This window comes from Phoca vitulina, unplaced genomic scaffold (assembly GCF_004348235.1).
Source record: "Phoca vitulina isolate PV1807 unplaced genomic scaffold, GSC_HSeal_1.0 scaffold59, whole genome shotgun sequence".
NCBI classification, from domain to species: domain Eukaryota; kingdom Metazoa; phylum Chordata; class Mammalia; order Carnivora; family Phocidae; genus Phoca; species Phoca vitulina.
Window position 1 is genome coordinate 7,114,014 of NW_022589762.1, and position 70,975 is coordinate 7,184,988.

Sequence of the window (70,975 nt, forward strand, 5' to 3'; positions counted from 1 at the left end):
CTCTCTTCATCTCTCCATCTTTGGCCTAAACACAGTATCAGGCACATTGTCGGTCCATAAATATTCATCGAATCTATGAATCAAAGATGAAGAGAGGACTTTGGTTTCCTTCTAATTCTTGCCCCCACCCCTATTTTTTGTTCCCACAGCAGAGAAGCAGAGCGGGGCAGGAGTAAGAAAGAGAAAGGGGAATGTGTAGTCCAATATCCACCCAGTGCTTTTCTCTCCCAATCCGGCTCCAGACTCTGCCTGACATAACACGGGAAGTCTTTCTCCTTGGCCTTCTATTACTGGACAAGTCCAGGTTTGAGTTGAGTGGACCTAAGGAAACAGCTTTGTCTATGAGGTCCCTGGCTTGCCCTCATCACTTTCTGTGGTAGCATCCTCCCCACCCAGGAGAGGTCCAACCATCTGGCATGGTCATGAGGGGGACTCTACTGTCCCTGCTTATTATAAGCACAGACATTTTGTCAAAGCATGTCTGACTGGGCCAGGGGCGGGGGGTGGCGTGGTGGTGGGGAGACAAGACTCATTCCTTCCCCTTCTACAGAATTCATTCATTTATAATGTGTACTGAGTGCTCCAAAGGACCAGGCACTGGGGACACAGCCCTGAATGAGCACAAAAGGTCCCTGCCTCCCGGACCTACAGTCTAGTGAGAGAGAAGATGCTGAACAAGTAACTGTTCACATATTGTGTGGGGACTATAGAGAAGGGGGAGGAGGTGGCAGAGGAAAGGAGCAACCAAGAGAATAGATGGAATGAAAGAAAGCCAAAAGCCGAAGAATCTTCACAAACCAGCTCCTCTTCTCATTTCTGCTTAAATTCCAGAACTCGAGGGACCGGGAGAGGAAGAATTACCGGCCAGGAGAGGTACTGTATCCGTTTCCTGGGGCTGCCAGAACCTACCACAGACCAGGGGGCTGAACAACAGGAACGTATTATGTCATGGTCCCAGGGACCAGGAGTCTGAGAGGAAGATGTGTGCAGGGTTGTTTCTTGCAGAGGCTGTGAGGGACAGCATCTCATGCCTGTCCCCCAGCTTCTGGTGGTTAGTGAACCATCACTGGTGTTCCTTGGCTTATAGATGGTGTTCTCCCTGTGTCTTCACAATGTCTTCCCTTTATCCATGTCTCTTTCTCTTCACAGGGCCTTCGTGTGTGTGTGTGTGTGTGTGTGTGTGTGTGTGTGTGTAACACACATAACAAAAAATTTTACCATTTCAACCATTTTGAAGCAGAGTTCAGTGGCATTAAGCACATTTACTATGTTGGGCAACCATCACCACCGTCCATCTCCAGAACTTTTGCATCTTCCCAGACTGAAATTCTGTCCCCATTCAACACTAACTCCCCATTCCCCACTCCCCTAGCCTCTGGGAGCCCCTACTCTGTGTGCTGTCTCTATGAGTCTGACTATTCTATCCTGAGTGGGATCGTATAATATTTGTCCTTTTGTGTCTGGCTGATTGCACTTAGCATGATGTCTTCAAAATTCCTCCTTATCTGCATAGCATTCTTTTTATGAGGACACAATCATATTGGATTAGGGGACTGCTCTACTCCAGTATGATCTTATTTGAACTTGACTGATTATATCTGCAATGACCTGATTGCCAAATGCAGTCACATTCTGAGGTACTAGGAGGTGGGGACCTCAACATATGAATTCGGGGGCAACAATTCAACCCATACCAGATAGACGCTGATCAAGACAGAGATGGGAAATACAGAAAAGGCACCTCCAATGGGCAGAGTGGGAGGGGTAGATGAGCAAGCTCTTGTTTTGTTGACCCCTAACCCTGCTATACTCCTGACAGGGGCCACTTCCCTGGCGCACTTCCCCAGGCTGGCTGACTCACTGCACAGGAAGGGACAGGCAGGAATGGCTGGCTGCTGAGCCAGGGACCCCTCACCTCTGGCCAGGCCTAGCATGGCTTCCTGGGGAGTCCCACTCACCGGCCCTCCCCACTCTGTGTCCTGCCTGGATAGTGGGTGACCACTTAGCCCTCAGAGGGAGGCCAAGGGGGGCCCTTTCTCCCTTGACAATGTCCTTATCCAGGGGCCCAGCTGTCCCAGCCCAGAGGCTTCCGCTGCAAGTCACATCCATCCACACATATGAAGCACTCCCTTCCTTTTCAACAAAAATGCATTAACACCCACTGAAGGCCTAGTCTAGGCCCTAGAGATAGAGCAGCAAGTGAAAGGAACTGCCACTGTCTCTGTGAAGTTTACATTCAAGTGGAAGGAGACAAAGACAAAACAAATCAATGGGCACCAGGGCAGGTGGTGACAGGGTGATGGAGGGAACAAAGCCGGGGAGGAGCATAGGGAATGGGTGGGCTGGGCCGGGCTGTGTCATTTGTAAAGTGGAGAAGCCATCCAATAGCAGAGGTCCAAAAGAAGGAGGGCTCCTGGGGGAAAGGGATCCAGGCTGAGGAAAGAGCAAGTGCCCAGGGCCAGAGGGGGAGGGTGCCTGTGGGCTCTTGAAACAGCCCAGAATCCAGGGGGCTGTGTGGGGAGGTGCGCCACACACTGTGGGCCCTCCAGAATTGGGTTTCACCCTGAGGAAGTGGAGGATAAAAAAGGAATGAATGGGGTCTGCCAGGCCTGGAGAGACAGCGCAGGTCTCAATTCAGAAGACCGGTTTTCTGTGTCAGTGGTGGTTTAAGACTCTTTGTTCCAAAGGGGGTTGTTTGTTTGTTCATCTTAAATTTAAATTGGGAGAAAAAGTACAGTAATCTCTGGGTTAACCACTTTTGCCTCAGAAAGCTGGCTACTCCAGCCACAGCGAACCCCATGCCATGGGAGGCAGGACACTGTGTGTGTGTGTGTGTGTGTGTGTGTGTGTGTGTGTGCGCACGCGCGCTCACATGCACGCACAGTGTCTAACACCCTCCCCAGCTGGCCTCATGGGCCAAAAAGGAAATGAGATCTCCCTCCCCCCATCTTCCCTTGTCCCCTCCAACTTTTGGTTTTCCTGGGACTGTTCCTGTCTGCTGGAGGGAGAGACAGCCCAGGTACTAGAGACAAGGAAGGAGCTGGGGAGACACTTGAGAGTGTGTGTGGCAGAAACAGATGTGTACAAGCCAGCAAGGTGACGGGGACAGAGAAGTGTGGGCTGAGCTCCACTCATGTTGTGTGACCAGAGCGCATTCCCGCGACTCGATGAATTTGGGAAAACAAATTTGCAGATCTGGACAAGTTCACGAGGACAGGGGCGCCGGGGGATGGTCGGGGCCAGAGCTAAAACGAAGGAAGCATTTCCATGCCGAGTAAAAGCATCTGTGGGTTGGCGTGGCAAGGAGAGGAGTTTCCGGCTGCCCCCAAGCACAGTGAGGCCAGAGAAGAGGGGAGGGCTGGGCTGGGCCTCCGTGTGTTGTCAGCAGTGAGAGAGGACAGTGCTTCCCCCAGAGAGGAAAGAGGCCGCTCCTGCCGGGAAGCAAAGCAGAGAGAAGGCCCACAGCGGGGTAGGAAGGGCTAAAGGCAGACTTCCCCCAGCAGAAGATTCTGGGTGATAGGGCGCCTGGGTGGCTCAGTCGTTAAGCGTCTGCCTTTGGCTCAGGTCATGATCCCAGGGTCCTGGGATCGAGCCCCGCATTGGGCTCCCTGCTCTGCAGGAAGCCTGCTTCTCCCTCTCCTACTCCCCCTGCTTGTGTTCCCTCTCTCTCTGTGTCTCTCTCTGTCAAATAAATAAATAAAATCTTAAAAAAGAAGGTTCTGGCCGTTATGGCAGGCCCATCCCTGGAGGCCTGCCCTAGGTCAGCGCCCTGCACTCCCCAGTAGTAGCCAGAGGGGGTGGAGCAGTTAAGGAACCCAGAAGGTGTGGCCCAGAGCAGGAGAGAAGAGAAGCAGAATTTACTGGACTTTACTATGTGTGGGATAGTTTCCATAGGGTCCCAAGATGATCCTGAAACGTAGGTGGTTTTGTTCCTTTTCTACAGATTATGAAAACAGAAAAGACTCACATAACCCCAGGGCCACTCAGCAAGTAAGTGCCCCCCACCACACACACCCAGCCTACGATGCTCTTTCTGCCACCCCACACCCATCTAAAAGGCAGAAGAGCCGCTGTGTGCAAGGGAAGCAAACTCATCCCATGCAGCCCCAGAGGGCAGAACATGCACTCGGTTACAGGCAGAGTGCAAACCTTTCCAATAACCACAACTACCCCCTGGGAGGGGCCCGGCCTGAGGAGGGGGTGAGCTCACGCCAAGCTGACTACTGGGTCACTGAGGGGGATCCGGGAGGTCCCCATCCCTCAGAGAAGCTATGCTGTGAGGGAGCAGCACAGGAACCTGCCAGGGTCCCATTGTGCCCTTGACCCGCCTTTAGTGTGGGAAGGAGGGAACCTGAACTTTGGATAAAGGGGGAGAGCAGTGGTGGCTGCCACTCTCCTGGAGCATCCAGGGAAAGATCCCTGTTATAATCATTCCGTTCATAGTATCATTAACAGCTGTCCTTTTTTGTGCATTTACTATTGCCAGGCTCTGTGCTCGATGTGTTGCATGCGCTATTATGATTTAACCCTCAAAGCAAGCCTATGAGACAGGCGCTCTCATTACTACCCTTTTTTTTTTTTTTAAGATTTTATTTATTTATTTGAGAGAGCAGGAGCAGGGTAAGGGGCAGAGGGAGAAGCCGACTCGACCGGGGTGAGGGGCAGAGGGAGAGGGAGAAGCAGGCTCCCCGCTGAGCAAGGAGCCGGATGTGGGGCTCATCCCAGGACCCTGCAATCATGACCTGAGCCGAAGGCAGACGCTCAACCGACCGAGCCCCCCAGGTGCCCTTTATTACAGACAAGGAGACCGGCTCGGGGAGGTGACAGGACTTGCCCAGAACCGCACAGCCTGTATGTGACAGAGCCTGGACTCCAGCCCAGATCCGTCAGACTTCAGAGCCAGTGTGTAATGTGAGGAGCTAATGTTGCTCCGACCTGTCCTGACACAGAGAGAGCTCCGGGACAGAAGGTAGTCGTTTTCCATTGCTGCTGTGACACATTATGACACACTTAAACACGCATTTATTATACTGCGTTTCCTAGAGGTCAGAAGTCTGACACATGGGTCTCACTGCACTAAAATCAAGGTGTCAGCAGGGCTGCCTTCCTAGTTCTGGGGGTTTTCGGGGAGAATTCATTTCCTTGCCTTTTCCAGCTGCTAGAGGCCGTCCTCATTCCTTGGCTTGGGGCTCCTTTCCTTCAGCTTCAAAGCCAGCACTGTCCTGTCTTTCTGACCTTTTGTCACATCTCCCTCAGACGACAGCCAGGACCATAGCTCTGATTTTAAGGATTCACGTGAAGAGCCTGGGTTCCCTTGTATAATTCAGGATAATCTCCCCATCTCAAAGCTCCTAACCTTAATCACATCTGCAAAGTCCCTTTTGCCATGTAAAGTAACATATGTACTGGTTCTAGGGATTAGGATGTGGACATTTGTGGGGGGAGGCGTTATTCTGCCTACTGCATACAATAAAGATGGGAAAAGGTGAATGTACCAGTAGCAAGGTGCCAAAAAATGGTGGGGGAAGGGAATGAGACATAATATATATTAGTATTTGCATAAAGAGTCATGCATAAAAACCAATATTCGTTACTGGGGGAGGGCTAGACTGGTAGGGGATGGAGAGGTCGGATGGAGATGTATTTTGTCATTATTGGAGTGTTCAAATATACACAAGAGTACAGAGAGTAGTATAATGAATCCCATGTACCCATCACCGTGCATCAACAATTACCACCATATCCCCATTCTTATGTCATTTGCCTCCCCACTTTTGGGGAAGGGGCTGAGAAGTTTAAAGCCAGTCCCAGACACCAGATCATTCTAGCCTTAAAAATTTCAAGATGAATCTCTAAGAGATAGGGTTTTTCAAAAATATTCCACAATACCATCATCCTCCTAAAAAAATTAACAGCATGTCCTTAATATCATCTGATACTTAGACAATATTTAAATTTCCCCCATTGCCTACAGAAAACATTTTTTTTAGTAATTGATATGGTTGAAGGAGGATTCCAACCAGGCCCACATGTTGCCCTTGGTTGATAGGACTCCTTAATCTTAATCTAGAATAATTTCCAGAAGGGACACTTCTCCCTCCCTAGTCTTTTATATCTTTATCTTTCAATCATCTAAATGTTAAACTTTAGATGTTAAATCATCTAAAGTTAAATTTAGAGGAAAATACAAACCTAATGCTTCAGGGAGAGTTAGCATGCCCCACATTATTTCTGACCCAACAGAAGGGTTGCTGCAGGATGTATAAGAGTTTGCCATGAATAGGAAAGTTACTGTAGACCAAGGAAATGACAGGCTCAAAGGCAAATGGACGGGAGTGAGCCCAGTGAATTCAGAGAATTAAAAGGCATGCAAAATAGTAAATAACTGTGGGCTCTTGGATTGGATACTGGAACAGGAAATGGACATTAGTGGAAAAACCGGTGAGGTCGGAATAAAATCTGCAGTTCAGTTAATAGTACTGCACCCGTGTTAACTTCTTAGTTTTGACAAATATCCCATGGTTACGTAAGATGTTAATGTTAGAGGAAGCTGAACTATTCTGGCAAATTTTCTGTAAACCTAAAGTCATTTCAAAAAAATTTTTTTAAAAAAGCTATTAAGAAAGAGAGAGAAAGAAAAGTAGTACAAAACAGCTACAACATCTAAGGTGCTGGAAGTGGGGAATGGGTGACAGACATCAGCCCAGGCCAGATGGCCAGGGGCCTCCTATATGGTGCAGTCTGCAGGCAGTGACTCTGTGACAACATTCTCCCTCTCTGAAATTTTCCCACAGGTCCCAGGGGGACAGTAGTGACAGCTTCTTTTTTTTTAAGATTTTTATTTATTTGACAGAGAGAGCAAGAGTGAGCACAAGCAGGGGGAGGGGCAGAGGGAGAGGGAGAAGCAGGCTCCCCACTGAGCAGGGAGCCCTATGCAGGATGCAATCCCAGGACCCTGGGATCATGACCCGAGCTGAAGCAGACACTCAACCGACTGAGCCACCCAGGCACCCCTAGTGACAGCTTCTTAACCCCCAGGTTCTCCTTAACTATAATTCACCTGTCCATACTTGCCTGAACCCACACACTAAGGTCCCAGGTCTCTCTCTCTCTCTCTCTCTCACACACACACACACACACACACAAACACACACTGCCCTTCCGGGAGGAGCCTGTGACCAACCTCCGATCCTCCTCCTGAATCCAGAACCACCACCCAGCACAGAAGTCAGCAGCCATCCCCACTCGGTGAGGTAGAGAAAAAGCAGTAAGTCTGCTGTCCCCACAGCTGTGGAAAGGGAGGCTCAGAAAGACAAGCCAAGGTGCAACTACCACCTGTGGTCAGCCCCTGACACTCAGAGAGTCGGCTTGCTGGCTTGCTCGGTGGCACCTTCAGGATGACACCACCCTTGCGGCGTCACCTGCAGCCCTTTCACCCTCCTCAATGATCGGAGGCAAAAAAAAAAAAAGCAAAGAACAGTGCCAATGTTAACACATCCACTTAGTGAGCCCCTGGTCCTGGAACTGGACAATCCTGGCTCTGCTGCTTCCTAGCAAGTTCATTAACCTCCTTGTGCCTCAGTTTACCCATTTGTAAAATAAAGATCATAAGACTATCAACCTCATGGGGCCATTTGTGGGCTCAATGAGCTTATCTAGCAGCTAGAACAGTCCCTAGCACATCATATGTGCCCATCCAAGTGTTATTCTTTGGACTATTTTTTCACTGAGTATCTCCGGAGTACGTACAGTGGGTACCTCAGGAGCTGATAATCTAGTTGGGGAGATTTTTTTTTTAAGACGCATGAAATGTCATATTACCATCCAGGACAATGTCTGAATAGAGTCTAGCAGGTAATTCAGAAAGAAATTCCTACAAGAGTACAGGGAGGGGGCAGAGCAGACTGAGGTGACCAAGGGTACTGGGGCAGGGGGAGGGCCCCCGCTGGCCTCAAAGCCGGGTCAGCTGCATACAGGGGAAGAGAGTAGGATGGTCCTGGGCCGGGAGCTGGGGCTGAGGACAGAGGAGCTGGGAACTTAGGCGTAGACACGGGAGGGCACACAGTCTCCCAAGAGTAAGGACAGAATTGTAAATACGGTAAAGGGCTTTTGTGATGATTTTAGAATTGGAACATTAGCTTTTTGTATGTTCAATAAATACATATTTATTGAGCACCTACTGTGTGTCAGGTTCAAGGCACTTGGGACACATCTCCGAACAGGACAGTCCAAACCACCCACTCTAGTGGAGTTTAAATTCCAGCAGGAGGAGGCAGACCATAAACAGGACACATCCTAGGAAAAGTCTCCACTTGGGCACCTGGGTGGCTCAGTCGGTTAAGCATCTGCCTTAGGCTCAGGTCATGATCCCAGGGTCCTGGGATCGAGTCCCACATCGGGCTCCCTGCTCAGTGGGGAGCCTGCCTCTCCCTCTGCCCCTCCCCCCTGCTTGCTCTCTCTCTCTCTCAAATAAATGAATGAAATCTTTAAAAAAAAGAAAAGCCTCCACCCTGTTAGAAGGTGAAAGTGCTCAGGAAAACAGTGTCGATGAAGGGGGAGTTTGGAGGTTTTCAAGCAGGAACACTGAGTAGGAAGGAACAAAGCAAAGCTTTAGGAGTAGGACAAAAGTATATTAAATATTCATTACCTCCGGCCCCCTCCCCACTCCCAGGCTCCTAAAGAGGACAGATCCTGAGAAATATGACTTGCTTTGCTGAGCTGGGGGAGTAGGAGTGGAGTATACAAACTGGAAACACGGAGTGAGTGCTCCACCACTCCACGGGGACAGAAGGCTGGCTGGTGGCGCCTGAGCTGGGGGGGGCGGGGCAGGGGACAAGGCAAGAGTAGCTGCCACAGAATGGGAGTCTGCAGAAAGAGACACCCAGAAAGGGTTTTTAGAAGGGTGTTCTCTGGCCTGTGAGCTGTCTGTCATCCCTCCTCTAGCCCTCCATGGCATCTTCACGAACTGCCCACTATCCGTGGGCAGCCCACCTTGACTGGGTGTGTGTTTACTGCAATGCAAAGGTGTGGCTGGGAGGAGAGCAGCCCAGCACAGCTCAAGCCCGTCGATGGTGCAAGACAATGGGTGGAGCGATGTGTGCAGACTGAACAAGTGACGACAGGGGGTCAGGAGGAGGGTAGGACAGTTGTTTGGGCTGAGGAAGAGCTTTGAGGGCCTGGCCTACAGGAGGCAGGAGGAATGAAGGCCGAGAAACGCACCCGGAGCTGGAAGCAGAAGGCCCAAGGCCTGATCTCGGGCCATAAATCACCATCTCCTGCCTTAGGCTTGCTTCCTTATCTCTAAATTGGGCAGCCTGGTGGTAACTGCCGGAAGTGGTGGGAGAGATTCTGGAAGCAAGAGCCACATTCGAGAGGCAGGTGTGGGGCTGGAGGGCAAAGCAGTCACAGGTGCTGTGAATCTCGGGGCTGACGGATGAGAGGGTGAGGAGAACGGCCTCCAGGGCAGGGAGGCTCTCAAGCTCATGAACTCTGATCTGGATATTTGTTTTGAGATTCCTATTGCTTCTGTAACAAATTACCACCCACTTAGTGGCTTACCATAACACACATCATTTTACAGTCCTGAAGGACTGAAGTCTAAAATGAGTTGTTCCTTCGGGGGCAGCTTTATGGGAGAATCGGCTTCCTTGCTGCAGCCAGCTTCTGGAAGCAGCTGCCTGCATTCCTTGGCACGTGTCCCCACATCACCCGGACCTCTGCTTCTGCCTTCACGTCTCCTTCTCTGGCTGTGGCCCTCCTGTTTCTTCTCATAAGGACTCCCGCTGATCCCACCTGGCCCACCCATGTAATCCAGGATAACCTCCCCATCCCGAGATCCTTAACTTAATCCCGGGGGCGAAACGCCCTCTGGCACGCAAGGTGACCTCCTCACAGATTTGGGGGGTTCGGGCGTGAGGGGCCATTGAAGTGAAACTGCCCAACAGGCCCTTGGATACCATGATGAGTTTAGGGAGAGGTCAGCTCCAAAGAGAAATGGCGAGAGGGGGTGAGTGCTCAGCGAGAGCTGAGAGAGGGTCAGAGGCCCAAAGCCTGAGGAAGGCCCACTCCTCTGCAGTGTCTCCACACACGTTGCAGAGTGCCTGACCGGCCAGCAAGGGACTGGGTGCTACGGAGAACACAGAAATTAATCAGGTGAAGTTGACTTTAGAGGAGCTCACCACCAAAATGTGTACCCACAAGAGAACATGATGAAGGTCAATGAGTCACGTGTGAGGGAGATTCAAACAAGATAATCCATGGAGGAAAAGACTGGGGTGTTCTTCATGAAGTGGTGGCATTTGAGGTTAGTAAGAGGAGCAGGAAAGAAGTTTCTGGAAGTGAAGGAAGGGCGTGAACCAAGATGGTACAGCACCAGAGACACCGAGGGAGAAATGTCCAGAAAGAAGGTATGGTCAGCAGGGTGAAATGCTGCAGGAGCAGCAGCAGGGAGAAAACAGTCCCCAAAATGATCCCTGGTGGCGTAGCCAGGAGGGCAGTGAGTGGCCAGAGAGAGTGTGGGTCCTGCCTGTTGCCTCCCAGAGCAGCAGCGAGCAGTCCCCAGGATATGGGTGTGGCAGGTCAGTAGCTCGCCTGGCCCCGAGGGTTCAAATCTTACCACCAGAGGGCGCACACAAGCCAAAGTGGACCTTCAGCCTGAACCCGGGTTTTTCCAGAAACAGGATGCCCTGAGGGAAGGGAGGGAAAGTTTCCCCACTCCCAGCACCACAAAGCCTGGAAGCCCTCTCTGCCTCCATGTGATCTCTGACTCAGGGGCTTACCCAGATTTTCCCCTTCCAGCTAAAGCAAACCATATTTTTTCCATCTCTCCCTTTCCTGGTTGCCTGTGGAACTAACTGCCTGTAATAAACACACTTTGGCCCAGAGGCTTTTTGCACCATGGATTGTCAGAATGGAGGGGACCCCGCCATCTCCTAATCCAAAATGCTCATTCTACAGGTGAGGAGCTTGACGCCCAGAGACAGGAAGCGACTTGTCCAAAATAAACCAAAGGGTCGGACCAAGAATTCAGATCGCTGCACTCACATTATAAGGACCCCCTTGATTGTATGTAATTTGGAGCTTCACCATACCCCCCTCCATTGCTTCTGTAACAGTAACAGGTGTGTGACAGGCACTGTACTTAGCCCTCCTAGGGGATTACCTCATTCAATATGCACATTACCCAAGTAGTTTCTCTTATAAGCTTAAATATTTAGCTTTAATATTTTAATATTTTAAATATTTAGCTCCTCCCACCTGCACTGGTTAACGGGTGGGGGTGAGGGAAGGAGAGGAGAGAGGAATATCAAAAGATAAAATCCTCTTTCCCTCCACCTGTTCTCCCTCCACCGGGGAACACCCACCTGAGAGCGGCACAATGGGACATTGTCTGATTTTCTACCGCCCCCACATACTGCCCTGCCCCAACCATCCTCAGTGGACACTAGATTAGGGTGAGTGACGAAGGTGAAGCATTACCAAAATTCCTCCACTCAGCCGCTCTTGGTATTATGCAACACTGAAGGGAGCCCTGGTCTTTCTGCTTCTGGTGCCTCCTCTCAGTAGGTTCCCAAGAAGCATTAGAACACGTGAATGGAGTTCCCCATAATCTGCCTCCAGCTATTCTGGCTGGGATCTCCCCCACCCCTCCCGCCTACACACGCATACACACACACACACACACACACACACACACACGGTCCTCTCTTCTGGTTTTGCTGCACTGTCTAGCCTACACCCCATCACCCCATCTTGTTCACTTCTCTCTCACCTGACCTATTCTAGAGCCTCCTAACTGCTCTCCACATGTCCTCACCTCATCTTTTGTGTCCCATGCTCCCCTCATACTACCCAGTTGCAGGGCCCCTGATACAACACATCACCTGTCACCTTCCTCATAATCCCCCAAAGCTCTGAGCCAAGGTCAGGACAGACAAACAATAGTCCTTATCCTCAAAGGGCTTGCTGTCTACACCTCCTGCCCTCCTCCACCCAACTGCCTAAAATACAGGTAGCCATCAACCTAAATCACACAGCAAGGGGAGGCCCCCCCTCAACTCACCAGCTGGATCTCCAGCTTTACCTACCCGGTACCTCCCCCAGCTATGAGCTCCAACCCAGACCCCAGACAGCTCCAGGCCCCAGACTTTGATTCTCCTGTGAAACAACTGTTCCTTTGGTTCTGCAGCATCACTTCCCAGTCTGTGTCAGAGGCTCCTCCTTTGAGCTCCCTCAGCCCCCAACCCTATCTCTGTAGCCCCAAACCGTACTCTCCCCCATCGTCTGGCTGCCTGAATCCCTCCACCGGGGGACACCCAGCTCCTGCCCCTAATGATTCCCTTATGAGTAGATCCTGAAAAATGTTTTTGAATGAATCAATGAGACAACTGAGAGTGATAATAAGCAGCAAAATAAGAGCTACAAAGGGCAACATCCTGTTTCTAGTGGGTGAAATTTGACTTATGTTCTTTTTTTCCTTGTTGGTATTTTCTGATGTTTCTTGCTTTTGTAAAGGAAACTTCATTTTGAAAAAAAAAATACAAAGGGGTTTGGGGACTTCAAAAGAAGAGGGAATCTCCTCATCCTCTGGTGAGCAACAGTAGAGGAATGTTGGAGGAGCCTCGGAGTTTCTACAACTGAAGAAGGTAGGGCCAGGCAGCCAGAAGGCACATACCACATGCCAAAGGCAGGGCTAGGCCACGCGGAGGTGGGGAGCTGAGGAGGGCAGCGTGGGCCAGGTAGAGCAGCGTTCAGCACAGACACAAGAGGAAGAGAATGCAAGATGGGGAATTTCAACTTGGGTCATTGCATGTGGGGAGCTACAGAAAGTTGTCGAGCAGAGGAGAAAGGGGCTCAGACCTCAGCATCTGGAGGTCAAAGTGCAAGAGGGAAGGTGGAGGCAAGAACAGAAGCCTGGCTACCAACTCTGTCTTCTCTCAGGGCATCTAACCCCAAGGCCAGGAAGCACTGCAGGACCATCTGACTCTCAGCCATATTACTGTTCGGCAATCGTATTTGAAACTTACTCCCATAAGCCTCCAACCTCTCTTCCCACCTGGACTGCCAGCTGTGCCAAATACAGAGTGTCCTCCATGAAGGAGCAAGGAGCCGCCTCAAGGAGAAATAAAGCCAGGCAGCATCCCTTCAAATCGAGCCCAGCGCAAGAAGAGCCCTCATTCCGCGGGCAGGCTGCCTTGAGTAAGGGGACTCGACCCCAACCCCCAACGACCCGAGAAAGGTCTCCAAGTAGAGGGCTCAGGCAGGAAGACCAGAATCAACAAAGCGAGAACTGAAGGGCAAGGCCTCCATAGAACTCTTAGGTAAAAGCCGGGGGGTGGGGAGGGGGCAGTCTGGAAAGATCCCAGGACGGTTGAGAGGAAAGGGGGAGGTCCGCGGCGGGAAGGAGGGTATGGCCAACTCGGTGGGGGAGAGGGCTATGCCGGAGGCAGGAGGGGAGAGGGGAGTGCGGGCTCCAAGACTGCTGAGCCCCGAGTCCCCCCGGAAGCTGGGCTGGAGCCCGCCTCGGGGCATGGGCGGGGCAGGTGGGGCCAGGGGCCGGGTCGGCCGGGGGCGGGGTCCGCGGCACATGCGCACCGCAGCCACCGCGCGCAGTAAGGAGTGGCACTTTTTAAAAGTGCAGTCCGGAGGCCCACCCGCAGCCGCCGAAGCCTCGGTCTGAAGTGCGGTGCCCCCCGTCCCGGCCGCGCGTCCTCCCACTTCCACACCAGTCCGGCCCAGGCCAGTCTAGCCCGCACCATGCCGGTCAAAGGAGGCACCAAGTGCGTCAAATACCTGCTCTTCGGATTTAACTTCATCTTCTGGGTGAGTGAGCGCGACCGCCGCGCGCTCCTCTCCGGAGCCACCTGTTCGTCCCGGGGACCCTGTCTGCGGTCGGGGCTGCCGGTAACTGGCACTGCCCGCGCCGGGTGGACTCCCGGCGGGAGGAGACGAGGCACCGCGGCCGCCAGCTGGCTCCTCGACCGGGGCCGGAGACGAGCGGGGCGGGCACGATCGTAGGGGGCTCCTCCGAAGCCGAGCCGGCGGCGGGACGCGGGGGGTCCTGGGGAGCTGGGGCGTGGAGACCGGCCCTGGCCCTCTTTTTCGCCGAGGGTTTGGGGTGGGAGTCGTGTCTGCTCCCTTCCCCTCAGCCCCTCCGAGTGAAGGAGGGGAAGGCGTCAGGGAGAAACGGAGCACCCCTCTTCTGGGAACTTCAGGCCCTGGCCAAGGAGGACTGTGGCGGGCAGTGCGGTTCGCGATCTGGGTGGGGTCTCGCGAGTGGCGGGGGCCGCGAGGAGGGGGGGATGCGGGCGCTCTGCGGACTTCGGTGGAGCGGGGAGAGCTCAGCCCAGAGCTGTTGACACTTTTACACTGGAAAGGGAGAGGGAGAGAGGACTGGGACCCCGTCCCTGAGTGAGAGTGGGAGACCCCCTCCACCCTCGAGGTACCTGCAGGCTTGATTCTGAGCCCGCCGTGAGAAAGTCGGAACTCCCTCGAAACTACCTGAAAGACTAGCTTGTCTTGATTTTTTTTTTTTTTCTCCCAAAGGCGATAAGTATCAGAACTGGAGAGAACTCTGGGAGAGTTGGGGAGAGGTGGGGCAAATGCCTGTTGGCGCTTTTAGTCCTGTGTTTCTCCATTTCCGGGGGAAGATGAGGTGCCATCCGCCCACTGCCAGCCCGAGTCCTCCCGCCTCGCCTACACCCCTGTGCCGGCCCACCCAGTGGCTAGGCGGGGCCGCGGAGAGTGGTTCACCTGGAGAGGGCGCCGGGCGGGGCCGGGAGCCGTAGGACTCCCACTGCTGGCCGCACTCAGCCTTTAGGCAAATGGAAAGCCTGAGGCAGGCAGCGGAAAGGGGGATGTCCCCTCCACACCTTCTCTTGCGGGATTAAGGGACCACCCAGAGGCAGAAAGAAGCAAGGAATAGGGAACCTTGGTGTCCTGAGTCTGCACACAGATGGACAGAAGGGGTTTGGAAAGGCAGCCCCTGTACTACTAGAGAGATGGCTGTAGAAACAGGCTTGCCACCAGAGCCTTGTAACAAAAGATATACTGTACTTAATCCCCGGGAGCTGGTCACTGGGGTCCCCACGAACCTTGGGGCAAACCTCTTGAGATTTTCATCCTCCCTCCGGAGCTGAAGGTAAGAGACTGACCTGCCCTTGCAAGAGTCAACATACACAACACATGTTCTAATGAGGATGGCACATAGATGTGCCCCTGCCCAACACTTGGCCTGTTTTAGGGAGACCCCTCCCTGGCAGTGGGCAGTTCTTCCTCCTGGTGTTCCCACCAGCCCCCAACAGCCAGCCAGCTCTCTCCCAGGCTTGGTTTCCTCCTCTCACCAACCTCTGGCACCAGAAAAGAATGTGAGAAGGCAGGCTAGCCCCGCCCCACCCCACCCCTGTCCTTGGGGGGAGTCTTCCTCTTCCCTCCCCAGCGCAATCTCCCCTGCCAGGCTGTTGCTTCGTCCTCAGCTATCTGCCTAGGCTGCATCAGGGTTTCAGGCCAGGAAGGAACCACAGACTGCCATGTGCCTTCATTACACACACACACACCCACACACACCCCTTCTGCCGTGTGGCACATGCAGGAGCCTGATGGGAGGCTCCAGGTCTCCTCTGGTATCTGCTCAGTCTCTTATTGTCTCCAGCCCACCACCCCACCCATATTCAGAGCTGCCGCTGCCTGGACCAGCGCTGCTGGTCAGCTATGTCATTTGAAACAGACATGACTGAATCTGGAAATGTTTGGGTCCAGAATTAGGAATGACTTCAGTGGTCATCCAGTCCAGCCCTGGTAGTCACAGTGAGGAATCAGAGAACAAGAGAGGGGTGATGGCCCAGGATCCCAGAGACCAAACCAATACCACAAGCCCTTGGGTCCCTGACTTGAGTCCCATCCTCTTCTGTCTCCGTCACAAAATCAACAAGGGGACCTGGTAATGAGCGGGGGGGGGGGGGGGGGGGGGTGGTGGAATAAGCTACGTTTTCCTGAATTAACAATTGTTCAGTAGTCCTGTATTAAGGTCCCTGTAGAGATGATAGAATAAAGGAGTATCAGGATCCACTTGTGCAGCGTTTTACAGTCTGCAGAGGCTTTTTCCAAGTCCCATGACATAAGCCAGAGCAGGAAGCATTATCCCCATGGTACCGATGACCAGGAAACCAGTCCCCAGAGAGGTTAAGTGACTTACCCAGGGTCATGTGTAGCATCGAAAGTAAGTTTGAAGGCAGGTCTGGTTAGCTTAAAGTGCAGCTACTTTCCATCCCAACCTGGTGCCATGCCCAGCTGGGCAGAAACAAGCTCTCAAAAATACCTTTAAAGGGAACGGCTCGGGTTGTTATGATGGCACCAGTTACCTTTCTCTCTTGAGACCAGAAATTTATAAACTTGGCGTTTGGGATCTGATGTGGGCCTTGAAAAACAGGAGTTGTGAGGCCAGGAGCCACCAGCACCTCATGAACAAAGGATGCTGAGAGGGGTGGCCTAGCAGGGACCCAGAGAGAAGAAACCCACCTCAGTGGCAGTGGGATGATCAGGGTGGGGAGAAGATACACCTCTGCGCGGGCCCCGGCCTCAGCCCCATGGGACCCTGGGTGACAGCTGAGCCTGCCCTCCCCGAGTAGGGCCTCTGATGCTCACAGCCAGAGCAGCAACCAGTCTGTTCATCCAACACCCCCACAACGCTAACTTCTTGGCTCTCAGTTGTTTCTCTGTTTTCCTCTAGACCGCCCTGCCTTCCCCCCCCCAAAAAAATAGTGGAAATCTGGACAGGGACCTGGGTATTAGTCTAGCTCTGTCCTTACGTCACTTTGACACCTTGGGGAGGTGGCTTTTGTGTTCCAGACCTCCGTTTGCTCATCTGTAAAACCAGTGGGTTGAAATAAATGGTCACCAAAGGTCCCTTTCGCTCAGTCTGTGAGCCCAGCCCCACCCCCAGTGCCTGCAGAAACAGCACTTTCCCACACAACCCAAAACCCGAGTCAGGAGATGGAAATGCACAGGGGCTACTAAGGCTTGTCCTCGGAGCCTGGCTTCATTGGGTCTTTACCTCTGAGGCCCGATTCTTGGTCTCTTTCCTTTTAACCTCACACTTCCCTCTATTGCCCTGGGTGGGGTCCCTCTGTTTGGGGGTTTTCTGTTTTCCTGGCCCTCAGCTATCTGTGGTAGTCCTGTGCACTGGTCAGTGCACGGCTCTGGATTCAGCACTCCCGCCGCCATGAGCAGACGGAGCTGGCGTCTACCCCATAGAGTTGCCGTGGGTTAAACAAGACAATGTATGGGATGCCCTTGGCATAGTAGCTAACCCCAGACACAGTAAACTTCCAACCCAAGCTGTTGTTACGCCACAGTTGAGAAAGTAGATTGAGGCGGTGGAGAGGGTGGGAGCCCTTCCCCAAGAAGTGTGGAAATTGAAGCCAGGGATGTAGGCAGGCATCCACACTCCACACATTCCCCCCCCCCTTCTCTTCCTGCATCCTCGCGATCCAGCCCACCTCTGTGATTCCTGCTTCAGGACACCCACTCCACTGCATGTGCGGCTCCACGTTTGACTGTGGGGTGGCCCCACTCCTGAAAATAAACTACACGGCAGAGAACCCCTAAGACCTCAGGCTTCTGGGTCTGGGCAGGGTACGGACCTAGCGAGGCAGGCAGAGGCAAAAGCCCCTCCCACCCAACTTGCTGCTTCCCCCAGAAGCTGTTGGCCTTCAGCATCGGGCTGAGCAAGCAGCTGGGACCGTTGCCTAAAATGGCTCCCCACCTTTGGCACACAGACAGCGGGTGCTCTGGTAAGGCTGGCAGTGTTTGCACCGAGGCTGGCAGGTTGGGGAGAGGTGAGGTGAGGCCAGGTGTCTGCATCTGCTAAGGAAAGGAGGACTTCTCCCCTGCCCGGAATCTTGATGGCTTGCCCCTCGCTTTTCCCTGCAATGGTTGTCAGTAGCGAAGCTCCAGCTCCTGATTTGGGGGGGATGGGGGATTCCTCTACACACACACACACACCCTACCCCTTACCTTTCAAAGTGCCCCATGGCACCATTCCAGACCTTACTCTTTCGTACTCAAAGGAAGAGGTTTTGGGATTTGGAACCACTTTGATAAGCAGCCCCGTGGAGGGCTGTCCTTGCCAGAGCACCTAACTAACTCTGCTAACTGAGTCCTCTGTGGCTTCAAATGTCACAAGTCTGCGTTCTCACACCCTTTTGTATTAGAGGTGAATCTTCCCTGTTAAACGCAGTGCTGGGTGTCCCATGTTTGATTTGCGTGTTTGTTTTCCAGTTCAATTCCATTTTATAAGGAGGTGTGGCTTTGGGTCGCACAGTTTGGAACTTAATAATACACCTTGAGCTGGCAAAAGCGCCTTTTCTTCTAAAGAACCCAAGCCTTGACAGTTCTTTCCTGGGTGTGCCTGGCTGTGGGTGAGGGTAGGGGACCTGAGGTCATGGGTCATCGTGGCTTCTGTGGCCTGTTGTCTCCTTAGTAGACCAGGAGTATTCTCGATAGACCTGTGTCCAGCTGGGGAGAAGAGAGTGAAGTTTGAGGAGGTGCATGTTTATATTCTGCATTCCCCCCCACCAGTTCTGGGGGGGGGCGGGGGGTTCAGTGGGACTGCCTCTGGGCCTGCCACAGGTCTTTTCAACCAAAGCTGTGCAGAAACCGTCTCTCCATCTCTTCCATACGGGAGAGCAATGACTTACTTGTTCCGGGGTTTTGAAACTCAGCAAGAGCCTGTTGGCCCCGTGTTCTCAACTACTCGGAAATGTCCTCTGCAACTGAGGGAATTCAGGAGACCAGAAGGGCTAATCTTAACGATACATTTTTTTTTTTTAATTTATGTTTTTGAAGTCTGATGGGAGATCACTTGCCTGTTTCATTCTGTGGAAAAAGTAATGCTGGTCCAGGGACATTTTCATTTTCCATCAAGTGATGGCATGCAGCTGTGAAAAGCAGCATCCTGTCTCCAGATGAGATAATTTTATAATAATTACATCCATCCAGTAATTCCAACTCCCCCCCCACCCCAACCACCACCACCACCCCAAAAAAGTACTTTGTTCTGAATCGTTTTTTTTTTTTTTTTTTTAAGATTTTATTTATTTATTTGAGAGAGAGAATGAGAGAGAGCACATGAGAGGGGGGAGGGTCAGAGGGAGAAGCAGACTCCCTGCCAAGCAGGGAGCCCGATGCGGGACTCGATCCAGGGACTCCAGGATCATGACCTGAGCCGAAGGCAGTCGCTTAACCAACTGAGCCACCCAGGCGCCCTGAATCGTTTTTAAGTACTATGTGCCATCATCCTAGACTCATGGACCTTAACCTTTTTAGGGAATTCCACAAAATCAATGAGACCTGCCTCCACAAAAAATGCTTTTGCTTCTTTTTTTTTTTTTTTTTTTTGGCTTGTGTTCTGGAGGCCAATGAACACCTCATATTGGTTTTTCTCTCTTGGTTTCCAAGCAACCTCTTCTCTGTTCTGAAATCCCGTGCTTCAGCCATGAGCAGGGGGTTGCCTCGCCACTACCCAGGGACTGTGTGGCAGAATACAGGGTGATTTGAGAAAGGCTAAGTTCCCTGATGATCAAGAGCAGCCTAGACTGGAGAGCTAGACTCCCCACCCATACTTGCTCTGACTCTCAGCTTAATCATTGCCCAAGGAGTGGCTTTGACTCTGGATTAATTTAATGAGTATTCTGTATTTCTAGTCCACATGAAGAATCCAACTTTATGAGCTTCTAGCTAAGTTTTGCTTCTTGGGTTAGGTTTTCCCGTAGCTTGGGTAATTTGTATTTGTTTAGGAAGAACTGAGTTCTGTCTTTCCCTCTGCCTCCTTCCCACCAAATGGAGACTAAGATCAGCCAACCTTCCCTGGCCTTGTCCTTGAGGACTTTGGAAAGGGAGGAGATTGGGGCGGGGGGGTGGGGGTGGGGGGGGTAGTACGTTGTTTGAGGATTTGGACTCCTGAGGAGATGATACTCAGCTTGGTTGAATAGCAGGGGAGGGTGAAGCCCTCTGATGGAGAGGGGCCTGGATTCATTTGATTCTAGCAAAGATCCCTGGGTGGAGAGGTGTGGGGACTATTGACTTGGAGAAAATCAGAAATCTGGTTTTGAAAGGTCCTTCTTGTTCAGTCCTCTTGCCAGGCATTGCGCAGGGATGCTGAAACAGTGACTCTTGCTGGCCTCTGTTAAGAGTCACCCTTCAAAGCTTAATCCTGTTACTATTATGATCAACGTACATTCCAGGTTCCAGTGTACACCTCTTAGACCAGGCAGGCCAATGGCCCATGACTTCTACCAATCCCTCACCTCCAAATTGCTCAGGACATAGCCCTTTGCTTCTGTTCCCAGTATGAGCTGCATGTCAGTGTCCAAGTATAAAAACAATACAGCACATGGATCATAGCAGAAAATCCTTGACTGGGACTTAAAAATACAATAAAGTAAATCAGACAGTTTTACTGAAATCGAAACAGGTTTCTATAACATTCTAGTTTTATTTTTAAACCTACATTGATTGAAGCAATAGCATGATAAATGATAAACTGATTTATTAAAACTTGATATAGAAAGATCAGCAAAGGGACATCTGGGTGGCTCATTCGGTTGGGCATCTGCCTTCAGCTCAGGTCATGATCCCAGGTTCGTGGGATCAAGTCCCATATCAGGCTCCTTGCTCAGCGGGGAGCCTCCTCCTCCCTCTGCCTGCTGTCCCCCCTGCTTGTGCTCTCTCTCTGTAACAAATAAATAAATAAAATCTTTAAAAAAAAAAAAAAGATCAGCAAAATCATACTTATGAACTCATTGCTTTGCAAGTCAATGGAAGTTTGGTGTTTTTAAAAGACAGTTTGCTATAGATTGGAATGTTTGTATTCCCCCCAAATTCATATGTTAAATCCTAAAACCCAGTGTGATGGTATTTGGAGGTGGGACCTGTGGGGGTGATTAGGTCGTGCGGATGGAGCTCTCCGTGAATGGGATTAGTACCCTTATAAAAGAAGAGGCCCCAGAGAGCACCCTCCTCCCTTCCAGGATGTGAGATTATAGCAAGAAGACAGCCCTCTGTGAACCAGGAAACAATCCCTCACAGACACCAGGTCTGTTGGTGCCTCGATCTCAGACTTCCCAGCCTCCAGAACTGTGAGAAACAATTTTTGTTGTTAAGCTGCCCGATCGATGGTCGTTGGTTACAGCAGCCTGAATGGACTAAGACATAGTTATTTACAGGTTCGAATCGACATGCCCTCTCCCCGTCTAGGGGAGTAGTTGCAGTGCGCCATTTTTCACGCCCAGCTCACATCAGTGTCCCCCTGTAGTGGGCGGCAGGCCCCCTCACCCCCACAGCAGCCCTGCTCCAGTCCAGAGAGACAAGAAACCCTTCCCGCTAAGACTCTCTCCCCGCTCGCCCCGATGCAATGTGAAGGCCTCACATTGCTTCTCGTGATACGGGGCTATGGATTTAAATCCGTTATTATGCTCGGGCTTTCTAAAGCTTCCTTTCTCCCAGCCTCAGAACCTCTTCTCATCCTCTACTTTCCCCCACTCCCACCATAGTCTAGTCGCTCTGACTCCCTAAGACAGATAACCCTTAAGAGACCCCGAAAGCTTATTTCAAATGGAAATTAGCTTCTCTCCCAGTGCTGGGGAGGGCCCATTAGGATGAGAAGCTGGCATTATCCTCCTCCTGTGGCAGGTGCTTCCCAGGACCCCATAGCCAGGGCTGTAACACAGGCCTGTGGTCATGCCCGCTCGTGCCCTTTGGTGGCAGGATGGTGCTGTGGGGAAAGGGTAGGGTTCTGGGCCTCCCCTTGGGGCCATTCCTATAGGGGCCGCAAGGACGGTGGCCAGTGGGCAGCTGCAACCGTGTCTGCACTGTGAGGCTTGCAGCAGTAGCAAAGCTGGGGTGAGAAGAAAACACGCCAAGTTACTCTGGGGAATCTATTTCCCAGAGCAGTGCTGTGTCCACGCTGACTTTCTGGCCAGTGCAGCAAGGGCATGGATGAAGTTCTCGGGCCAGAGGCCAGCAGGAAAAAGCGCATTCTCTCTCTCTAGACTCCGTCCATCAGGCATTTGGCCTCAGAGAGAGGCCAGGGTCAGGTGGCACCTCTAGGCCAGGTGGCTGAGGCAGGTGCCTTCCCATCCTGAGAAGGTAGGGCCCTCTGCTAGTTCAGGTGGGCTCCCCTGGGATCCTTTATGGATAGAAAGTGCACTTTTGAAATGGGATCAGTTATATGGCTGGGAGGGAGACAGGACAAAAGTGAAAAATTCTGAAATTAATGACACTGATGAAAAAGACAGTTCCACAGAACAATTGAGAATCTGGGCTTTGCAGTCAGACTGTCCAGGGTTCGAGTTCTCGCTCAGCGGCTTATTTGCTATGTGATCTCCAATGAGCTGCTTCTGTGCCCAAGTCTTCTCAGCTAAAAAATGAAAGTGAATATTACCTACTTGGTGGGTCTGTTGTGAAAATTACAGAGTACAGGTGAAGTGCTGCAGGCGGGGTGTAGCACATAGCGAGTGTTACAGGCTCGCTGGTCAGGAATACAGTTGACCCTTGAACAGTGTGGGGGGTTAGGGGCACCAACCCCCATGCAATCAAAAATCTCTTTAGAACATTTGCCTTCCCCAAAACTTTACTACTAATAGCCTACTGTTGACCAGAAGCCTTACCAATAACATCGTCAATTAACGCATACTCTGTGTGTTATATGTATCATATGCTGCATTCTCACAACAAAGTAATCAAGAGAAATGAAAATATTATTAAGAAAATCATAAGGAAGAGGGAACACACTTATAGAACTGTACTGTATTTATCCCAAAAATCTGCATACAAGCTGAAACCCGTGTTGTGCAAACGGCAGCTATAATTAAGAGACCCGAAACGAAGGCAGAGATCATGGCAAAGGGATAGGATAGACGATAGGTCGGACGCAGCAGTTGGAGACCTCGGCTCCTGCCCCTCCCCTGGCTTGGTGTTCAGAACGCGCCATGATGGGGAAGGAGGGCCATTTAACGGAGCGGTGCTCGGTGTGCCTATTGCCCGCACCGCCAGTCCACACGCCACATGGCATTGCTTCAGAAGTATAAACAAAGGGGCATCTCCCACCACTCGGGGCCCTGCAGGCAAGTGGTAACCGGTCCCGCCAATGGAATGAAAGCTAGCTGGTCCACATGGCTGAAGTGTGTAAACAAGAGTGGAGTGTGTGTGTGTCTAATCGCCAGGCATCTTAGTGAGGCATACACAATGAAAACAAATGTGTGGTATTCTGGAATTTAAAGCAAAACATCCCCAAAACAATCCCCCACATCAGATGATTTTGGTTAAGATCAGAATGCCTGCTTTCAGCAGAAACCAGATTTATGGGCTGGCTGATGTATGCTCCGTGTCTGGCAAACAGGCCGTGGAAACTTGCAGTGAGGTTCCTTGTTTAGAAAGAGGTTATCTTGGGCAGAGGCCCTCCCTCTGGAGCCTTCATCCCCAAACTACTTAATATTAACACACCATATTAGCTGAAACTCTTCTTCTCTTTTGGGCCGAATAGGGCTCTGGTTTTTAAATGATGCTGACTTTGTCCTTGGAAGGGAGGATTTGTCATCTCTTGAACTTGTTCAGACCAGGTCGCTGCCTAATTACCATAAAGGTGTGCTGACAAAAAGCCTACAAGGCCCTTCATCCCCTGCCACACCCCAGAGAGGGGACCTCGCTAGCTCCCTTCCACCAGGGATGAGCCAGGCAGTCAAGTACCCGACCTCTGCATGGCCCGAGCTATGCATGTGACAGAGGGAGAGAGCTGATGGCTAAGTTGCTCCATACCTGCTCTGTGACCTTGGGCAAGTTACTTTACCTCTCTGAGCCCGTTTCCTCATCTCCAGCTGGGATGTTCCTAACTACTTCAAAGGGTATAAGGCAGTCCTACCAGCCCTCTTACATTCAGAAGGGGCAGCAGGGCCTTACTGTAGAAATCTAGCTCCCTCATATTCCTCTTCTCCCTGGGAAATCCCGCTGTTGCTCCCATAGGGCATGTTCCCCTGAGGCCAGGCTGGAATACACCATGGCCCCAAAGAGCCATGCTTAGCAAACTGAGGGCACCCGTAGGCTGGTAGCTGTTGAGCCCTCCATCCAGGAGACCCCCCCCAACCAAGTGCACAGAATCCCCAGAAAGTGAACCCCTGCAAGGTCAGAGAACAGGCTAAGCAGGTGCTTAGGACATCAGCAATGCAGGTAAGCCCGAGGAATCATGGGGAAACTAAGCACTTTTTTGAACTTCATTATATTTATTTTATAACTCCAATTTTTAAAGTATTGAATTATATAGGTGATGGGATAGGTGTCATCATTTTTTATACTGCCCGTATTTATACATTTTTTATACTGCCTGTATTTAGGGCAGTAAATGGTCACAAGAGGCAGAAGTGTGCCTCCCCAGGGGCCTGGCTTCTCAGGGATGCTTGGGTTTGTCATTGACCTCCCGGTGTGCCCGCCCGACATGCCCCGACGTGCCGTCAGGGAGCAGCACACAGTGGTTGGGGTGGGAGGAGTTGTCAAAAATGCAGATTCCTGCTGGGAAAGCAGCAAATCAGCAACTCTCCCTATGCCTCACTTTCCTTATTTGAGTCATGAAGGTAATACCGCCGAAGTCTTAGGGTTGTTAGAAATGATGGCGTATTTAACGTAAAGCGTGTCGAGGTGCCTGGCTCAGAGCCAGAGCTCAGGTGTTGGTTTGGGCAGCTATGGCTACAGTGACTGTTACCACGGCCTCTCAGAACGTTTCAGAGATTGAAGTTGTCCTAAGCACTCACACTCCTCTGTGTCTTCTTGCTTCAATTCTGTAAAGCCGCCTCACACAGGATTGTTCCGGGCTGAAACTTTACCACGAAAGGCATCCCTTTCAGAAGGTGAATTCGAGAACTCCTCTTTCCAACTGTCCACAAAATGCCCATTTCAGAGATTTCCCCAGTGTGGGAAAGGTGAGTGAGGAGAGGGCCCAATTTTTGAACAATTAGCTGGCCGTGGCCCCGGCATCAGGGCCATTTGGCAACACCCCCCCCCCCCCCCCACCCACCCCCCGCCTTGTGGAGTCTACCTAAAGCCATAGGGAAGAAGAAATCTGCTCTGCCTCCAAACCAGGAAGGGTAGCCTTGGCACCTCTCCTGTTCACTTCTCATGCTTCTCAAAAAGAGGTCGATTCCTCTTATCTAGAACTCTCTTGATACCTTGAAGCCAGGTCCCAGAGCGGGGCAGGGCCAAAGTCACCACGGCTTCTATGTGGACACCACAGGGAGGAAAAAGAAGGTAGAGCTGGCCCCAGGGGGTGCCTTTTCATCACCCGGCGATGGTGGGCTTGACACCACCACCTTTCCCAGCCTCAACAGAGGGGGAGGGGAAGAAGAGAGAGAGAACAAACCCCAAGAAGTTAGTGGTCAGCACTCTGTCCCTCTTGGCTTTCCCCTCGGCGGGGGCCGGTGCCCTGAGTCTGAATCGCCTCGGCGTAGCAGGCAAGGTAAGGTTTAGGTCAGAGCATTTTGTCAAATTCAGCATGTCCGGCGGACCTTCTTGTCCCCCAGGAATAGTTCTTAGGGGTTCCCAGTCTTCCCATTCCCCAGCTGGGCAGGGAGAGAGCACAGTGTCAGGAGGAGGGGAGCTTTGAGTCGTCTATGTGGATTAGGTTCAGTGTGAACGCAGCCCCTTGCAGGCTGTCTCTCTTCAAGCAAGTTGTTACTTAACCTCTTGGAACCTGTTTCATCTCTAAAATAAAGGTGATTAGATGATTAAATGAGATGATGTACGTCGGTCACCGCCTGTAATGTGGGACGCGCATGGATACTCATAGAGAATAACTGCTCCTGTTATTATGTTACTGAGTTTCCTTTGTCTAGCCTCTGAAGGAGTTGCTCATGGCAGAAAGGCTGCCAAAAGTCAACTCAACACTAGCCTACAACGTCATTACCCATCAGCCTCTGCATGTATTCTTTAAAAAAAAAAAAAAAATTTCCCCCTAGGATTTAGGGTTGGCTGAGGAAAAGAATCCACTCACACGTAATGGTAGCCCAGCCTGAGGAGAATGCGGGTTGCAGAAATCAGGAGGAAGTTTTTACCAAGAGTGCCCTGCTACGGAGGCTGTGGGAATCATTTTGGCTTCTTGGGGAGGAGAGTTCACAGGGCTGAGCCTGTGTAATGAATATACTTCTTTGGAAGCCAAATGCAGGTTCTAACTTGACCCATTTACTATGAATGCCCAAGCTCAGTGGGTTCAAGATGGAGTTGTCCAGCCATTATCTCTTTCATACCTCTTGCTTCCTTCCTGTTTACCTGCCCTGTATCCTCCCCCTTAACTGTCACCATGCAGCAGTTCAAGGTGGCCTGAGGCCCAGTCCAATGGCTCTACAGCGCAAGGTGGGACGGTTGAGCCCCCACTCTCCGGATTGCAGTGTAAATTGGAATGGCGAAATTCTGCCCCATGTTGGGCGGAGCCCCGTGAGAGCTCATACCACCCCCCCACCCACCCCCTCCATGCCTTCCTGCCCTTCAGCACTGGCATTTAGAAAGCTAGTTTCCAGGTTCAGAACCCCCAGAGAAAGCTTCTCCATGTGGTTCCGATTGTTCGGTGCTTATATAAAGGCCTGGAGCATTGGTTCTCAGACATGAGGGAGCATCAGAATCATCTGGCGGGATTGCTGGGCCCCACCCCACTCACCTCTAATTCAGTAAGTCTAGGATGGGGACAGTGAATTTTCGTGTCTAGTAAATTCCCAGGTGATGCTGCTGGTCTGGGGACCACATGTTTCCCAGTGGCCCAGCTTCTGCCCTCGGTGGCTCGGTAAAAGCCCCAGAGCAGAAGGGGTCCAGAGGGCCGAGATGACCCCCAGGATGACCGTACTCACAGAGGGACTTACTCTCCAGGACCGTCACCTCCAGGGTTTTTTCCGACTCGTCTCTACAAAACTAAAGTTAATGTTGATATCTTCAAATTCTGCGAGGAAGTAACTTGGGATCCTCAGCGAAGGCAAGGCATGGCAGTTTTTCCTGCTCAGTAGAGCAGAGTTGCGTTTTTGGTGGTGTTTCTCTCTGCGGTGGGACCGGGTCCCGGAGGACTCCAGCCTGGGCTCCCGCAGGGTGCCCGTGCCCTTCCAAAGATGACAGCTTCAGCCTTCGTCAGGAGGTGGGAGGGGAGGGTGCCAGCAGAGGATCCGAAGATGTGGTAGGGACTGGGCTCCTGTTTGTGCTTGTCGCCAGGGCCCGGCCCGGCCTCCTGACGAGTGAATCAGCCCATCCGAGGCTTGGCAGTCCACCGTGAGCCAGGGTTGCCATGGAGATGGGTGAGGCCCGAGCCCACAGGTCTGGGTGGCCTGACTTGTTTTTAAATGCTGAAGCCTGTGTCCTTATCTCCACTTCTGAGGTTTTCTTAAAGTGTGACTGGTATTTTGGGGCCCGGAAAAGGCTGATAGGGGAAACTCACATCCTTGGCATTCGGTCCGTTACTGATTTCCTGGGTGCCATGGGCAACTATGCCTACAGGCCTCCCAGGCTTGGTACCTTTTAAAAAATAAATAACAACCGGGGCTGGTACATATCTTTCTGAAGGAGGGAAGTGAAGAGGTAACGTCCCTTCCATTTCTGCTCCACAAATACCTCCTTCCCACAGAGGTAATTCGCATTACCATTCCTGCCGCATCCTCACAGAGCTCCCGGGAGGCGTTATGGTGTGGGGAAGGTAAATTTATCCATCGTCCCTCCACCGCAGGGCACTCGTGCAGACCCACAGAAACCAGAACCCCAGTGTCCTAAATCGCCCTGCTCCCTCCTGCCCAGCCGCCGCCTCAGGTCGTAGAGGGACACAACCGACAGCCACCGAGTGCCGTGAATCGCCGCCCTATCGTCTTGTGTCTTTCTCCAGGTTTATTATTCTCATTCCTGGCATTATTTTCCCTACAGAATCCCGCCGGCTGTGCCACGTCGTGGCTTTCAGAGTGTTGTGTGTGCCTCACCTCGCTCAGTCCTCCCCTCCCAGCTAGGTGAAAGGGAAGGCAGGCGCCATGCGATCTGTTTTCACAAATGAGACCTCTGAGGTGCGGAGAAGCCAAGGAAAGTGCTTAGTGTCAAACAGCACTGAGGTGGCAGAGCAGAGTGAGACCCAGAGTCCACGGCCGGCCACAAATCCAGGGCTTCTCAGCAGAAGTGTGCCAGAGGGGCGCCTGGGTGGGCTCAGTCGTTAAGCGCCTGCCTTCAGCTCAGGTCGTGATCCCAGGGTCCTGGGATCGAGCCCCACATCGGGCTCCCTGCTCGGCGGGAAGCCTGCTTCTCCCTCTGCCTGCAGCTCCCCCTGCTTGTGCTCTCTCTCTCTCTCTCTCTCTCTTTCTCACTCTCTGACAAATGAATAAATAAAATCTTTAAAAAAAAAAAAAAAAAGAAGTGTGCCAGAGACTCCCCTAGTGGGATGGGGGACTCTATGGACGCACGTATGGCATCCCCTCAGGGGCCTCTGACACCTGGCGCACGTAGACCAGGCCCTGGGTGGCACAGAGGGCGGAGCCGGGGCCGCCGCCTCCTTGCTTTGCCCTTCTTTCTGTGAGGCCGCCTGCCCCTCACTGAAGAATGCTACAGCATCGCCCTGACCACAGGTTCACCAGAGCCACAAAATGGCCATTGCTTTTCCAGAAGGACAATGGGAAGCAGGAAAGCAAGCAGCCCATTTCCCCTAGCCCTAGCCCTAGCCCCTTAACTGCTGCCTGCCTCCAACCCCAGCAAAGTGCCAGTGGGACTACCTAAGGTCTGAGGCCGGCCTCGGAGAAACGGCATGTGGAGAATGAGCCACTCTGCCCCTTCTGGGCTTTCTAAGGCAGTTGGATAGAGACATCATAATGAATATTTTGTCCTTTAAAAACAAATGTATGACCAGTCAGGTCATATTACAGAAGAAAAGAGGGCACCAGGAGGAAAGGGGGGCCTAGCCAAGACCACCCAGTTTGTTCACCATGAGAAGATTTTTCTTTGAAGTGGGATTTGTCCGAGGCAAACAGGGCTCTTTCCACCTGAGGGGGTGGGCTGCAGGGCCGCGTGCACGTGTGCGCGCGCGCACACACACACACACACACACACACCACAGCTGCTCTTTTCCTTCTTGTCACATCTGTCTGCAGGCTTTCTTCAAGTGCTTCCGTCAGGGTGGCTGCCTGTCTGTAAACACTTCCTCAGGCCCTAACTAGAGCCAGCTTTGCAAACTCGGCATAGGGTCCGGAGCGACGAGGTGCCCCTAACTGACGTTACGCTTCGATTTGTTTTCAATCTGCCTTCGGCATTAAAGCCATTGCCTCTAACTCCAGGCATGTTTTAGCATAAGATTTCCGGGCCTGACCGTCCAGCCAGGTTTGTGGGGTGACTCACTGAAGTACTCATCTTCCCGTGGGTGCCTTTAGCGAGGTGTGCGTTCAGTGGTGGCAGAGGGGATGACCAGGAAACGGTTCGCCATGGGCCTGAGCGGGTGCACTGCTGGGTTCTCGTGTCCCCTGGAACCGGCATAAGCCCCAGGTGACAGGGTTACCTGTGCGCTCATCAAAGACCGGAGTGTCGAACTGGACTTCTTTGTGGGGTGAGGACAGTGACTCATGGGCTCTTCATAAAGTCTCATTTTCAAAAGACTTTATACGGATTTGTCCCTAAGTCTCACTGCGATATTCGTCACATGCCCTCGTGGGTCTTTCTCAGTATTTTCTCTGGACAAGTTACTGTTCTTGGCAGTTTCTGACTTTTATAGTGAGATCTGGATGAAAAGCCAGGTGGGAAAGGAGGCTTGTTGAAGGGAAGAGGGGAGAGAGAGAGAGAGGAGCTTCTGGTGGGAGTTTCAGAGATTCTGTCCCCTTGAAGTAATCCTCTTATTGATGGGATAATTATTTGTTGATTGACTGATAATTTATTCACTGTTATGCCCGAAGTATGGACAGGGCAAGGGACTAGAAAGCCTGAGAAACAGCCCTGCCCTGAAGGAGCTTGTGCTCCAGCGAGACCCGAGCCCAGCACACCCACGAGAGGAAAGGCGCGTGTGAGGGCGCTGGAGAGAACATGCGCGAAGCTCGCGGGTTTGCGTTTCCTTGGGAGGAGGCTGAGGACATCTTGGTGGGGAAGCAGCGGGCCTCAGTGGCCAGGACGGCCTTGCAGGGGGAAGGGCTGGTATGAGCAGAGGCGAGAACGCAGGAGACTTATTTGGGAACCTGAGTGATTCCATCTAAGGGGCAGCTGAGGAGGAGGTGGGCTCAGGGTTCAATTGTGTCATGCTGCTGAGAGATCAGAAAAGGTGAACCACAGCTAACGCCTTAAAACTTAAAACTGAGGGGCGCCTGGGTGGCACAGTCTAAGCATCTGCCTTCAGCTCAGGTCATGATCCCAGGGTCCTGGGATCGAGCCCCACCTTGGGCTCCCTGCTCAGCTGGGAGCCTGCTTCTCCTGCTGCTCCCCCTGCTTGTGCTCTTGCTCTCTGACAAATAAATAAAATCTTAAAAATATTAAAAAAAAAAAAAACCTTACAACTGAGCAACTAAGCCACGTGAGCCTTTCAGGGAATTGGCTGCTGCCGCACATGGAAGGCGGGAGGCATGGAGGGCAGGAGACAGGCTGGGTTATATAGCAACTACTTTCTGGGGACCTGGAGGTGGATAAGCCACCAGCTCAGGTGTCAGAGCACCGGGCAACCAGAAGGGAGCAGTGAGCCTGGAGGAAGAGAGGGTTTGTTTCTGTTTCGAATTTTAGGATAGACCTAGGATAGGCTTTGAAAGAAAAAACCCAGCTTAGTTTTAGAACCGTTTCAGATGTACAGAAAGGTTGCAAAGAGAGTATAGAGAGCCCCCTACTCCCCCATCAGTTCCCCCTATGGTTAACACCTCTAGGACCACATTGCATGTGTCACAACTAAGAAAAAACCAACGTGGTACATTACTATTACCTAAACCAGGCTCCCTCGGGCCTCACTTGTTTCACCAGTAACACCCTCTTCCTGTGACACTTCGGGTCTTCCCTGGTTTCTCAGAGATGACCTTAGCACTTCTGGGAAGTGCTGGCCAAGTATTTTGTAGAATGTCCTCAATTTAGGTTTTTCTCCTGGCTATCTTCTAAGAAAAACAAACATGCATGAGGAATTCAAGCATTCCCAACACAACAGTGGGGAAAAGCTCTCCGTTTTCTGTCTGCACTGTCAGATAGATGGGCCCATTTGGGGGCAAAGAAGCTTTTCTTGGCAAAACTTAAATGTTTCCCTTTGGCTTCCTTTGGGAATGAGGTAACCAGGTAGACTCTGCGGTGCCTCGGGCTGGGAGTCGAGGCTCTGGACTTTTCACTTCCATCCCTACCATACAGTTGGTGATCTTGGACAGATTGCTGTCCTTTTCGGGGGGGGGCCTGTGAGCAGGAATTGGCTCACTGAGCGTCTACATCAGACCTGCTCAGATCTTGCATTGTTGCAAAAGCAAGATGGCAGCCATGGTAACGGTGTGGCCCACGTTTCTGCCACAGGTCAGCTCATTCACCCGGGTGGAAACCAGTAACTTCTTGGCCTCCCGGACCCCTGTTTTCGTAGTTTATGGAGTCCCTTCATAATTGACTCCATGCCCTTTTTTCAAAGTTAAAGCTCTCTGTGGTTCTTGCCATTTGTTTTCTCCTAGTATTCCAAGTAGCTAGGGGTAAGAGCCAGGTGGGGGGGCTGGGGCACCCCCCAGTGCCACACCAAAAAGTGAATTCTTCTAGAAAGTACTCCAGAGCTCCTTAGATAGTGCCACCTGCACACCCAGGAGCCATTATTAGGTGGTGCCAATTATATGTGACCCTGTGACCCCGAGCCATCCATCATGACCCTGCCGACTGAAGCAATTTCTCCCATAGCATTCCAGAAAATAGGGCAGCTAATGGCTTACATATCTTCCCCTCAGGCCAATTAACTCAGTAATTCAATCCAAAAAGGCTGTAAGACGCACTCCTCTGATTTCTGTGAACCATGTGCTCCCAGTCCTACCCCCTGACCCTCCCTTCCACCTGGGTGTTTTGAACCTTCCTCCTCCTCCTCTCTTTCTGTGAGTTTATAGGCATAAGAAACTGAGATCAAGCACTGCTTTTTCCATTTCTCCAGAGCCAGCCGCTTTTTCTTCCTCATTTTAGTGAAATGCTGTAGCTTTGACAACCAAGCAGCATGATGCTAGGTTTTGGGTAGGGTCCACATGTGTGGGACCCCCAACTCTCTCTGGCCATGTCCTTGGCCGGGGTGAGACCTGAAGTCTTTCTTCTCCTGGTTCCAGTTCTCTAGCATGATGTCCTTCTCGCCACCAGTGTGTGTAGACCAGGTAAACGATCGGACTTCTACAGATTTGGCTCAGGCTCCTTGAAATGGTAAAATGGAAGAGGCCTGACCATTGCAGGGGTTTTTTGGGTACCACTGTTGTTATCTGTGGAATCATTCCCAAAGAGAAATAATTGCGCATAATGGAGGAAGCATAGAGCAGAAAGGACAATAAATGGCACAGGCCTTTCTTCGGTCCCAGGCGTTCTCAGCAATAGCACCAGCAAGATGAGGGCAAGAGGGAGGACTGAGGACAAGGTTTGTGTCCAAGCGCTGACTGAAATTGAGACCTCCCTCCTGTGCATGGGAAGTCCCTGCCTCTAGCATTCTCAGGTTAACACGGTCATGTGCACAGGGAGGCCAGCAGCCTCAGTCTCCCATTGTTCAGGGCTCTCATTGGGCCTCCATATGTTGTGGGGAGATGAGAAAGCATTGCCTTCTTTCCTTTAACTCTCCAGGACCCCAGGGGAGCTAGGCCAGGGCCTGACCACCACAGTCAGGACCCACTTAGTGTGTGCTTGTCCTGGACTCAGAGCACGGGCATGTCCCAGCTGGGCCCCACCGTGTCCCTGCCCCAACGGTGGCACTCCTGAGTCAGGAGAACCCAGTCTGAACCAAGGTACCCAGGCTAGAAATGGGGGAGAGACTCCTACATCTCCCCCCCTTCCCAGAGCCATGTCTGCTGTCTTTGGATTAGGCCAGGAGCCCCTCACTCACCTGCAAGTCTTTTGTGAATAAGAAGGAAAACCTGGCATCCATGAGTTTTTCTTCTCTGCATTGTGTAGCTATGGGGCACCTTATGTTCCATACTTACTGATGTGTGGTGTTGCCTTCCATCAGATGAGAGCTAAGAGGTCTGGGGAGATGCTGAATGACTGTCCTCCTCAGGGAGGAGTGTGACCCTGGTGACCTGAGTGCTGATCGAGTTATTCTCACAAAGCCCACTTGGTGGTACCTCCTTTGGAAGGACTTCTAGTATCATCTCCTTTATTTCTAGCCATACTGAAATAGCAAGGAGGGGCCACATGTCACCATTCCCGTTCTACAGATGGGAAAACTGAGGCAATAGAACTCTGAGCCAGGAATTCCTGAGCCTCGCTGTGGAAACGCAGCGCTGGAGGCATGGGCAAGGGTTTGACCCTACTGCAGGCCGCGGCCTTGGGTCGTCATGTCCGCTGTCGCCACCTCCACTCATCACATCTGCGCCCATGGCCGAGCCCTGGGGGGGAGAGGAGCAAACAATTACAGAGGGAGAGGCCTGGCCACACTGCACCGCGGCTGTCCCAGCTCCCAGGGCAGAGAGCCAAGCTCCCTCAGGAGCAGGGCTCTGACACAGGGCGCCTCTGTCGAGGAGGGTGAGCCACTGTCCCTCGGGCCCTGCACTGCAGCCTGGGAGTCACTCCCGTGCAAGCCCCGGGCCGAGTGAGAGACGGGGAACTCAGCTCAGCACTGGGGGTCGAGGACCACTTTGCTGGGGGCCTCCTGCACAGGCCTCTAGTTCCACAATGCCGGGCCGGGATTTGGCACCTTGGTTGTATTCCTTAGTGGGAAAGTCTGCCCTTCAGGGTCCAGTATCTCAACTTGCCCACCTATAAAACAGGATTTTCGGAAAATTGGGAGATTACTCAGACGTGTCTTACCTGATGTTTATAAGGATTACTCGTTCGGAAGCGTGCGCCTAAAACCTGGAACGGGGCAGGTCAGCCTGTCAGGTTTGCCAGCGTGAAAAGGAAAGGACAAATGTGGGCCACTCAGGGGAGACTCTGCTCTGTCACTTACCGAGCCGTGTGATTTCGTGAGGCATCACGGCTGCCCTCGTGGGTGTTAGACTGCCCACTGAGCAACTGTCTTCTTTTTTATCGTATGGTACCTATACAGGGTAGTGCATGAAACACCAACGGTGTAAAGCCTAATTATGATGTGAATATCCACGGCACCACCACCCAAGTCCAAAGCTAGACTATTACCAGTGCCCTAGACCCTGCCCTTGCAAGGGCTGTGCCCTCCCTCCCCCTGCAGGGCACCGCACACTTGACCTCAGGATAATCGCTTTCTTTTTCTTTTCCTTTGTCATTTACACGTACCCCTAAGCAGTAGAGCGCTTTCTAACTGTAAGGGATCCCCCTGTATGTGTTTTTGTGTGCCTTGCTTCTTTTGTTTGGCATCATGAGATGCACTCACAGTATTGCACGTAGCTGACAGTGGTCCGTTGTCACTGCTGTGTAGTATTCCAGTGTCCGTAAAGGGCCCGTTCTGCCGCTGGGCTGCTGGGAGGTGATTGTTCCCAGCTGGCTGATATTTTTAGCAAATGGATTGATCTCCGCACTGGCTGCTGTTACTAGCAGGTGCACGGTGAGAGGCAGAGATGGAGGCGGCTCCCAGAGCCCTTTGCAAGTCTCCCCTCGGGTGTCGTGGCACGGTGCCCCCCTGGCAGCCAGGACTAATGCCCATATCCGGGATATCTTGCAGCTTGCCGGCATTGCAGTCCTTGCCGTTGGACTATGGCTCCGATTCGACTCTCAGACCAAGAGCATCTTCGAGCAAGACAGTCAGCCTTCCAGCTTCTACACAGGTGAGGGGGACGGGGGCACTGAGAACCTCCTCAAACTGTGGAGATTCTGTGCTGATCCAGGGACTGGCCTTGGGAAAGATTTTTGCTCTGGCCCCTTTGGCCTGTCAGGTCCCTTTCAAGCCACACTTGGTGCAGTCCAGCCCACGAATTTGCATTTGACTGATGTGGTTTCTTTAACATGATGACTAAGTCTGGCATCCTGAATATGCCCCCAGTAGGAAGTTGGCTCTGCCCAAGGTGCAGACCCTCTCTTAATGCCGTGTCTTCGTAGTCTTGCTCAGTTCCTTAATTCAGAAAACTTTGTCCTGGGGACCCAGAGTGCCAGGAGTAGGAGAGGTGAGTCCTCCCCACTGTGCAGATAGATAGGGGCTCTGAGACCCCAAAACACCTGCCTCCTGGATCATACAGTCAAAATGAATAAGAGACTAGCAGAGATGCCAGTCCGGCAGACCCTGGGTGCTGGTAAATGCCCTGGGTATTGGGTTTTATTTGTTTGTTTCCTAAATTGCTTTTGCTTTGGGGCAAAGGTGTGCAGCTTAGACACAAATAGACTTACCAGCTTACATGTGGCTCCTGGGCATCTTTTCATCTTTTCTAGCATTTTTCTGTTCTTTCCGCCCACCGCTGAGGCTTGTCAAACTGTGCAATTCCCCGGTTTCTAGTCAACTCACGAAATCTGAAATCCGCAGCTGTTTCTGTATGGGGGGATAGGAAACACTTCATTTACGAGAAACAAGAGCAGCCCCCTATTTTTAGGACGATGCTGCCATGTCATCAGGCTCAAAGTGTAAGTTTGGTCATTTCCTTCCCACCCACCAAAGAAGTTATTTAAAAAAAAAGGTGGAGAACACAGCCTGAAGAGAGTCATACCCCAGGCCTTCTGGAAGGACGCGGCAGCTGGTGGGCACACGGACCCCCTTCCCACCTCCCAGACGCCACCTGAGCCAGGCCTGCATGGGCCACTTGGCTGCACGCACCCAGCCCTGTGGACGTTTCCCTGCTTGTGTTGCCCGTTGCTATTGTTTTGGGGATTTTTTAGGGTGTGTCTCCCTATTTCCGGAAAGAAAGTGAGGGAAAGAAAAGCACAAGTATGTTTTTTGAAAGAAACTATGTGCACGCGCGTGCGCACACACACTCATACGCCGAGTTTTTAGGGAGTAGGTCTCTAGAGTGCCCTGACTTGTTTTAGCAACAGCATTTTTGCAGGGTGGCGGGGGAGGGGGGCCTGGAATGCTGCCCTGTGGAGAGGGAGCAGCACAGGGGTGCTGTGCCGAGGGGGACCTGGCGCCCTCCTGCCCCACTCGTTGTCACGTTGTCACGCCAGGGAGCTGCCAGGGAGCTGCGGGCCCTCTGGGGGAGAGAGGAGAGCAGATCTGCGCAGGAATGTGGAAGGGGGTGGCAGCCGATGGGGCCGGTGTCCTGAGGAGAGCCTGGCCTCCTGCTTGGCTGCCATTGCGCTCTGCAGAGTGCCTGGCTGGCTTCCATCTTTTGTTTTCTAGGACTCTGGCTAATTCCCCGTGTTTTTAGATGTAGGAGGCAAGGATCTCATTGGCGAGTGGAGGAATCGGGAGGAAGACAACCCCTTCTTCGTGTGTTGCTCACTGTCTCACACGTGTTGTTACGTGATTTAATCCTCGTAACTCTTTAGGGTACATGGAATGATTTCCATCTTACCAACGAAGGAACCAAGGCCTAGAGGTTAAAGAGCTTGCCTGAGCTCGTACCCGTCAAGAGGCAGGGCTAGGATTTGAACCCAGGCCTACGAAAGCTGCTGCTTGGATTGTCCGTGCTAGGTTGTGGGGAGCACTCCCCATGGAGGAAGAGACGGTATCTCTACCAACTGGATGTTCCCCATTGGGGGTGCTGGGCAGGGTGGATGCTCCTTTGGCCTTTGACCTCACCCAGATTGTAGTTGGGGGGCGGGAAGCCTGCAGCGCTGGTAGCCCTGGCCGGCAGATGACAGGTGGGGAAGGGATGCAGGGTGGCCGGAGAGTGATGAGCCCGTGGTTGGAGGATCCACAGCTTGCCTGGGAATCACAGGATGCAGGATGGCCAGTGGTCCTAGCCGGAGTGACCAGAGGCACGGTCCCAGAGAGAGACACACAGGGATCCCTAGTTGGAGGCCAGCGGCCCCTGCCCTCAGCTGCAGCAGAGGAATATCGACGTTTTGCTTCCCTGGGAAAGGGCTCAGCTCTGGGATTGTTCTCCGCCTGCAGAAGCCCAAGCAAAGGAGAGCAATGCAGGTGACACTAGAGCATCAGTCAGACAAGTGACCACTGGGGTCTGGCTGGGCCTTGCCCTCCACCGAGTGCGCTGGGAAACGGAGTCATCGTCATTCATGGGCAGAGGGCCAAGGAGGCTTCATTCTCTGGATCCCCTTCCCCCTTGAGCTGTGACACCAGCCTTTGTATTGGTCCGTGCCCCATCTTCTGGCAGGCTACCAGCTCCACCCCTGCCAATATTCTGGGCATCATGGGGTGACTGTACCTTGCACGGGGGCCCTCACCCTCTGCCAGGCAGCCCACCGGCCAGCCTGACCACACAACCGACCCTTCAGAAAACCTGAAGGACCCAGGGGTGGATTTTCTCCAGGAGGGCAACAACGGCTTTTAAAATAGAGAAAGAATGCATAACCAGGCCGAAAAGCAAGTGAAAAAAGAAACTTTCCAACATTCACAACAGTCAGTAGTGAATCCAGAACGTCTGACAGCCTTATATGGGCCTTCTCTCCAATTCAGGTCCTGGGAGATTCAGCCCGTCAGCAGTATCCATAATCCCAGGCCGCAAACGTGTTGGGGAACTTCATTTTCTTGGTCCCAGGCCAGCAGCCCTTCTTAACTCCTTGGTGTCCTTCCAGAACCATAGCCACTGAGTGAGGGCATCTGGGAGCTCCAGCCAGAGGCCGTGGGTGTCCATCCACCCCTCCCTGGGACCATTCCTCTTTTTATAACAAGGTGCCTGACAGTTTCCAGGATACATGGCTTTTGCCCTCAGTGAGCTTGCGGCCTCGGGCACTTTGTTTTGTTGCTCTGCACCCCGTTCTCCCCAGCCTGAGACGGGCAGAGCTCACACACCCACACCTCTCCAAGATAGAGAAGTACCGTGCTTGGCAAATGGAGTACCACCGTGGTGCTTATCAGTGTCAACGGCCATCTACGGGAGGGAGTGGGACCAAGAGAGAGCCACTGGGGAGCAGCATAGGGTTCCTTTGAACCCCTGATCGAGTATTTGGAGACCAGAAACTGTTGTTGTAAGCTGCACGCCGGGGCTGGGGCTGGGGCTGGGGCAATGGCCGGAGGCTGATGTGTCCCTCTGGAGCTAAAGCCCAGAGCCCTGATACGCAGGTGAAAAGAATGCTCAGTTTTGTGTATAAAGGACACCCTGGCATATGCTTCTGCTCTACCAAAGGCTTTTTTTCTCTGACCGTATAATGTCAACCTGAAAAAAGAAGAAACAGCCTTCAAGCAAATTAATACAGTAATCCTGGAGAAGGCTCCGTGACGAATAACTTTTTCCATGAGTCAGACAGAAAGCTAACATTCACTTGTTTTGTAAAGGGGAACGCTTTGTCATTTCTCATTGGCAGCCTTTGCCAACAAGCTCAGGGTGTAGGCTAGGAGGAGCCTGTCCAGAGGAAGCCCAGCATGGCCCTGCTGAGAAGCAGCCAAGCCCTCCAGTGGTCCCACGGCTTCCGGGGGGGGGGGGGCTGCTGTTGCAAAGGAGCCACCCTCTAGTTTCATGGCCACTGCTAAAATGCCTGTAAATAGCTCCCAGGGAATTGCTTATCTTCCTCCCCAACCGGAGAGGGTGAAGCCAAGACACCCCACATCTGCAGCTGTCCGAGCAAGATGTAACACCAACAACCTTTGTCCTGCAATCTTCATCTGCTGAGCCCAAGAATGAGTATTTACCACTAACCAAGAAGCCATTAGGAAGAGAATCAATTGCATTCTCTCTCTCTCTCTCTCTCTCTCATATGGGGAAATGCTTTTTCCTTTAGTAGCTCACTACTGCTGCCAGCCCAACTCCCCTCGGTTTACAAACCGGGATCTGGACTTAGAGAAGACATGTCCATCTGTCCATTCCCACTCGACTCTATTCCATGTGCTTGCAGATCCTTTTGATCTCTTAATACCCCCTATGTATTCAGCCCCTGCTATGGAGCTCAGAGGAGTGACCTCATCCTTCGTTGCCTTGCCCCGATGAGATGGGGAGAAACCGGGGCCATTTGACTGCTGCAGCTCGGCTCGCTGGTGTCCCCATGGCAGAGCCTAGAACCGAGCGGGGCCGCCCCTCCCGCGACACCCGTGCAGTGCGTGGGGCCGCGCTGCCTGTCCGAGTCCGGCCCGCCACCTCACACTATCGGACAGCCCAGGAGGCTAGGACTTGACTCGAGGACAAGCTACATTTGTCCCCATGCCCAGTCTGGGCCGGGCATGCAAGGGAACAATACCCATATTCATACGACATAGGGGTTTGCCAGTAAACCCACGTGACTTGACATCACGACAGATGGGGGGGGAAAGAGGAGAGACACAAATGCTCCCTTGTGTGCGCTCCACTCGGGGCTTCCCGGGAGCCTCAGCTGCAGGCGGGCTGCATGGTTTGTTGCCTGCAAAGCCTCGGCTCTGGACTAGGGGTGCAGATGTGGGACGGTGAAGTCACTGTAACACCTGCCAAGGTTCTCACTGCACTATCCTGTTGTGCATTGTGTGGAAACATCACAAACACTCTCTCTCAGCTTCGGCCAGCACTTTGGGGAAGTCTCTCTAGTCCCAGTGAGTAGGGAGGGATCAGCAAGTATATAAAAATGCATCACTGTGGTTCTGAGTGATTGTCATCCATCCCTCGTATTATTCAGAATGACAGCAGCTAGCATTTGTTGGGCACGTTTGGATCCTGTCCCTTCGTCTGCACAGCGAGCCCTGAGGTAGGCATCGTTAGCGCCCCCGTTTCGCAGCTAGAAAATTGTCGCACGGAGAGGTGCAGTGGCTGTCCCAGGGTCACAGCTAGCTCGCAAACCCAAACGTGCTCTCGCCACGTGACAGGAGCCCCTCCCCAGATTGAACAGAACTCGCCTGCCAGACAGGAAGGCCCGGGACCTCTGCCAGTTTCCCCACGGGGCCTGTGCGCTGGCGAGCAGGACGGCTGTGGCTTCTGCAGAGTAGAACTGCAAGACCCCTCTGGGCATTCCCTGGGGGGTGGCGGAAGGACAAGGGCCAGGCTCCACTGCGTTCCCCTCCCAGGGTTTTGCACTGCGTTGGGTCCGGGAAGAAGTCACTGCCCTTCTCACTCAGATTGAGGACTTAGAAACCGTGTCCTCACCCTCCCTTTAAAGGAGGATCCTTTTCACCCTTCACCTGGAACAAATGAACTGCAACTGTAAGACCTCTTCACCAGTGTGCTCTAAGGGATGTTTTGAAATTTCCTAGCCACCAGGCTCTCATTTTACTGATAAAGACACCGAGGCCCAGAGGGGGAAAGCGTCTCAGCCAAGATCACACAGCAGTTAATAGCAGAGTTGGGATCAAAGCGAGGGTCTTCTGACACCAGGCCGGTGTTCTGTGCACTAAAGCACTTATACCTCTGCCGACACATGGCCTCGGTCTTACTGACCGCGCGGGCCTCACTGCCCCCGGGAAGCAGGGCAGGGAGGCATCCCTTCTGGGAATGAGGCAGAGCTGGCCCACCCTGAGCATGGCTGGCTGAGTGCACAGAACCCCTTCCTGCTGAAGGCTTGTGCTGACACACTCTTCGGTCCAGGGAGAGGCCAGCCCGGGGCTCATCGGAGTCCCAGGAAGTCAGCCCCGGCCTGGAGGGTCTATTTTAATTAGTGTGAGTGGATTCATCTTGCTGGAAACAGCTGACAGACTGGATCAGTTTGTGTCCTGAGCCGAATCTGGGGATTTCTGTGGATCTCTTTGTCCTGGTTAGGGGGTTGTGAGTACCTTCCAGGAAGGTGAGGGTAAGATGGGAGTGAGGGCTTGATGGGGCCGGGTCCTAGAAGAGAGATTGGTGGGAAGAGATGGAGGAGGCAGTTTTTAAGGACGGGACACTTCTTTCCTGAGGGAGGGGCAATAAGGATGGGGCACGGCCCAGAATCTTACAGAGGGAAAAAAGGAATTGCAGGACATATCTGGGCCTCCACACCAGTGACTCCATGCCTTGCCCTCTGTCCTCTCCCTTCTCCCCACAGGAGTTTATATTCTGATTGGAGCCGGTGCCCTCATGATGCTGGTGGGTTTCCTGGGCTGCTGTGGGGCCGTGCAAGAGTCCCAGTGCATGCTGGGATTGGTGAGTACCCCTTCCGCTCCCTGCGGCCACTCTGACCCCTAGGCCCCCGCCCCCAAGATCTCATAGAACACATGGGGTGGGATGGGGTGCAGAGGGTACCCCAAGGGCTTGAGCTCTCCTCAGCTCCTCCACTGCAGGCCCCGCCCCAGCCTCCGAGCCAGGCAGCTATCTTGTCCTCCTCCCCTGCAAGGATGCCTTGCTCCTCTTCCTTTCTCTGTTTTATCACTTCCCTTAGGCGACTAAATGCCAGGACTTTGTTTTCCCCTTTTTCGAGGACCACGTTTGCTTTTTTTCCCTGAATCCACAGGTACCTTTGCTTTCTCTTATTTTAAAATTTGTTACCGTTTCCTTCAAATTCCGAAGTGTATTCACTTTCTTTATTTCCTCAAATCCCTGTGGTTTTTGTGAGTGAGCGATGGTATTTTATCACTGACTCTTCATTAACACCTTAGAAATACCAATTTTGGGGTCGGCTGTGCCCTGTTCTTTTCCTCCTGAGGAATCTCTTCCTACTACGGCTTTCGCTCCTCTCCTCGGCTTAACGCTCACAGTTCCCTAAACTTCTTCCCCGTCCTTTCCAGGCTGTTCATTTGTTGCCCAGATTCCTGACTCATAGAGACTTGTTGTTCTCCCTCGTTCTCCAGAAAACCCTTTGGTTGCTCTCATTGGCTGGCTGGGATTTCTCCTCATCCTACCCCTTCTTTGCCTTCTAGTTCTTTGGCTTCCTCTTGGTGATATTTGCCATTGAGATAGCTGCGGCCATCTGGGGATATTCCCACAAAGATGAGGTAGGTTTCTCCTGTAAGATCTCTTGGGGGTGATACAGGTTTGGGAATTTGGGGGTGGGAGTGATGAGGGCGGAAGGGTGTCCCAGCTGGCCACTTGGGTCAGCTTTCAGCCATCACACATGCCTCTTACTTCACCACGTTCCCACGTGCCCATCAGAGCATGAGCTCCCCCCGGGGCAGGGGATGTGGGTGTCGTGCCAACCACTGCTTCCAGTTCCCTGGATGGTTCTGGCACATAATAGCTGTTCAGGAAAGATTCACTGGGTCCGTGTATGTGTATGTGTATGTGTGTCTCACAACTCAGCAGCCCTGCCCCCATCTCCTCTGCAAAGATGGCTTAGGAAAACAAGGCTTTGTGTGGGCTGAACCCCCCCTGCCCCTTCATCTAGTCTCTGAATATGTGTCACTATAAGCCAAGTGCTGGCCAGGCCCCATATAGGTCCAGAGATGCGCAAGCCATGGGCCCCTCTTGAAGCAACTGCCACCTACGTGTGGGAGAAGGATATGCATTTGATAAGTGTCACAGAAGTCATTTATATCCAGAAGTTCCATGGGGTTGGAGAAGGTAGCATGCCAAAGGGAAACCTCTTCTGGCTTCGTGGAGAAGCAGGCATCGACCTGAGCTTTGGATGAGAGGATTTCAGGAGGAAAGTTGGTGGGAGATCGAGTACTTTCCTTTATTTTATTTTTTTTTAAGATTTTATTTATTTATCTATTTATTTGAGAGACACAGAGAGAGAGAGAAAGAGAGTACGAGTGGGGCAGGGGTGGCAGAGGGAGAGGGAAAGGGAGAAGCAGACTCCCCGCTGAGCAGAGAGCGCGACGTTGAGCTCAGTCCCAGGACCCTGAGATGATGATCTGAGCCGAAGGCAGATGCTTAACCAACTGAGCCACCCAGGTGCCCCCCTGAGTACTTTCCTTTAAAGAGAGCTAAATGTGGGCCTCCACGGAGAGCCACTGAAGAGTTGTGGGCCAGGACGGGCCACGTCAGAACACTGTTTTAGAAAGGGCTGTCTTGGCATGTTCAGCAGCAGGGAGTGCAGGGAGACTGGGTGCTGGAACCCTGTTTAAAGAGAGAGAGAGAGAGATTTAACTATCCAGATATAAATGCTGCAACCGTAGAAATAGGAAGGGATGCTAGCGGAAGCTGCTGAAGGAGAGATTCTGGATGTTGGTCAGTTAACTGATTGGGGGTGGGGGGGCGAGGGACAGGCGTTTGTTAAACTAGGGTATACCCAGGTACCCAGGTACAGGAGAACAATTGTCCATCATATTATAATAGCTAGTACTTATTCCAAATTTACTCTGTACCAGACACTGTGCTAGGGCTTAACATGCAATATCTCATGTAAATCCTCACCATAACCTCTGAGGCACAGACTGCTGTAATCTCCATTCCACGTACACAGAAACGGAGGTACAGAGAGGTTTAGTAATTTGCCAAAACTCATACAGCCTCTAAATGAAGAAGAAAAAAATGGAAGCCTGAGGAACTAGTAGGGTCAGGAGTAGGATTTTTTTTTCTTTTCTTTTTTCTTTCTTTCTTTCTTTCTTTTTTTTTTGGCTATTACTGTTCCTTAGATTGAGGAGAGTCCATTTTGTTCACAAGTGGAAGGGAAGGCGCCAAGTGGGGTGGAAGGGATCCGCCAAAGGTACAAGGGAAGAAGGGAAAATGGCCGGAGTGGGTTAGGGATGTGGGAGGAGACGAGAAGGGCCCCGGAGGCCCTGGGAGAGGCAGGACAGTTTGGTGGCTTCAGTCAGGAATCTTGTTGGCTGAGCATGAACAAGATGGAACGGGTGACATTTGTTCAAGAAAATGCCCTGTCTGTCCATCGCAGGTGATTAAGGAAGTCCAGGAGTTTTACAAGGACACCTACAACAAGCTGAAGTCCAAGGACGAGCCCCAGCGGGACACCCTGAAAGCCATCCACTACGCGGTATGTCACCTCCGCAAACGCTCCGTCGGGACGCGGGTGCGCACGGGGGGCTGGGCGCACCAGCCCCTGGGTCTATGTTCCGGTCACCTGCATCATTCGTCTCTCCCACCCCATCCCTGCCCTGCCCTCTGCAGTTGAACTGCTGTGGTCTGGCTGGTGGAGTGGAACAGTTTATCTCCGACATCTGCCCCCAGAAGGATGTTCTGTCAACCATCGCAGCGAAGGTAAACTCGTGTGCCCCCCGCCTGGCTGCTCTGGACAAATCCCAGCAGCGTTGTCGTGAAATCTCGCCCCCTCGTTCTGGGAGGACAGGCATCTGAGTGATCCAGAACTACTTCTCGCCCCTGTGAAAGGGGCCCACGGTGGGGCCATCTCTTTCCTCCCTGGCCTGGGGCAGCAGAACAAGGACCAGAGCAGGGAAATAACAGAGTATTCTAGCTGCCTGCAATGATTGGGCCCGGAGCTGCTCACTGCTGCCTCACATTCTGCCTCCCCCAGTCCTCAAGCCAGCGGGTCGGGTGTGCTCTGACTTCTGGACTCTTCGCTTTTTAGGTATATCGACAGCTCTTGATTGGAAGTGGGAGCTAACGTCCACACTTCAGAATAATCAGATGGCCTGATATGAGCTAGACCCCAAAGCAGGGCCTTACCCTTCTTCCTTCCCTTATTTCTTACCGGGACTTTAGGGACCCACCTCCATATCCCTCAGTTCTCCCTTCTGTCCACCAGCCAGGACACCTGGGCACTCCCGTCCCCAGCCCTTTCTCTGGGACCCGCAGCACTCCTGGCATGAGATGGGTGCTGTGGGAGGGAGGAGGTGTGCTGGAGCAGGGATTGTATGTGACCTGAGTCTTGGTTTGCCCTCCTCAGCCCTGCCCTGAGGCCATAAAAGAGGTCTTCCAGAACAAATTCCACATCATCGGCGCGGTGGGCATCGGGATTGCCGTGGTGATGGTGAGTATTGAGGACACCGGGAGGGAATGAGCGTCTTAGTGGTTAACATCTATTAAACACACGGTCTGGCCAGGCACTGTGTTAATACATCAATTCATTTATCAACTAATTTAATCCTCACCACACCTATGAGGTGGGAGACTAGGGAGTGGAGAGATGGAGAGGTTGAGTTGATCAAAGCCTCTGAGCTCATGAGTGAAGCATCTGGGATTTGAGCTCTGTGTGTCTCCAGAATGCGTTGTCTTAACCATTAAGGTTCAGGGGTAAATGTAAGGTGATGCCGGTGCTGCTGGTCCACGGACCACACTTTGAGTAGCAAGGGTGTAGGTCACCCAGACCTATTAGTTATCCTGGGATCATCTTCAGGACATGTTTTTGTTATGTGCCTGCTTTTCCTTTCCCCAAGAAAGTAGTTCAGTAAAAGTTACATGGATGGGAATTGTTTCTCTCACACACACACACACACACACAAACACACACCATAGTCTGAAAGGCATCCAAAGGTGGACAGCCATAAGGAAGATTCCAGGCTTCAGATAATCTACTGTCCTGCTAATCGGCCCCTAGAAACCATTAAGGGCAACCAAGGTTCCCTTGGGTCACCACCCCCCTTGCCCCAAGAGGAAGTGATAAGAACCGTGTAGGGGACTTAGCCCTCCTCTGCCCCAGTAAGACTATCCCAAAAGTGAGAATTGCTTCCTTTTCTTGGTGGTTATTTGCACCTAAGAAAGGCTTGAGGCCGCTTTCAGTAAAAGCCATAACAATACTTTTTTAAATGGAATATAAAACACAGACACACACATAGATGGAAAGTATAGGCCCGTGTGGATCATTGGATTATCTGGCCTTTGAGCATTAAATTTAGCTCTGAGCTTATTTGTCACATTCTGGAAGTTTCCTCAGGGAAGTGGCTTGTGCAGTTTACATGAGCAAGTGGCCACAGACCTGCAGAATCCCAGCAGTCAGTGACTCTTCCCATTACCCAGCCCCCGTCTCTCCTCCTTTGGCACCCTTCAGCATGCTTGGCCCTGTGGTCACTATTCCTGTTTGCCTTGGCCCAAATGACTCACATCTTTCCTCTCCCTCACCCTTCCCTCCGGAAAGCCGCCCTGTTCCTCATGTTCCTTTCTGTCTTCTAGATATTTGGCATGATCTTCAGTATGATCCTGTGCTGTGCTATCCGCAGGAGCCGAGAGATGGTCTAGAGTCAGCTTGCCCCCCCTGAGCAGGAAGGTCCACCCCTAAAGATTGTTGGTTATTTTCTTGCAGTTTTGGTTTTTTTGTGTTTTGGGGGGTTTGGGGGGTTTTGTGGGGTTTTTTGGTGTTGTGTTGTTTTTGTTTTTTGACTTTTTTTTTTTTTTGCCACTAACCTTAGTATTCATTCTGCATTTCTAAACAAAAAAGTTATTCCATGTTTGTCTTTTTAATGCTTTATTCAATATTGGTATTTGTAGTTGAGAAATTTGGGGATTTGGTTTGCTTTGGTTTATATTTTTTTCGTTGGTTGTTTTTGCTTATTATGTTAAGCAGAAATCCTGCAATGAAAGGTACTATATTTGCTAGACTCTAGACAGAAGATATTGTACATAAAGAGAATTTTTTTGTCTTTAAAGAGATAAAAAAAAATGTCTATCAAACTTAATCAGGTTGTAACTTATGTTGAAGACAATTTGATACATAATAAATAAATGATGATGACAATATCCTGGACCGGTTTTTGTTTTTTGCTTCCTTTATATTTTTAAAGATATTTATTTTTCAAATGTCTTCTAACCACATTTATATGAGAAATAGGTTGGAAAGTTGGTCTCCCTCTTTGACTAATGAAGAAAGCAAGAGAGGAAGGGATTTTGATCACAAGATCACTCAGTTGTTAATAGAGTCCACACCAGAACCTAGCCCATGACTCTTTCCTGTAACATCAGGTTGTATCTCGGGAAGAGAACAGTAAATGTGACCTCCCTGATGGCGGGGGACTTGTTTTATTCACTGCTCTACCCCCAGCACCTGGAACCTACTGTCTCTAGTGCGTAGTAGGTGCTCAATAAATATTTGTCGGCAATTAATATTGGTTGGTTGAATAAATGAGGGCGTTTGATCAGGGAGGCAGAATATTAAATGTTAAATATTATAATTTACATTTTATGTGTGTGTGTATAATTTGCTGCATAGATTTGACCTTGTACAATCATTAGGGTTGGTTCGGCAGTCTCTTTAAGACCATTGCCTTTGCATCAGACATGAACTTGAAGCCCTGTGGTCACAGGTCAGATAGGAAGGACAGCTGGATGTAGTTGGGGAGAGCAAGAACAGGCCAGAACTCAACCAGGAGCTAACACCCGTGAAGACAGACAAATCTGTGTCAATTCTTGTTCCTCTCATGGGGGGTGTGGGTCCTGCAGAGGCCAGGACCCTATGTGTTGGAGCTAAACACACACAGGCCAGGAGCTGGAGGAGCTGATAGGAGCCAGCAAAAAAAGCAGCTGCAAAATGCCTCATTGCCTTTCAGGCCTCCCATGCGAGGAGGGGAAAAATCCAGGGTTAGCACGCTTGCATCTCATTGCTATTCTGTGGCCCCAGGAGCCTTATTAATCTGAGTATTTGAGGGCTAATTGTACTGTTTCAATGTGGAAATTGCAGGTCAACTGTTCTTTTTATGAAAGTGTGAATGAGCCTGTCTTAAGTCAGCATCACAATCCCTGATTAATTCTAATATCTGCCAGTGCCCTCTAGGAAAAGCAGGTTCCATCTACACACTTTCCACTCTGCTTCTGTGCTGAAGAGTGGATGGGGTCAGATTATACCAGGCTTGCTACTACTTAAATCGAGGAATACCTTAGGGTCATACCCTGTCTTCTCAGTTTGTCATAAATAATGGGCCCACTGACTAGCTTAAGCGACAGCTTAGGAACACAAGTGGTGACTCCTGGAACCCAAGAGTGGAAACACAGTTGAGCCATAGGAAGTTTCTAGAACCATGGACTAGGAACTCTTGGAGCTCTGCACTTCTGAGTGCTGAGTTCTGCTCGCCAAAGAGACCACTTGTCTCTGCTACTCAGTCCACATGGGTTGGGAAAAGGGCTGGTGTTCAACCCCCAAGTTTATGCAGACAACCTCCAGTAGCCTCACTTGAAATTTCCGGAGAGAAAATCTGCCCCAGTTTTCAGTGCCATATCTATCCCTGACTTCAGTGGAGGGGTACATGTAGTAAAGATTGAGCCACCCTCTGACCTATAGACTGAACCTAAGACCAGAAGAGGAGGGATCATTGAGAGCTGGCGGACACCCAGAAAGAAGCCAGCTGGTCCACGCTGCCCTCAGTCCAGCCCAACGAGCTCACCCGGACTCCTGGTGGATGGGTCTAGTTGAAGCTCTGCAACTAAGGCAAAACCAAGATGTGCCACAGCTCTCGGGGCCTGAAGGGCTTTTGGAACAAAGGCCTTCAGGAAGTTTTAGGTCACAAAAAGGCAATAGACTGGGGACGGGGGTGGGGGGATGGGTTAGCCTGGTGATGGGTATTAAGGAGGGCACGTTCTGCCTGGAGCCCTGGGTGTTAATACGCAAACAATGAATCATGGAACACTACACCAAAAACTAATGATGTAATGTATGGTGATTAACATAGCGTAATAAAATAAAATTAAAAAAAAATAAATAAATAAATTTAAAATAAAATAAAAAAAAGGCAATAGACGCCAATAGCAATAATAGCTATGGGTCCAGAAAGAACCTCCTTGGGCAAAAGAGGAATGGATACACACCTGGGTGTGTCGGCCTCCTGGTTCAACTGTGAAAGGCAGTGCAGGGGCAGCAAATTTGAATATAAACAGGTGGATAGTAAAGGTTATTAAAGGTGCCCTTCAAGGACTGAAAGTGCTTTAAAATTCCCGAACTCCACGCCTTCTAGGGTGGAGCTGAGTGGTGCTAGGGTGGAGGCAAGACCACAGGTATCTGGCACTCCTTCCATGCTGCTGCAACTTCCCTGCAGAAGGAGTTTTAACTAGTGCATTAGGACACTCCGGAAGGGCAGTGTATTTTTGTTTCACTGAAAATGAGGGCATCTCATGAGCTGCTTGGGCACAGGATGGAGTAGTATGGGTGGTCTTCCAGCACAATCAGGCAGATCCATAGCTGGGTGAACACTCTCATACAAGGGGAGAGATCCATTGGTGGGCTGGAGGGGGGAGGGGGCTGCTTTGCCCCATCCGGTCATTGTTTTAAATAACTTGGAATACGATTAAATATTACAGGTTTCACAAAGCTCTGAGGAATACCCAGTAATGTGAGTAACGAAATTATAGTTCAAAGAGATCTCAGGATCTGGAATAATGGATTATGACACCCAAAGGATATATCTTACGAGGAATAAATAGTAAGTAAATGAAATCAAGCAGTCTACATATGTTTTAACACAGCTCCTCATCCCTTAAACTTGTAGCTGAAGAAGAAGTTAAGTGCATGTTTGGCTGGCTAGATAATAGGGTTTTTTCCCTTATGCATTAAGCCTGGAGGCAACCACAGGTGTTGATTTAGCAGCTGAATACTCACAAAGAGGCCATCTCTATGATTCTCTTGGCTTCCCTCACTCTGTCAACAAGGCAGCTGCCAGGGCTCCAACCATCTCTACATTCACAGCAGGAAGTAGGAGAAGGGCAAATCCTTGCTACAAGTACCCCTTTTATCTAAAATGCAAAAGCTTCCCCCAAAAGCTCGGAAGCTGACTTCCATTTGTGCTTCATTGACCAAAGTCTGTCACATGAGTACTCAGCTACAAAGAAGATGGGAAAGGGACACATGAGTTACCGGTATTTTATTCCATTTTAAAGTTAGAGGACTTGAGGTTTGGAGAAGCTAAGTATTTGCCCCCAGATCATACAGTTAATATACTGGATACAGATTTGAATCCAGTTCTCTGTCCCCAGTCTTATTGCACATTTCACATAGTGGCGTCTCCAGGATTAATATCATAGGAAGAAATTTAACAGGAACATACTGGAACCACTTGCTTGGAAGAACTCATTACATAAATGCAGGATGGAGAAAGAATTTCATTTGAAAAAAAAAAGGGCAAGGAAATACAGCTTACCACAAACTTAAAAGAAGCCAAAACTATGAAGTAAGGCTGTCTTGGCTTCCATCCGGAGAGGTAAGTGTCCAGATGGAGGGAGATAATAAAGCCACCACGGATGCAGGAGTCAGGCCCCAGGGCAGTATGATACTCCAATCTGGGGCCTCTCCTCAAAAAGTGAGGGAGCCTACTACAAAGACCTGGAGGTAGGGGAGACCTTATTGGGGAGGGGCCTAAAACCATGTCATCCAAGAGGAGAGTGAAGGACCAAAGGATTCTAACCTGGGCAGGGTGGGGGAAACCTACAATACAACAATCTTGGTTTTCAAATATCTAAAGGACTGTAAGTTGGACCAGGGACATATGTGGTCCCAGAGGCCGCAATGAGAACTCATGGTGGAATTCACAGGGAACAGATGTTGGCTTAATAAAAAGAAAACTCCGTAGAAGCTGGGGCTGTCCAACAGAGTAGTGGGCCCCAAAGTGTGAAGGAGGCTCCAGGAAAAGCTGGAGATGGGGTGTGCCAATTCCTGTAACAATGGGGCCTTGAGGAACTCCTATAAGCCTCCCATCTCTAAAATTATATAGAGATGTAAGTCTCCAAGCAAATATTCAGTGTTGGGGAGGAGGATTTTTCTCTGCCCTTCAAGGTCCTTCCAGTTGGACTAAGAATCAAATTGACCTGAGACAGATTAACAAGAGAAAGCCATATTTAATAGCGTACATTTGGGGAATCCACACAGACATGGAAATTCCAAAGACAGGCAACATGATGCTTGTATGAACTAATGAGAGGAGTAAATGTCTGAGGGTACAAAGGGGAAAAAGACCAGGGAGGTGAAAGGAGATGTTTGGAAAACAAAGGTTGCCCTATTATGTAGGTAAGTGTCTTTGGTAAAGAGGAATCTTTGTTAACAGCTCTCCTCCTGGTACACACAGTTAGTTGAGGGGGAGGTAGAGAGCTTTTCCTGAATCTGCTGGGTTTTGATTACTTTTAACTCAAAATAATGTTCATGCCAAAGTGGCCCATCTTGGAGCGCCTGCCCTTGGCCCCTCCATCAGGAAAGCAGTGCTCTCTATATATGTTTTTCTTTTCATTATGGGCGGAGGGGGGCAAGACTGAGGGGAGGACCTCTCATCAAGGTTAAAGTAATAGGAACCTTGAATATTTCTATGGGCAACCCAAAAATATATCAAAATAATGTTTTATATCTGAAACTGTTGCATTTTTTTTTCATATTCAGTGCCATTGTTGGGCTCTTCAAGATGCAATGAAAAGAGCACCCCAGCCCTTAAATAATAGAGTTTGTTGAAAGGATATTCAGCATCTCAGCAGTCATACCACAACTTCTGAATTTTTGTACTTCTAGCCTGGATGGTGCAACAGGCCTAGCAGAGGTCTGAGATGGGCTCATCCCAGCTCTGCATATGCATCTCTGCTTCTCCCTGCATCTCACATTCAAGCTCCCTTAGCAGAAAGGATCTAATGACTAGTTTGGCACTGTCCAATAAGAAGCAACCCCATTGACATCTCTTGTCAGGCACCCATCCCTGGTCCCATGGTTGTGGCCAAGGGAGCAATGTTAATGTTCAGGATGCCCTTTGGATGGCGTTCCAAGCACAGGAAATTAGGCAGAAAAGACTCCCTGGGACCACTTTCCTGGTCAGAGCTAACTGGCTCAAGGATGCCTAGGTCAGCCACCCTAGATGAGCCCTGCCACAGAGTTTTTACCCCAAGAGGATCTGCAATGGAATTCTCAGAGTAAATATGCCTGGTGAGGATGTTCTCCTTAAGTGTGACCACACCCCAAGAGAGGTAGGATTTTATGTGTGGGTCTCTGAGAAAGGCAAGTTCCAGAGAGGTCTGTGAACCATGGAAAGTTAATGGCAGAGGCAGCTACAGGTTCATGAGTCCCAAGCCAGGGATCATCAGAGGCTAAGGACTTTTACCCCACCGAGCTAAGTTCTCTCCTTGTCCCCTCAGCCCACCCCACCTGCCCTCAGTTTTAATGCTGGGTTGGAGAGGCCTGAGAGGCTAATGTAATAGTTTTTACTCAAGCATTGGCCAGCAGACTCCTGGAGAGCTAATTCAATTTCTTTACTTTTAAATTAGATTTCCCCAAACCATCTGCTTCCCCTAGACCAATGCAAGCAGAATCAGATCTTATCCCAATGTGGAATCGCTACTACCCTGCAGGGCTCTAGGAGCCAGAACTGACATAGCCAAGCAAGGCAGTGAGGGACCCTGGGGGGCTATTCCAACACACCCTGCAGGGACAGTCACTGGTACCCACAGATCTCATAGCAGGGTTTGGGCTATCCAACTGACCCTCAGCACTACCCTGGGAGTTAGGGAAACATGAGGAGTATTCTCCATTCTTAACACATGGGGACACTGAGGACCAAAGAAAAAGAGGCAGTGACGTGCCCAGGACCACAATACTCAATCAAGCCTAGAGAAGCCCATTGGCTATGGGGGAAAGGTCAGAGAGAGACACTAAAACAGATCTACATTCTAGCATTCAACTAGCATGGTCTTGGACCTTGGTTTCTTCGTGTGTAAGAGCTGACACAACATATCTCACAAGGAAGTTCTGAAAATTGAAAGTGTTTAAAAAACAAAAGGGACCAACAAGCTGTGAAAAGACATGGAGGAACCTTAAGTGCATATTGCTAAGTGAAAGAAGCTAATCTAAAAAGGCTACATACTATCTGATTCCAACTATACAACATTCTGGAAAAGGCAAAACTAAGGAGACAGTAAAAAGATCATTGGTTGCCAGGCATTAGGAAGGGAGAGAGGATGAATAGGTGGAGCACAGGAGATTTTTAGGGCAGTGAAACTATTCTGTATGATACTATATGTAATGGTGGATACATGGTATCATGCATTTGTCAAAACCCAGGGAATATACAATGTCGAGGTAAACTATGGACTTTGAGTGATGACCGTGTGTCAGCATTGGTTCATCAGTTGTAACAAATGTACCACATTGATGCCAATGTTGATGGTGTGGGAGGTTATATGTGTAAGGGGCATAGGGGAGGAGGAGGTATTTGGGAACTCTCTGTACTTTCCAATATTCCTGTGAACCTAAAACTGCTCTAACAAATACAGTCTATTAATTTAAAAAAATTTTAAATGTTAATCTGTGTGTAACAGGATGGTAACATGGAAGTTTCAACTCAGACATCAAGATACAGTAGATATAAGATTCCACAGTAGGGTGCCAGATGCAAATTTTCTATGGATCCATCTAAACACTGGTTACAGAACTCTTGAGCCTTCTTGCCATGGTGGTGCTGGGTGGTAGCAACTTCCATGAACTTCCATGAGGAGTTGGAGGCTACTCATTGGCATGCAGGCCAGAGTAATGATTCTTTTTTTTTTTTTTTTTTTTTTTTCTTTTTTTCATCATAATAAGGGCACTCTTTAACTCCCATCCCCTATTTTCCCCCAAACCCCCACCCACCTCCTCTCTGGTAGCCATCAGTTTGTTCTCTATAGTTAAGAGTCTGTTTCTTGGTTTGTCTTGCTCTCTTTTTCTTTCCTTTGCTCGTTTGTTTTAGTTTTTAAATTCCACATATGAATGAGATCGTATGGCATTTGTCTTTCTCTGACTGACTTATTTCATTTAACATTACACTCTCTAGCTCCATCCATGTTGTTGCAAAGATTTCATTCTTTTTTATGACTGAGTAATATTCCATCATGTATATATATTGTACATCTTCTTTATCCACTCATCAGTCGATAGGCACTTGGGCTGCTTCCATAGTTTGGCTATTGTAAATAATGCTGCAATAAACATAGAGGTGCATGTAACCATTTGAATTAGTGTTTTTGTATTTTGGGGGTAAATACCCAGTAGTGTGATTCCTTTCCATTTTTAACTTTTTGAGGAACCTCCATACTGTTTTCCAGAGTGGCTGCACCAGTTTGCATTCCCACTAACAGTGCAAGAAAGTTCCCTTTTCTCCACATCCTCACCAACACTGGTTGTTTCTTGAGTTTTTGATTTTAGCTATTCTGACAGGTATGAGGTGATATCTCATTGTAGTTTTGATTTGCATTTCCCTGATGATGAGTGATGTTGAGCATCTTTTCATATGTCTGTTGGCCATCTGGATGTCTTCTTTGGAGAAATGTCTGTTCATGTCTTCTGCCCATGTTTAATTGGACTATTTGTTTTTTGGGTATTGTATTGCATCAGTTCTTTATATATTTTGGATACTAATCCTTTATTGGATATGTCATTTGCAAATATCTTCTCCCATTCCATTAGTTGCCTTTTAGTTTTGTTGATTGTTTCCCTCACTGTGTAGAATCTTTTTATTTTGATGTAGTCCCAATAATTTATTTTTGCTTTTATTTCCCTTGCCTCAGGAGACATATCTAGAAAAATGTTGCTACAGCCAATGTCAGAGAGATTACGGTCTGTTCTCTCTTCTAGGATTTTTATGGTTTCAGGTCTCACATTTAGGTCTTTAATCCATTTTGAATTTATTTTTGTGTATGGTGAAAAAAAGCAGTCCAGTTTCATTCTTTTGCATGTAGCTGTCCAGTTTTCCCAACACCATTTTTCTTTTTCCCATTGTATATTCATTCCTCCTTTGTCAAAGATTAATTGACCATATAATTGTGGGTTCATTTCTGGGCTTTCTGTTCTATTCTATTAATCTATGTGTTTATTTTTATGCCAGTAACATACTGTTACAATTACTACCATTTGTAATATAAGTTGATTTGTCCCTTGACTTCTCTTTCTCTATTGTATTCTCTTAGCAATATCCCAACCCTCATTGCATCTAGATTTCTACTTACACCACATGTACATCTGAGCAGTGAACAACTTGGCTGACTGATACCTTTTAAATTCCTACCCCCAGATCTCAACTGGGTCCTTAACTATCTTATCGTATTTTTCTGATGATCTCCTGCTCTCTCAAAGGACACATTTATATTTTCTCGCTCCTCTCTGACTCATTTCTATAGAGAAATAGTCATTTTATTCCATCTTCTGTGTCACTTCCTCCACTTCTTCCTCACCATCCCTTTACCAAATCTGCCCCTGCACATGCCTCCCCTCCCCGTTATAGGGAATGGATTTCTCTTTGCCCCAAGTACAGCCAGCATGATACATTGCTCCCGTCCACTGTGCTCGTTCACAGAAAGCTGTGGACTCTCATTTTTTACTCCTTTTTCACTCCCATCAACATACAGTCACAAAAAACTAACTCTCATATTTAAAAATAAATCCCATCTTAGACCCCACAACTTCTTTCAACTATATTCCCATTTCCCTGTCTTAATTTATAATAAAAATCCTTGAAAATATAAAAAAAAAAGAAATCTAGAGTTGTGATACCTCCAGTTTTGTCTTTCTTTGTCAAATTGCTTTGGCTATTCAAGGTCTTATGTGGTTTCATACAAAATTTTAGGATTTTTTGTTCTAGCTCTGTGAAAAATGCTGTTGGTATTTTGATAAGGATCACATTAAATCTGTAGATTGCTTTGAGTAGTATACACATTTTAACAATATTTGTTCTTCCAGCCCATGAGCACAAAATGTCTTTCCCTCTCTTTGCATCATCTTGAATTTCTTTCATCACTGTTTTATAGCTTTCAGAGTACAGGTCTTTCACCGCCTTGGTTAAGCTTATTCCTAGGTATTTTACTGGTTTTGGTGCGATTGTAAGTGGGATTGTTTTCTTAATTTCACTCTCTGCTGCTTTATTATTAGTGTATAGAAATGCAACAGATTTCCATACATTGATTTTGTATACTATGACTTTACTGAGTTCACTTACCAGTTCTGGTAGGTATTGGGTGGTGTCTTTAGGGTTTTCTATATACAGTATCATATCATCTGCATATAGTAAGAGTTTTCCTTCTTCCTTACCAATTTGTATGCCTTCAGAGTAACTATTCAGACATGTGGGATGATTCAGCTTTGATTAAGGTTGATGGTAAAGTTATAGCTTTGTTTAAGAGTGCACTAAAGGTGGTGAAATTTGTGAAGCTTCTGACCAAAACTGTGGAACACATAAAACAAAGTCTGTTAAAAAGCATTAGAGAGAAGAAGGTGGAGAAGGAGGAGAGGAAGGGGGAGGAGGAAGTCAAAGGAAGAGGAGGAGAAAGGGGAGGGAAGAAGAGAAGAAAAAGAAGGGGAGGGAAGGGGAAGGAGGAGGGGAGAGAGGTTGAGAGGAGGAGGGATGGGAGGAAGAGGAGGGAGAAAGAGCAGGAGCACACAACTCCAAAGAAACAATGAGGAGTGGAAGCAACAACAGACAATTACTCTGACATTTGGACGGAAGGCAGCAGCATTTACTGAGCTACCTTGGTTTGGTTTGGAACTAAAGAGGAGCAAACTCTCCCTGGTCCATTTTTCTTCCTCTTTAAAGGAGTTATCAGTAATTAAATGAACCAGAGAATGAAGATGAAATGTAAAGATGATATTCACCAAATCAAAGTTAGGAGTCCTCTGAATCTCTTGAAAACAAATCCAACCCCATGATGTCAAGAGAGACCCAGGGGAACATCTTTTCATCTCTTCTGCCGTGTCTCCTGCCCCCACTAGCCCTAGAAAAATCTACACTCAAATTCAGTGGCCACCACCTTTTATATCAGGCTGCCCGCTTCGTTTCCTTCTGGACCAGAGTAGAGTCCCTCATCTCTTCCTCACTCCCAGATCCTACTGATGATGCTGATGTGATGGAAGGTGTATTCATAGTTTGGTCCATGAATGACATATTAGGTGCCCTCTGGGTTAAAAGTGGAGGCAGAGAAGGAAGGTCATAGCACTCAGGCAAGTACAAATCTCTCCCAGGGAGAGCAGTACTTTATTAAACCCTGGCTTACATAAGCAAATGTTACATCATTTTCTCCATAAATAACTCACTGTTAGATTTAATATAATTTACATCTTTCAACTGTGACTGGTTGGATATCGTTAAATAACCAATGTATAATCAGAGTCTGACCAAGAAGACAGAATCTAAAATAGGTAATTCATCAGAAAGAATTGAATACAGGGAGTTGGTGAAGGACATCTATTCTGAAAAATCAGAAAAGAGAAGGAGGGACTGCAGAAGTAATAACCACAGGGTAGGGGAGCAGAGGGAGGAGGTAAGGCTATCAGGCCCCAGAAGCCCAGAGGAGGGGCCATGTTCCCACTGCTGCTGGCACCCAGAGGGCTGCGGGGAAGCTGATTCTATGCCTCTGATCATTGGCCTGGGATAGCTAAAACCTTCTCCAACTGGGAGCACAGAAAATGCAGTTAGGTGAGCAGAGGAGAGCAAGCAAGAAAGGAGACGCTGGGCACACTCCTTTCCAGGCCCAAGGAAAGCAACCATATCTTTAACTATAATTGGAAGCTTTGACTATGACCTGTGACTAAACCTTGTAATTCTGGAAGGAAAACTGTGTTTTGCAACTCAAAGTCGCTGTAGGACTTTACCCAGAAGTCACCAGGATAGTCCTAAGACTGCCACACATCCGTCCTGGACAAAAATGAACTGCTTCCGCTGCACACAATTTAAGAACAGGGCAAGACAAAAGAGAGTGGCTGTAAGGTTACAACCCAAGGCCCTGATTGTTGGGCCTACTAAGTGCAAATAGAAAGTGCCTCACACATAGTAGGTGCACAATAAGTAGCCTTGTTACTACTAGATCCGAGGGCTCTGACCCCTCCCGCAATGTTACATGGACACAGAGCTCATTGGGATCAGGATTCCCCTTCTCCGAGTGGGAGGGGCTGCCCCAAACTCAGCCCTCCCACAACTTACTATCCCACGGAGCCAAGGTTGTCCCCTACTGTCAACAGTGAGCACCCACATCCAGACTGGCTGGCCCCAAGCAGCCCGTGGGTTTTTTCACTAACAAGGTTGCTTTTGTATTTGCCCTATAAAAAGGGCCAGGGTCTCTCTACTAGAACATGACAACTTAGTTTGGCTGACCCTGGGCCTGTACATTTTCTTTTTCCCCACCCCTCAATAAATAAATAAAGCCTGCTGTTCCTTTATCCATGCCATGGAATATTGTGGGCTTCATCCTGAATCCCGATGCTTACCAGGTAGGGACCCAGATAGAGCCCATCTGCATAACAGCCCAACTCAACTCTGGGCACACAGACATGTGAGGCCCTCTGTATTCTGGTCTCATTCCCTCTTTTCAAGTTTATAGACCTCTCCACCCCAAATGCAGCCCTTACACCAACCAGGTCCCCTTTGAATCAGCTTCTTCCCTTAATACACCCTGTGCCCACCACCACCCACTGAAAGCCCGTCCCCTCCCCCCTCACCGGGTCCCTCCCCCCTCAAGGCCCAGACCCTCCCTCATTACCCCACCATCAGAGCTTCCAGCCCAGAGGGCCCGCTGACTCTCAGGTGTCCCTACTCCCCTCGTGGAGGATGCAGTTGTTACTGGAAGGGGCTGCCCCGCCAGTCTCCTTGCACCCAGGAGGGGCTGCATGACTCCATCTAGCCAGTGAAATAAAAATACAGGTGATGAGTATAACTTCCAGCCAGAAGGGCTTAAGAAGCAGGTGTGCCTTCCCCACCCCCACCTGGCGGCTATACCCCAAGCAGAGAGAGGAAGGAAGACAGGATCTTGGGTCCCCGAATGACCACACAAAAGGCCGCCTGGTCGGGACTGCGCACGGACAGGGACACAGGGAAAAACAGCTTGTATTGCATTAAACCCAGACTTCCGGTCGCTAGCTTGCAGCTCGGGCTGCCCCGACCCCTGCTTTGCTTGACCTTGCACGGCGCTCACAGCCAAGGCCATCTGATGCCACACTCGGCCTTAACTGGTTAAGATGCTTTGGGCTACAGGTTTCAGGAGGCTGAGCTCAAAAAATCTTAACCAATGAGGAATTTACTCACGTGCAAGAAATTCAGAGGGAGAGCAGCTCCATGGCTGGCCGTCCTCGGCACCCTGGCTTTCTCCCTAGCGAGTGCCTTCGTGGTCACAAGGTGGCCATACCAACTCAAGGCTTCATCTCCTCCCACAACATCTATATTTAAAGAATAGAAGAGAAAATATTTCTTCAGTATGTCTTTTCCTTTTAAGAACATAAAAATTCTTCCCCAAATTCCCTCAGAAGACATCCCCTCACATCTCACTGGCCAAAATAGATTACATACGCATTCTTTTTTTTCCCCAATACTCGTACTTTTTAAAAATTCTTTTTAAAAATTTCTTAACTGAAGTACGGTTGACGCACAATGTTACATTAGTTTCGAGGGTACAGCATAGTGGTTCAGCGCGTCGGTACACTACGCTGTGCTCACCACGAGTGTAGCCACCATCGGTCACCATAGAAGGCTAGCACAACCATTGACTGTATTCCCCACGCTGCGCCTTTCCTCCCTGTGGCTTATTCACGCCATACCTCTGTACTTCCCACTCCTCTTCACCCATTTTGCTCCTCCTCCCACCACCCTCTTTGATTACACACTCATTCTTAAATCCAGGCAAGTGGAGTGGAATTACCGTAAGTGGGTCAGACTAAGCAAGACTCATTCCCCAGGGCCCAGGCCCAGGACTCGGAAGGGTCGCAGCCTCACCTGGGGCACATGGCCCCTGGACACCTGGAATAGGATGGGATCTGGTGATTAGGTAGGGCCCTAACACTGTGAGCCAGGTTCATCGATGTCCCATACTCTCCTTTTATCGTCTCAACCTGTGGAAGGTGTAAACTACTGGGCAGGAGACCTGGATTTTGAAGCCACCAAGATTTTATAGGGATAGTGTTGGAGATACTTTTTACCAGGTACTAAAAACTTCAAGAAATGATGAGGAGTGACCTAGGAGTTTATAAATGACTAATCCTTAATCATTGTTCCATGGCTTCTAATTCTTTCCTGCATTATGACTCAAGCCTCAGTTTTGTCGTTTGTGAAATGTGGAGAATCTCTGAGGTCTCAAGTCTCCTGATTGTAACCTCCTGAAGCCGGGGCCCAGCCTCCACTCTTTCCCTATGACCCCAGTGCAGCTCTGGGTACAAGGTTGGCATTCAGTGGAAACAGAGGCCATTCAAGAATTTTGTTGTTGGGGAGCCTGGGTGGCTCAGTCAGTTAAGCATCCGACTCTTGATTTCAGCTCAGGTTTTGATCTCAGGGTCATGAGCTCAAGGCCTGCATTGGTTGGGCTCCATGCAAGGCGTGGAGCCTACTTTTAAAAAATAATTAATTAAAAAATAAAAATAAAAACAAAAGAATTTTGATGTTTACATTTCACTCTGTGAGAGAACCTGTGACGTTGTGAGTTATCATAAGAAATATGTATTTGTATATGTATTTGTATCCCATTTCTGGCATAGAGCTCCTTTAGGAACTTCCTTGGAACTTCCTTAGTGATAAGAACAATAACAGTGTCTCGATATTCATAATAAACCCCTTTCAACCACACCTGCGGTTATATGAATGAGGTGACTTTTGGAACAGCACCCAAGGGTGGGCGCTGGGTGTTAGGGGAACCAACCATGTGATTGGAGGGTTGGAACTTTCAGTCCCACCTGCCTGACATGTGGGGACAGGAGAGGGGCTAGAGGTTGAATTAATCTCCAGTGGCCAATGATTTAATCAATTTACCTATGTACTGAAGCCTCCATAAAAACCCTGAAGGAGAGGGTTTGGAGGGTTTCCACACTGGCGAACAAGAGCGTATCCACGTGCCACTGTGTTGGGCCCCAAACTCCATGGAGACAGAAGCTCCTGTATTGGAAACCCCACCCTGTGTATGTCTTCATCTGGCTGTTGATTCATATCCTTTAACATCCTTTGTAATAACATGTAATCTAAGAAGTAAACTGGTTTCCTGAGCTCTGTGAGCAGCTCTAGCAAATCAATCAAATCCACAGAGGGGATCCTAGGAACCTCCCACTGATAGCCAGTCAGCTAGAGGCACAAGTAACAATTTGGGCTTGCGATTGGGGCCTGAAGCTGGGGGGGGGTTACTCTTGTGGGACTGAGCCCTCATCCTGTGGCATCTGTTGCTGTCTCCAGGTGGACGGTGTCAGAATTGAGTGGAATTGTAGGACACCCCACTGCTGTCAGACAATTCCTTGGTGTAGGGGAAAAAAAACCCACATATCAGAACTGGAGTCAGAATTGTAGAACCCAGCCTCCATGAAATGTAGTGATTTGTAGTTGTATTGAAGCGTGAAATCTGAATGTCATGCTGTGAGGACGGTCTGTAAGAGGGAATCGATCAGCTGTTGAGGGAGGCTGCGGGGTTACATTGCAAAGCCTTCCCTATGAAAACAGACCTGAGTTCAAATCCTGGCTCTGCCACTGAGTGACCTTGGACAAGTCACTTAACCTCTGAACTCCCGGCTCTCTTCCTTAAAAGGAAGGGGAATTTGTACCTTGCAGGATTCCTACAGAGCACAGAGAGGAGCTCAGTGAATGAAGGCTCACCTTGATATTGTATTGCTGCGATCACTAGTGAGCATGCATAGAGACAGTGGAGGGATGAGTGAGGAGACCAGCCCCTAGGGCTGTGACCCAGGAGTCAGGAGCAGGTTGCTAGGGCTACTGAGGCAGGTTGGAATATGCTGGTGAGGAAAAAAGAGCCATCAGGCTCTTGGCTGGGGAAGCACAGGAAAGGATTAGAACGAGAAGTCTTAGAGCAAGGAGCAAGCACCACCTCATTGCAATCATCGACGGACTCCCAGGACATTTCTTAAAGAGTTTGGACCCTTTATCATAGGTAAAGTATCTTTCTCTCTGGTACTACCCCTATAAAGTCTTGGTGATTTCAGGGTTCACAATAAACTCCTTCCAACGACCTGGCCCGTTAGTTGTCTGACCTTCTCACCCACTCGCATGGCCAGTGGCTTTCAAACTTGTTTGTCCATGACCCAACCATACACGTGACTCCGTATAACACCCACCATATATAAATACCCACATCCAAACATACATAAATGAAATAGAGTTTTATAATATGATACTTACCCTTGCCACACGTGTTGTGCTCTGCTATTTTCTATTCTGTTCTACTTCATTTTTATAGATGCACCAACTTAAATTTTATGATGTCTCTCAATTTAGAAAACACTGCCCTAGACTTTTTCATTACTTCACTCCAGTTTTGGAAATCGAAAAGCTGAAGAGAAACCAATGAAGGAGGGTGCCTGGGTGGCTCAGTCAGTTAAGAATCTGCCTTCAGCTCAGGTCATGATCCCAGGGTCCTGGGATTAAGTCCCACATCTTGTTCCCTGCTCAGCCGGGAGCCTGCTTCTCCCTCTGCACCTCCCCCCTGCTTGTGCTCACTCTCTTTTTCTCTCTCTCTCACACACAAAAATAAATAAAATCTTTTTTAAAAAATAAAGATTTATTTATTAAAAAAAAAGAAAGAAAGAAAGAAACCAGTGAAGGAGATTGATGTGAAGTAGCCAATGAGGTAGAAGAACGGAGAACCTTCCTCCACTCAATCCAGGTATCACACTCTTTAATCTCTCCCTGTCACTGAAACTCATTGTCTCTCATAGCCCGGATCCAACAATCTCCCAACCCTACCCAGGGCCTCCCAACCATTGATCTTATCACCTTCTCCCTGCCTCTCACCCCCATGATGTAACTTCCTCTTTATCTGGTTTAGATTACATAGCTCTTATAATAATAATCCATTAATTGATTCATTCAAGAAATAACTGTCCACTCTGTGCCAAGCACTGTTCTAGATGCTGGAGACACAGCAGGAAAGAAAACAAAGGCCCTGCCTGCATAGAGCTTTTTATTGGGAGGAAGCAGACAGTAAGCAAATAAACATGAACATTGAAGCTCTTTCAGGATAACAGGCAGTGCAAAGGCCTAAGGCAGCAGGGTGCCCACAGGTCCTGGGGTCAGCACAGAGGCCAGCAAGGCTGGAGCGGAGTGAGCAAAAGGGGGAGTCACAGGAGAGGAGGTCAGAAGGAAGCAAGAGGGCAGGTGGTCTCATAGGCCATTCCAAGGATGGCAGGTTTTCCTCTGAATGAGATGGGCAGTCATTGCAGGATTCGAGCGGAGGGAATGTTCTGATCTGATTTATGTCTTAAAGATTTCGCTCTGGTTGGAGAATGGATGGTAGGAAAACCAAGGAGGAGGAGGATGCAGGTTAGGATACTATTGGATTAATCCAGGTGAGAGCTGAGGCTGGCTTCCACCAGGGCAGTAGGGGCGGAGGCAGTGAGAAGTGGGCACCATTTTGAAGGTAAACCTAATGGGATTTGCTGATGGGATAAAGTCAAGGATGACTCCAAGGTTGGGGGCCTGAGAAGGGTATGCGGTATAGGAAGGCTTGAGGAGGAGGTGTGGGGAGTGAAGGAATCAGGAGTTGAATTTTAGACACGAGAGTTAGAAACCCCAGTAGAGAAAGACTAGTCAGAAGTTCAATATATGAAGTTCAGGAGTGGCGGAGGGCTGGTTCTGGGCAGCAGCAAAAACTGGGAGACATTAGCATATACTTGAGAGGAAAGCCACGAGTCTGGATGAGAGGACCTATGAATAAGTGACAACAGGAGGGAGAGGACAGGGCCAGGAGGTCAGGCGGGCGAGGAGAAAGGGGCAAAGGAGACCAGGAAGGAGCAGCAGTGAGGGAGGGGATCTGCCCGACAGAAAGGCCTGCACAGGTGCACGCAGATACGTACAGCTAATGTTCCCAACGGTGCTGTTCATTACTGCAAAGAGCTGGAAGAGCCCAAGAGGTCATCGGAAGGAGAGCAGATAACTAAACTCTTTCCTTTGCATGATGAGATACCACATAGCACTGACCGCGAATGAACGGAGTCACCCTTTTAAAAATATAAGTCAGAGCATGTACTCGGCTCAAACCCCTCAGTGGCTTGCCCTCTCTGGGTGAAAGCCAGTCTTTACCAGCGCCTGCAGACTCTGGCGTGCACCTGAGATCCTCATCATTTTCCCTCCAGCGCGGGCCGAGCAGGTGCGCACCTCCACTCCTATCTGCCTTAACCTGCTTGCTTGCTTTCCATAGCCCCTGTCACCCCGATTTGCCTCCCCTGACCAGAATAGAAGCTCCTGGAAGGCAGGACATTGTTTTGTTCTAGTGTGTGGCAAGGTGCCCAGCGCTAGGTCCCCCTCCAGCGGAGGCATGGTGGTCCTGGGCAAATATTCCTTTTCTGGGCCACTGTCTAGATACACAGTTTGAGTCACACAAAATCAACATGTCAGCACCATTCCGGCAACTCAACCTTCTGGGATCCCACACCCGCCAGCAGGAGCAAGCCGACTCCAGGCTGTTCTCCTGGGGCTGAGGCCTGGCTACAGAGCCCCCAGAGGACTCCTGGGCATGAGTCCCAGAGCTCCTTGGACCAAGTTCATGCACGGCGTAGAGAGGGCCAGAGGGCCCGCTGGAGCGGGAAGGGGGCAGTGAAGACCAGGCCCAGTCTACAGGTGGTACTGCCCAGTGCACTGCATGTATCCCTAAAAATTATTGAACAAATACCCTGAACTTGATTTTTTTCCTTCCCTCTTCTTCGGTCCAAACACTGGCTAAGAGACCTAAGTGCCCGCCTAGACAGAGACTCCCTGCCACGGGGTGCAGTTTACCAGCTCACATAGATGGGTACGCACAGAGAACGGCAGCAGGGCCCCTGTCCATGCCCAGGGCTGTGGGGTGTCATTCAGGGAAGCAGGAGCAGCTTGACCTCCACGAATGAGCTTTCTGGGCCTCCAGGGCTCAGGGTGTCGGCCTGCAAGGCTCACACAGGAGATGCTGTCCCCGCTGCCTTCCTGAGCCACCTTGGCTGGAACCACAGATCAATCTCCCAATGGAGATCTAGTGAGGCTTTTCTAAGAGCCCAAGGGAGCCAGGCTGGGGGATGGGTGGGGGCGCCAGGGGAGATCCCCCTCCTCTGAGGGCCCGGAGGCTATAGAGGGCAGGGCCAGCCTCTCTGCTCCCCGGACCTTGACCTTGAACATGGGGGTCTCGTGCAAAGCCCGTGCCCTGTCTTACCTTCCTCGTCCTCTGAGCAGCCCTCACCATGAAGGTGTTGTGATGCCCGTGTTTACAAATGAAGACACTCAGGCTCAGAAAGTTTAAGAGATTGGCCCAAATTGACACAGTAAGTCATGGAGATGGGAGTCAGGACTGAAGCATGTCTGTTTGCCTCCAAAGCCTCCAGCACCAGCGTCCCATACCCCCATGCTTTTCGGGAACCCAAAGGCCTCCAGAGCCTGGGAATGTGACTTCTGTAGTGCTTCATGGGCAGCCTTCAAAGCCCATAACAGGGGACAGGGCATGTAGATACCGAGGAGGCAGAGGAGGGGCTCTGAATACAAGAGCCCAAAGTGGAGAGGGATACTATGGGCTTCATCCTGGGGGTGCACCTGAGCTCAGAGTCTGGCAAGCGCCATTTCAGACCAAACCCTCCTGCCCTCTGGCCAGGGTGCCCACTCACTGTGGCCAAGTCACAGGGGAGAAAAACCACAGAGCTGTGTGGGATGAGAGGCTGCAGCCTTTAGCTGAGGTCCAGTGGGGACTTGTCCTCGCAACAGAGTTTCACCGGCCACAAGCCAGACAGGTGGAGGTGGCCTCACCTGGCCAGTCCTGGGAAGGGCAGCGCCTCGGTTGGCCTCAGACACTGTCTCATCCCCGCTCCTGCGGGAGAAAGAGCCAGACCCCACTGGCGCAAGAGCACAAGGCAGCCGCTGACTCAGAGAATTCTCAGAAAGCATCTGCCCGCGCCCAGGACCCCCGGAGGAAGGCCTGGAGCCAAAATGAACATTCTGGGTGAAAGAAAGTGGAATTCCCTAAGAAAGAAAATGTGGGGGCGCCTGGGTGGCTCAGTCAGTTAAGCGTCTGCCTTTGGCTCAGGTCATGATCTCAGGGTCCTGGGATCAAGTCCTGCATCTGGCTCCGTGCCCATCAGGGAGTCTGCTTCTCCCTCTGCCCCTCCCCCTACTTGTGTGCACTCTCTCTCTCTCTCTCTCTCTCTCTCTCAAATAAATAAAATCTTTTTAAAAAAGAAAGAAAGAAAATGTGAGGGAGTTAATTTTACTTCTGAGAGGAAGAGGATGGTGACAACAGAGGGCATAGGAAGGAAGATGAGGAAGGGGGAATGCCAAGCAACAGAGAGCAGGAGCTGAGGCTGTAGAAATGGCCACGAGAGGCCTGAATGAGAACACGCAGTCTAATACCCAATTTGTAGTCCTCACGGCTGCTCTGTAACTCCTCTCCATCTCCCCAGGCCATCAGGAAAACCTGCCACACAGACACTTCATGGTGGGGTGGGGAGGAGGTGAGTTTTGAAAGAAAGGGGAAAGGTTATGAGGTTGACAAACAGGATCTGCCGAGTCAGTCGTGGTAAGATCGCTGCCTGGGCAGAAGCAGGAACTCAGGGCCAACTGACCAAGAGAATGAGTTCCAGCCTCCACCCCTGGCAGTCCGAGAAATCTTGAGGAAGACACTGGACTTTCCACAACGGAGGTGAAGGAACGAGGCAATCTGATCTTGATATGGAGAGGTGGCATGACTCAGGTGCCCAGCCGCCTCCTTTCTGGTAAAAGTGTGTGAGTACTTTCCATCTGGGTCGAACGCGACTTCACATAGCTCTGCTCTGGTCCGCTGCATGTTGGTTTTCCAGTGTCTCACCCAGAAAGCATTCTTGGGTCCAGTAAAGAGGAGATGACTCCTTGATGACTGTATGCCACTGTAGCTCTGTGGCCCTGAGTTAATCTTGTCATTTCTCGGAGTCTTTTTTCTCTCTTCATCAATAGGGATCCCAATAACTACCTCCCAGGTCGCAGGGATTAGACAGAAAGGCCCCTGTGATGGTTAGCTTTATGTATCAACTTGGCTTGACCACAGTACCCAGATATTTGGTTAAACATTATTCTGGGTGTTTCTGCAAAGGCGTTTTGGGGTGAGATTTACATTAAAATTGGTGGACTTTGAGTAAAGCCAATTGCTCTCCATTGTGTGGGTGGGCCTCGTCCAATCAGTTGAAGGCCTGCATAGAACCAAAAGCCTGACCTCCCTGAGCAAGAAGAATTTCTGCAGCAGGTGGCCTTTGGACATGAACCACAACCTTGGCTCTTTCCTGGCTCTTCACCCTGACAGCCCACCATGCAGATTTGGGAATTGCCAGCCTCCATAATCACATGAGCCTGTTTCCTAAAACAAATGGTTTTCTAGGTATATAGATGCATCCTACCTGTTCTATCTCCCTGGAGAACCCTAATAAAACCCCTCACCATATCCAGCATGCTCTAAGTGTGTGGTCACAGTCTTTGCCCCCAGGGTTACTGTGAAACTGGAAGGAGATAAGCTTTGCGCAAAAGTTGGGTCTTATCGGCTCTGGGTCTTATCAGCTCTTCTTGCCTCCCTGCTGGTGGGATGCAGCCAGAGTCTATGCGATTCTGAAGCAGCTTTTAAGAGGCATAAACAACTTCCCTAATTGCTCCTCTGGTGGGCAGGGGCCTGCTTTCTTGTGGGCATAGGATTGCTGGGTGAAACCTCACCATCTTCTTCCTCCAGGAGAGATGGTCCCCGCTGTGGCGAATGTGTAAAATCTGAGAGGTATCCCTCAAGCCAAAGAGGCTTACACACGGAAGGGCCCTTGGAAACACTCTGGCCACTGCTCTCGTTTTGCAGACGGGGAACAGAGGCACAGAGGGGAGAGGCTATTTGCACAGGACAGTTAGGGACAGAACCACGAGCAGAACCCTGGCCCACCAGCATCATGCTGAGCACTTTCAAGTAACTTCCATCACTGAGAAACAGGTCCAGGAACTTTCCCTAGATCACAGCGCAATATGTAGAGGAGCTGGGATGTGAACCCAGGTGTGCGACACTGGGAAACCCACTTGCCCCCAGGACAGCAAACCCAGACTTAACTGCAGTTTCAGCTTCTCCAGGAGTGGAATTTTAAATCAGTCAATCTGGAATTTTCTGGTCAGCTCCAATGAGGTAATCTGTCACATGGGCGCTCTCCATCCTTCAAAAGAAGATGAGGAAATCCACCTAAAGAGACCCCTTGCCCTTCTCCCTAAAGGAAGATGACCTGGGGGCACCTGGTTGGCTCAGTCAGTAGAGCAAGTGGCTCTTGATCTCGGGAGTTGTGAGTTCGAGACCCATGTGGGGTTTAGAGATGACTTAGAAAAATAAATAAAGGAAGGAAGATGACCTGGCCTGAAACAATCTTTGCTTTTGCTAGTAACATTCTTGCCCCTCCCTCCTTCCTATAAAAACCCTCCATTGTGTACAATTCCTGGGAGCTCCCCTCTGCCTGCTAGACAGGATGCTACCAAATTCATAAAACACTTAATAAAGCCAATTAGACCTTCAAATTTACTTGGCTGGATTTTGTTTTTTAGCAGAGGTCACGGACCTTGCACAAATCAGTTACTAGAACATTGCCCACAGGATGCAGGTAATGACGCGGCTAAGCACACAGGTTCTGGAGGCAGATGGCCTGGCTTTGAAACCGGAATTACTTACTTGTTATGTGGGGATTGCACTCAGTGTGATCACACTTAACCTCTCCAGCCTGGGTTTCCGCATCTGTAAAATGGGCTCATAGTAGTATCAACCTCTTTGGATTCAAAGGGTCAGTACATGTAAGTGTTTAGAACAGCACCTGACACATAGAGCTCAATAAATATTTGACCAAGAAACACAGGGCTGAGGGGATGAAACTGGGTGAGGGCAAGGAACCGAGCCTACGCTAATCTTTCAAAAAGTTTAACTCTGAAATGGAAGAGGAAAACAGTGGAAGGCGATTGGGGGGAGGGTTTACTTTTTAAGACACAAAGAATCTGAGCACATTTAAATGCTGATTGGAAGGAGCCAGAGGACAGTTTGAAGATTTGGAGAGTGCAGGGGAGGAGTCAGATTTCAGGTGCCCAAAAGAGGGTGGGAGGGAGGTGAGGTGGGGTAAATGCCCATAAATGGGTAGGTGGGTGTGTGTGGGAGACCCAGGAGACCGTCTGTTTACTCCCTGAGGTAGAGATGGTGCCACCAACTCAAAATGAGGAGGTAGGTGAGAGGGAAGCAGAGAAGGTCCAACCTGCCCTTCAGGAAAATGGAGGAAACCACTTCGGACTCAGGCTGAGAATAACCTTTCACCGCATAGGACTTGACAATTCACAGGCCAATTTCTCACCTCATCCTCAGTCCATCCCTCAACAACCCCAAGGAATATTCCTGTTATCCCTTTGCAGGAAGGAATCAGCCTGAGGGGGGTTGAGGCCCCGGCTTGGTAGTGAGATCCTAGACCCAGAGCCAGGTTTTCTGAGTGGGACCTCTGCACTCTGTCCTGCAGGCCTTGTTGCTGGCGCACACACAAATGCACACAAATACTTGTGCACTCAGCACGCGCACGCGCGCACACGTACACACCCCTCCCTCCATGCCGTTCCCGCTCACCAGGGCAAAAGGCCTTCAGAATGCAAATGAGCCCTGTTATAGGGCCGATCTCGAGTTACCGATTCACAAGTGAAAAAACCAAGGTGCAGGACAATGGGAAGAGTATGCTAACACTTACGTAGTAAGTGGGGGGAAAGGATGTGGGTGTGAATGTGTCTGCCTGTATGTGCCTAAAACATTTCTGGAAGGAGGCCGACAATTCTACAACAGTTCCCTCAGGGGAGGGAGCTGTCAGGCGGGGAGGAGGGAGCTTTTTCAGTGTATTCCCTTCAGTGCCTTTGGAATTTTAAAATAGTTAAATAAGTAAATATATGCTTTGAAATACAAACTAGTGCTTTGACTATGATGAGGGACACACCACTTAAAACACAGCCCACAACTGAGCTATGTTGGGACGCAATGACTGGAAATTCACCGTTCCTCCCCACGGTCCTCCTGGCCCTTCCTTTCTCTCCCCTCCTTGGCTTCTGGTCCAAATCTTACCCCTACATCAGGCTCTTGCCCCAAGGCATCGCTATGAACCACAGGAACCAGTGACCCAAGTGTGGGCGGCCATAGGCCTCAGGCACAGGCCTTGAGAATGCGGCAGGGCAGACCACATGGGGCTCTGGGACCGTCCTCATGCATCTCCCAGTTGCCACCATCACTCTCACTCAATTAGATCTCAAACGGATGGGATTTTTGTAAGGAATTTACAGCAAGAAGGCTCTGAGGATTCCAGGAACAGCCATACGGTGGGCCTTCTAATTCAGGAAGGGGACAGTGCTCAGGACCCACGCACTCCGGAGCCCGGATCACCTCTCCGGTGGGCTGTCCCTTTACCCCTCCTTCTAGGCGGCCTCCTGCTTGTGCCCCCTCTCTGTCAGAAGGCCCAGCCCATCACTGACCGTCAGTCCCTTGTGGGCACTGTCCTGACACCAAAGCCTCACCACAGGCCCCTGGCTCAAGATGGTTCCTCTCAGAAGGCCTGAGGGCAGGTTGGTCATATGGTACACCCCAAAAGCCTCCAGGACACCTCCAGGCTGGCCTGGCCTCACCTGACCCCCTCGCTTGGATGAGCTCCTGTGAACAGTGGTGTGGATACCTTCCCCGAGTCTAAGAGCCAGAAGAAATAGCTCCGATATTTGCTACAAGGGAGAAGGTCCAGATTTATAAATACCTGACTACAAAGGGCCCACACAGGCACACCCCCGCCTCCTCTCTCCTCCTCCGCCACAGCCTCTGGCGGCCACCCTCCACTTCCTGCCTTTGCCAGCCTCCAGCAGTCGGAAAAATATTTGGAGATTTTGGACAATCCACGCACACAAAAATAAAGAAAAACAAACCACAGAAACAGCATGGGATTTTTAAATCAGCAAGATCTCAATGTGATTTCTACATCTGCTACTTCCTAGCTATCCGATCTTGGGTCACTTAACCTCGCTGAGGTTCACCTGTGAAGAGAGAGCAACAATATCTAATTCACAAGGTTACAAGAGAATTAAAAGAAAGAATGCGTGGGACAAAGCACACAGACGCTCCACAGATAACTCTCACCCCTTTCCCTCTCCGTGCACTTTTCCTCTTCTCTCTTCCCTGCAGTAAAATCCCCTGACTTGAGTTCGCCGGAGTCCGGCTCTGTTGGCTGCCACCGAGAACACAAGATACAGAGAGATGGAGCCTGTGACTCTCTC

At 50.2% G+C, this 70,975-nt stretch overlaps 1 protein-coding gene across 1 annotated transcript; it reads left to right on the forward strand.

The window, feature by feature from the left end:
- Nucleotides 1–13,591: 13,591 nt before the first annotated feature.
- CD9 (CD9 molecule) lies at nucleotides 13,592–46,569 on the forward strand. The gene is made up of 8 exons (XM_032390901.1): nucleotides 13,592–13,821; nucleotides 34,784–34,886; nucleotides 41,083–41,180; nucleotides 41,894–41,968; nucleotides 43,807–43,905; nucleotides 44,040–44,129; nucleotides 44,776–44,859; nucleotides 45,999–46,569. The coding sequence occupies exons 1-8, from the start codon at nucleotides 13,756–13,758 to the stop codon at nucleotides 46,062–46,064; spliced, it is 681 nt and encodes a 226-aa protein (XP_032246792.1). The 5' UTR covers nucleotides 13,592–13,755; the 3' UTR covers nucleotides 46,065–46,569.
- The last annotated feature ends 24,406 nt before the right edge of the window (nucleotides 46,570–70,975 follow it).

What these genes read in the sequence shown, in the direction of transcription:
- CD9 (XM_032390901.1), top strand. Translation starts at nt 13,756, where the DNA reads ATGCCGGTCAAAGGAGGCACCAAGTGCGTCAAATACCTGCTCTTCGGA. An exon ending in GATATTCCCACAAAGATGAG is followed by an intron (nt 41,969 to 43,806) that starts GTAGGTTTCTCC and finishes TGTCCATCGCAG; the next exon opens with GTGATTAAGGAAGTCCAGGA. An exon ending in TCGGGATTGCCGTGGTGATG is followed by an intron (nt 44,860 to 45,998) that starts GTGAGTATTGAG and finishes TCTGTCTTCTAG; the next exon opens with ATATTTGGCATGATCTTCAG.